This window comes from Arachis hypogaea, chromosome 15, assembly GCF_003086295.3.
Source record: "Arachis hypogaea cultivar Tifrunner chromosome 15, arahy.Tifrunner.gnm2.J5K5, whole genome shotgun sequence".
Lineage (NCBI taxonomy): Eukaryota > Viridiplantae > Streptophyta > Magnoliopsida > Fabales > Fabaceae > Arachis > Arachis hypogaea.
This window is the reverse complement of record NC_092050.1, coordinates 157,689,325-157,761,413: the sequence shown is the minus strand read 5'-3', so window position 1 is coordinate 157,761,413 and position 72,089 is coordinate 157,689,325. Positions and strand designations below refer to the sequence as shown.

General features: G+C 31.7%; 7 protein-coding genes across 13 annotated transcripts in view; 4 read left to right on the top strand and 3 right to left on the bottom strand.

Moving 5' to 3' along the window:
- LOC112751772 (protein phosphatase inhibitor 2) overlaps positions 1-1,341 on the top strand; it is a 3,444-nt gene extending 2,103 nt beyond the window's left edge. For both annotated transcript variants that reach the window (XM_025801019.3, XM_025801020.3), the window contains exons 4-5: positions 439-627; positions 944-1,341. In XM_025801019.3, coding sequence (XP_025656804.1) covers positions 439-627; positions 944-1,182 — 428 coding nt within the window. In that variant the 3' untranslated portion in view covers positions 1,183-1,341. The remainder of the gene's footprint in view (positions 1-438; positions 628-943) is intronic.
- Positions 1,342-4,327: 2,986 nt separating this feature from the next.
- Positions 4,328-9,576, top strand: LOC112751771 (uncharacterized). The gene is made up of 3 exons (XM_025801018.3): positions 4,328-4,698; positions 8,399-8,463; positions 8,835-9,576. Exons 1-3 carry the CDS (start codon positions 4,491-4,493, stop codon positions 8,871-8,873), a joined length of 312 nt encoding a protein of 103 aa, XP_025656803.1. The 5' UTR covers positions 4,328-4,490; the 3' UTR covers positions 8,874-9,576.
- Positions 9,577-17,090: 7,514 nt separating this feature from the next.
- On the top strand, positions 17,091-18,814 carry LOC112751770 (heat stress transcription factor B-2a). Its single transcript, XM_025801017.3, has 2 exons — positions 17,091-17,626; positions 17,722-18,814. The coding sequence occupies exons 1-2, from the start codon at positions 17,366-17,368 to the stop codon at positions 18,586-18,588; spliced, it is 1,128 nt and encodes a 375-aa protein (XP_025656802.1). The 5' UTR covers positions 17,091-17,365; the 3' UTR covers positions 18,589-18,814.
- Positions 18,815-46,810: 27,996 nt separating this feature from the next.
- Positions 46,811-48,482, top strand: LOC112751767 (CEN-like protein 1). 2 transcript variants are annotated; one of them, XM_072218080.1, is made up of 5 exons: positions 46,811-46,949; positions 47,028-47,220; positions 47,313-47,374; positions 47,482-47,522; positions 47,794-48,482. In XM_072218080.1, the coding sequence occupies exons 2-5, from the start codon at positions 47,032-47,034 to the stop codon at positions 48,012-48,014; spliced, it is 513 nt and encodes a 170-aa protein (XP_072074181.1). In that variant the 5' UTR covers positions 46,811-46,949; positions 47,028-47,031; the 3' UTR covers positions 48,015-48,482. The 2 variants fall into 2 exon arrangements, with proteins under 2 accessions (XP_072074181.1, XP_025656800.1); XM_025801015.3 differs by lacking the exon at positions 46,811-46,949 and having other exon boundaries at positions 46,956-47,220.
- A 1,701-nt stretch (positions 48,483-50,183) lies between these two features.
- On the bottom strand, positions 50,184-54,332 carry LOC112751766 (E3 ubiquitin-protein ligase XBAT33). Of its 2 annotated transcripts, XM_025801014.3 has the most exons (10): positions 53,814-54,332; positions 53,639-53,698; positions 53,086-53,157; positions 52,667-52,851; positions 52,262-52,422; positions 52,114-52,172; positions 51,989-52,035; positions 51,758-51,901; positions 51,198-51,289; positions 50,184-51,093 (listed from the first exon to the last, which is right to left on the bottom strand). In XM_025801014.3, the coding sequence occupies exons 1-10, from the start codon at positions 53,988-53,990 to the stop codon at positions 50,552-50,554; spliced, it is 1,539 nt and encodes a 512-aa protein (XP_025656799.1). In that variant the 5' UTR covers positions 53,991-54,332; the 3' UTR covers positions 50,184-50,551. The 2 variants fall into 2 exon arrangements, with proteins under 2 accessions (XP_025656799.1, XP_072074179.1); XM_072218078.1 differs by having other exon boundaries at positions 51,989-52,172; positions 53,814-54,260.
- A 5,495-nt stretch (positions 54,333-59,827) lies between these two features.
- Positions 59,828-62,137, bottom strand: LOC112751765 (protein ROOT PRIMORDIUM DEFECTIVE 1). Its single transcript, XM_025801013.3, has one exon. It carries the CDS (start codon positions 61,864-61,866, stop codon positions 60,448-60,450), a length of 1,419 nt encoding a protein of 472 aa, XP_025656798.1. The 5' UTR covers positions 61,867-62,137; the 3' UTR covers positions 59,828-60,447.
- Positions 62,138-64,139: 2,002 nt separating this feature from the next.
- On the bottom strand, positions 64,140-69,364 carry LOC112751764 (homeobox-leucine zipper protein ANTHOCYANINLESS 2). Of its 4 annotated transcripts, none has more exons than XM_025801012.3 (8): positions 69,207-69,364; positions 67,485-67,702; positions 67,192-67,309; positions 66,406-67,086; positions 66,190-66,291; positions 65,918-66,103; positions 65,117-65,659; positions 64,140-64,844 (listed from the first exon to the last, which is right to left on the bottom strand). In XM_025801012.3, exons 2-8 carry the CDS (start codon positions 67,694-67,696, stop codon positions 64,482-64,484), a joined length of 2,205 nt encoding a protein of 734 aa, XP_025656797.1. In that variant the 5' UTR covers positions 67,697-67,702; positions 69,207-69,364; the 3' UTR covers positions 64,140-64,481. The 4 variants fall into 4 exon arrangements, with proteins under 4 accessions (XP_025656797.1, XP_025656794.1, XP_025656792.1 ...); XM_025801009.3 differs by lacking the exon at positions 69,207-69,364 and adding an exon at positions 67,861-68,654; XM_025801007.3 differs by lacking the exon at positions 69,207-69,364 and adding an exon at positions 67,861-68,600 and having other exon boundaries at positions 67,485-67,705.
- Positions 69,365-72,089: the final 2,725 nt, after the last annotated feature.

Below are 72,089 nucleotides of genomic sequence, written 5' to 3'. Positions count from 1 at the left end.
CACCGTTTGTTTGCTGAGACATAAAATTTTAAAAGACACGGTTACACACAGATACACATAAAAGACATGTATTTAGTGTATCTCTTTCAAGCTGTGACACTAAGACACAATCCATGAGACACAGATTTTTCCAATTCTATCCCTAATTGTTTTTTAAAATTTCAACCATTGTCCTTTATCTTTAACACTTGAGTTGTTTTAGTTTGGGGATAAAATGGACTTTTGAATTAAATACATGTGTCTTGTGTATTATCACCAAACATGTTATAAATTTTGTGTATCTTTGTGTTCATGTGTATTTGTGTCTTTGTGTCTATGTCTCTATTTTTTTGAGACAACAACCAAACACTGCCTAAGTTAACATTGTTAATGACTTAATGGGAGTTCTAGAACACGATTTATGTGTAGCAACTGTTCTGAAATAAACTAATCTTTTAGGTTCTCTATCCCCTGTACGAGGAAGTTTTGATGCATGTATTGGTGATGAAAATGATAATCACACCGTGCATGCTGAAGCAATATGGAGTGCTCTGAATGACATGGCTTCTAGTAGCCAGAAAGGTGCTGGACAATCTGGCGGTTGGTCATCTGAAGATGAGGCAGAAGCAATGGATCAAGATGGTGATGGTATGATACTGTTACTCGACCTTCGTTTGGTGGTTTCATCACATATGATTGTCATTCTTTCATTTCGTAATAGTATTTGCTCATATGTCCTGTTGTGCTTCTCCTCTAGGGGACTTTTGGTTTTGATGATTGATTTTTTATCCAATAATTCAAATATTTGAATAACTAATTTATCATACTATATTTACTTTATTGCATAAGTTGGGTTTGTCCATCAAAATATTTCTAAAGAAAACATCACGGTAGTAGTGGATTAATGATGTGCATGGTATTGAATTGAAAGAGTACCCTTACATCTTGTTAGTTTCTGAAACAGAGAGGAGCTTAAGGTTTAAAGAACATAGAAAGGCCCACTATGACGAATTTCTGAAAGTTAGAGAGTTGCGGCAGAAGGGGCTTCTTGAAGAAGAAGAAGAAAAGGATGAGGATGATGGTTCTGTACTTTGTAAAGGAGAGTATGAATCTGAACCATCGTCTTCACTGAGTGATGGCGTCAAAGAGATAGATATTGAAGGGAAACAAAAAGTTTCAATGCCTTCATCTAATGGTTCTTAGACATTGGTTGATAAACAAAATCCATTGTTATTATTAGCTTTCTTTTTTTCTTTTAACATATATCATATCTGTGGGCTTAAAATAATGAATAACACTAAATCATGTACTGTATTTTTGTATTCTTGTATTATTGTTGGTACATAAGTTATTTCATGAAAATCTCTCTAAAGAATTAACAGAAGCAGAAAATAAGTAGTTCGTCTATGTTTTTTTGAGAAGTATCAAGTATAAACAAAAGTGTCCATTATGATCTAACCAAAGTGAAATAAATCATGGCTTCACATAGAGAACGCTTGTTACTGTTGATTGTTTGGCTGCTCCTTAAAATGTTTTCAACCATATCTTATATAATCATGATTAAATTATTAAAGAAAAACTCAATTGAAAGAATGAATTCTCCAAATGCTTTGCAAACTTAAATATAAGAAATAATTAAGAGGGAAAAAAGAGGAATAAATCAATTGCACATAAGTATGCAAATCTCTATTTATCGAGGAAATAAACATATTACTCATAATATAGAGGAAATAAAAACACTAGTATCCTACACCAAAACTCTCCGAATATAGAGAAAATAAAAACTCTCTACATAACTTTATATTATTCGTAAACTTCACTAAAGAATTAGAGCCTATATAAATCTCTATTCATAGACAAATATAAATACCTAATGACTAATATCATCAATACTTAAGAATAAAATGGAGGGGGGACTACTTGCATTTAGTCTCCTACTCTCCTCCTAACTTCTTGCCTTCTAGTTTTTATTCAATTTTGCTTTTAAATTTTTCAAAGTTTTATATTCTTCAATGTTTGGCCAAAGCTTAGCAACTCATATTTGACTTTAATTTGAGTTATTTTACCTGCTTAATTCTTCTTACTTCTAGTGTGTATAAAATGGTAATCAACAAGTCAACAACTTACATGAGTAAGCAATTATTAGATTCGTTTTGATTTGTCAAATATTTAACTTTTATAATCTTTTTCTTGTTTTCATCGGTATTAATAAATTTAATTTACACTTTTATTAGATATTTGAATGTGAGTTATCATATTAGAGACTTCTACAATCTTTTAGCAATTTGATCAATAAAGACAAATTTATTTATATATCTAACGCTTTTTAAAAACAACTTGCTATTAGAGATAATAAATAAATTAACAGATTTTATGCTTTTATTTTTCTTATAATCTTAAAAAAAAAAGTAGAATCTGATTAGTAAATTATTCTTTTAAATTTGATGAACAATTAATATAAAATATAAGAAATAATTGAAATTTGATAAGTAACAAACATTAAAGCACTCCATATCTAATAAAAAATATTAAAAGATGAGTTGTTTATATTATAAAATTTTTTCTTTGAACCCCATAAACTAACACATTATGATCCCTCAATTGCTCACTGTATCTAAATTAATCAATTATATATTTACATTTTTTCAAAAAAAAAAAAAAACACTTTTAGATAATATTCTTTTTTATTCAATCTAAAAATTTGATCTATCGACTAAAAAAATTATTTATTTAAAGTTTTGATTTAAAAATAATATTTTTGATCAAAATATTTTTTAAAAATAAAATAAAAGAATAAATAAACAAACTCGTTTAATTCATTAGACTTATTAAAAACGATTCCAACTAAAAAATAATGACTTACAAATAAAGCGAACTTGCCCTTAAATAAATCACCAAATTGACTCATTTAAAACTTCTAACAAAAAAAAATATCTATACGATATATTTTCAATACATATATAATAAGTAAAAAAAAAAATTTTAAATGTATCGTCATATTGGTGAGTTATTTTTAATTGTTGATCTTAATTATAAAGAATATAAATAATATATATAATTAAGATCAACGATTAAAAATAACTGACACTTCAAAATCTTTTAAGTAGAACCGGATGATGCAAAGGGAAGTATATATGTAGTACATGACATGTTTGACTGTTTGTGTTGGTTTCATATTTCGAAGCAAAAAGGTCACTCTCAAGTCTCAAGATTGATTTGGACTAACCATTGGTCGCCATCTGAACTTAGCTCATACCACTTCCTTTTTTTATGTTTTTTTCTTCTTTAATCCCCAAAATATCTTCTTCCGTGCATCACATTCATGAATCACAGAGATATTTTATAGCCTCATCATGGTCATGCCTATATCATTCACATTCATGATAAGTTAGAAAATTAACAAATTGTATAAGTTGAAAATATAACTACTATGTACATTATCATTTATTATGTATCTTAAGTTCTTTTATATATTAATTAATCGTCTTCAAGAAGTTATAAATTATACACTACAAATTAAAGTTAAAACAATCCTCCAGGTGATTTGTGTTTTAAGCGAAGTTTAGGAAACTAAGTACTAAAGAGAGTCTTCATTGTATATAATTAATTTTCATAATATAAAGAACTAAAAAGTAAGTTTACATAAGTGTTGTATACAAAGAATTATAGAATAAGAAAAAATTTAGGAGGCCAGCAACTTTTTTAAATTCTTGTCAGCGTAATCAGTAAGGAAAAGTGAATTATTGGATAAAATTTCACACTAATTTTACACCATTAAAATCATCATTGATGGCTATTTAATGGCTACAAATACCAAAAGTTGCTGGTCTCCTGACACTCTTCATAGAATAATATATTTTAATATATAATTTTTAAAATAAAGAAATATAGGGAACCAATGAAGTATCTATACAATGTGTACAATGGGGGTATAGGGATGTTCAATTAAGTAGGATATTAGATATCTATTATCTCTGGTACTCGAATGGTCTGAATAGTATGGGTGTATTGTGGTTGAGAAATTAATAGTATTTTATCTGGATGTTCATTTTTTAACTTATATTAGGCCAAATAAATAGCTCATTGTACACATTGTACAAATATTCTATTGACTCCCTAACAAGACTCTTTAAAAATTATTTTTAAATAAAATAGATAATTAAAAATTATTATATGATAATTTAATCAAATCTATTACATTATTTAACGATATTCAAATATTAACTTCACATAAAAATAATTACTTTTCACTCTAAAAAAAGTATCCTTATTATTTATTGAAAATTGAAAAGAAAGTTATTGATGATTATAAATAGAGAAAATCTTGTTTGTGTGAAGATTTTTTTCCCCCTAGTAGGTCTAGTATATATATAATCTTAGAGGATAAAATTGGGACATTGGAGGCTGAAATAAATTCCCACTTTGTTGTATCACTATTCTAGTGGTTTGTTAGTTACATCCTCTTCATTATTCTTCATATCAAAACCAAGAAACCCTCTTCAACCACGAGCATGGAGTCTCCAACATATTGGACAGAAGAGAAGCACATGCAATTCCTCAACACCATAGAAGCCTCCTTTGTCCGCACCATGCTCCAAAACAGCATAAACCGCCGCCGCTTCCTCCGCCTCGATCGCCACCTCCCGGACGCCTTCGATTCCACCCTCAACCACCGCCACCGCAACCGCAATTGTGCCACAAAACAGAATGCACCCTCAGGTACGTGATCCTAACCATCCAGGCTTCCACCGTTACACCAAATTAAAGTGTGGGTGAGTTGATAAGACAGCGTTTGGGTGGATGCATATTGTGGCATTTTTTCCGATTAATGCCTTTTGACTTGTGTGCTAGAAGCTGGTTTTTGACTTTGTGTGGCACCTGAACCAAACAGCATGTAACTAAGGGGACCCTGAAGAAAAATACATGTGGAATATGCCTTAGATATTTATTATCCGCATCAATCTTTTAGCTTTTTTTCTCTTTCTCTTTCTTCTTCTTTCTTTTTTTTTTTACTAAAGATATGAGGTTCGAACCCACAATTTCTTAATTGAGTATGAAAAAATTAGACCATTTGAAATTATGCTATTTTTTTCTCTCCACCTTTAATTATTATTCACTTCAAAAGTTTATAAACAAGAATATATGATAAATGACGGTATAAATTTATTAAAAATTATGTATTTGTGTATAAATATATATATAATTTAGTTTATTTTAATATGTATTTTATATTTTAATATATATTTTATTTTAATAATTAATTTTAATGGTTAATTATATCTTAAATATATATTTAGTGTGTGTCCATTTACTTAATTTGTGATAACGACTTGCCTGTTCTTTAAAATACATTTAGTGATCTTTGATATTTGTTTTGTTATAACATCATAGGAAATTAAGAAGTGAATAATGAAGTAGCTATACATACACTCGCTGAGTTGTTGATACTTGCTCATCATTTATTTATTGGATTCGTGTGGTGGAATATATTTTGAATATGATACTTATTCGATATTTATTTAATATATTTATCTTTTATATTTAATGATGTTTTGACAAAAAAAAATATTTTTTAATTTTAAATATATCTAAACACACTTTAATATTATTGTATGTCAACGTGTTTAATTTTATTTTTAATTTATATTTTTAAAATAAATTTAAAAATAATATATATTATTATTTATTAAAATAAAAAATATTTTAAATATTTTATATAATTAAAAATAATTAAAATATTAATTTATATTTTAATATCAATAAAATATTTAAATATTATTATAATTTATTTAAAAAATATTTTATATTTATATATATATATATATATTGTGTTTTTGTATCTTATAAAAAATTAAAATTTATATATTTATTTGCATATGTGTCATGTGATATTCTGTGTTTTTGTCCGTATATCATAATAAATTAGTATTTTTGAAACAATATATTAGATACTTAGGTTCAGTTTGGATAACCAACTTAATTAAGTTCCTTTTGATAAAATAACTTAAACAATAAATGACTATGTTAAAAGTAACTTATAAATAAGTTATTTTGTGTTTGTATTTTTAACTATAAAAGTGCTTATTTTATAGAAATGTAATGAAAAGTAGAAGTATTATGAGAGAAGTCATTTTTTTTAACTTCTCTATAAGCTCCAAAATAGCTTCTTAAAAAGTTGCAATTTGGTTTTAAAAATTGTACCAGACATTAATACTACTACTTTTCATAAGTCAAAAGTAAAAAAAAAACTACTTTTAGAGTTTCCCAAATAGACCCTTAATAATGTAGAGGTAACATTCAACCAACATTTAGATAGGCCCGTTAAAATAATTATAATCACAAACGTCTGAATTTAAATTTATGAGTGTTCCTCTCACCTACAAATTTCAAAACAAAAACAGAATCTCCAAATAGATAATTTCATCTAACGATGTTTAAGTATAAATATACATTGGAAATTAGCTAAGTAATATGTGTATTATACATATAAATATATAGTAATTAATTTTTGGTGATTGATTTTTAGGATGCACATTACACTTTTTATACTAGTTAAATGATATATAGGAAGGTGAGAGATATTAATTAAAACAATCAAATTTTTAATTATGCATCTTGTTGAATATTTATTGAAATAATATTATATAATTAATAAAATTTATCAATTTTAACCCAAAACTTAGTTAATACTAAATACTAAATATTAATTTTAAATTTTAATAGTATAAAATTAAAATATTAATCTAAAATATTGACTAATTAATATTATTGATATAAGAAAAATGTTATATGTATAAGGTCTTTTTTAAACTAATTTAACTAAGTTAAACAATAAAATTTAAGTAAATGAGTGAGTAAGAATAATTAAAATAATTATTATTGTTGACGTTAGATCAAATTAATTGATAAAAAATTTGTATGTATAATATTATTCTAAAAAAATATTAACTTCCTAATATTTTGTCTTTCTAACCTGATTTTAGTTGAGTACCATTTTCCTTTTGAAACATTTAGGATATGAGCTTGAGCTTGCAAAGATTCTCTTTCATTTATATGTATATTTTTAGATTTTGTTACAATGACTTTTATAAACAATGTGAATAATGAATTTTTAAATTGATCCAACAAAATAAAAAATAATTTTATTAGGAAAACAAGAAGGGTATAGCCAACAAATATTTTTAAATTATATTCTATACTAACTATACTAATTAATAACATTAATTGTCATTAATTAGTGATTATTTAAATTTTTTTTTTAAAAGATACAAAATTAATGATTATTAATTGCCTCTTCTTACTCTAATTCATCTTTTACCATTTATTACGCAAACACTATTTCTTCTTTACAAAAAAATTTTCGAAATTCCAAAAAATAAAAAGCACTAAAACATAAGATAAAGAATTATTCAAATCCCAAGAAAAAAAACATACAAAACATAAGAAAAAGAATCATCCAAAACTAATAAAAAGAATCATCCGAAATGTAGAAAAAAGAAACATAAAAAATAGTTAAAAAAATCATTCAAAATTAAATAGGAGGAAGAGAAGAAGAGTCGCAGGGTAGCCAGTGACGACGTCTTGGACTGCGTTACGTGGACAGTGAGGATACTCGCAGTGGCGTGTTGCGATGAGTGAAGGAGTCGCCACGGATCAGAGTAGTTGATCGCGCGTTGCAATGGGGACCTGGTGGTAACTGCGTCGCGATGGATAGAGAGTTGTGGGGTGCAAGTGGCGAGCGATGGGGAGTCGCGAGCGGCAAGGGTGCGTCAGGCAAGCGATTGGGAGTCGCAATGGGACACGAGGAGGGTGAAGTAGAAACGCGATGGTAGCTGTCTTTCATGCGCGAACGGCAGATGAGGTGGCGGAAAAGGATGCAAGGACGACCGGTGATAGCGCACGAGGACGGTGCTGTGGCGACGCTAGCGGCGCGAGGACGAAAGATTTGTGATTTTGTATGGTGAATGGTGAGTGGAAGTGAAAATAAATTAGGGTAAGTTTTGATTCAAAAATGCCATTAACGTCAATTAATCAAATTTTAAATTTAAAAAAATAATTTAAAATTAATTATTATTAATTGAGTTGTTCAATTCTTAGCTGGTGGACACTTGGCTCCTTATACTATTTGCACATAAACCTTAATTGACATTGAGATAATTATCTACACATCTAGTGAATTGAACATCCAGTCATTATTAATTATACATGAGTAAATCAAATCAAAAGAAATAATTATTCAATTAAAAATAATAAATATAATTATCTGTATACCTATTAAATTGAATATCCGACATTCATATTATTTAGCTATACTTTTTCATATTTTTTTCATCAAAAGATCTTATGTGCTTTTATCATAAAAGTAGTTGTTTTATTTGATCTCTATATTTTATTTTTTTATATACGACGGATAATTCAGTGGGTCTAGCCATCATCAGAAGAACAAAGAGATCATCGTTGTCGTTCAATTCATTAGAGGATCAGGTTTGTTTTGCTTATTTAAAATGAATATTATATATATAAAAAACTAATGATCAAATTAATCATGTACAAAAATACTATTTTAATACTAAAATTAGTCATTAAAATATAATATATTTTAAAATATAAAATATATATTAAAATAAATTAAACTATATATATTTATATATAATATATAATAACTAATTTTAATATACATCTAATATAATTAAAATATATATACACATATATTAATTCAACATATATTTTATATAAATAATAAATTAAATAATTAATTTTTTATGTATAAATAACACACAAGATTTGAGTGTGTATTCTAAAACAAAACATGATGAGAAAAAGGCAGGACTAATAGGTAATTTCAACGTGAACAGGTGGTCCCACAAGTTGGAAACGAAGGTGAAGCTGCGTAGCTGCGTTAGTGATATCTTAGTGATGATCGTCAAAAAGATAAAGTGGCAGCACAGAATTAATGTTTTTATCTTCAATCCGACTTTCTTTAATTTCTTATTGTTCCCTTCTTCATTGGTATTAGTTTAATTTTTTAAAGCTATGAAACACGGACACTTTGTTGAGTTATTGTGTCTGTGTGTTCGACACATTTTAGACACAACACTCATCGATCGTTTGACACGCGTGTCTGTTGTGTCTAACTGTGTCTTAATAAAAAATAAAAAATTCTTTTCTGGATACATCTGTACACACTTGGACACACCTAAATATCATCACGTGTCAGCATGTCCAATTTTATTCTTAACATATATTCTTAAAAATAAATTTAGATATAGCATATATTATTATTTATTAAAACAAAAAATATTTTAAATACTTGATATAATTAAAATAAAACATTAAAAATAATAAAAAATTTAATTTATATTTTAATATTAATAAAATATTAAAATATTATTACGATTTATCTAAAAAATACTTTATATTTTATATGTATGCGTGTTTTCGTGTCATATAAAATTTTAAAATTCGCATGTCGACGTATCCTGTATCGTGTCGTGTCCCGTGTTCGTGTCAGTGTCTTATATCATAGCTTTGAAGGATTCCTTCACCCTCCTTGTACTTGACTTTTTGTCAAAGTTTGTATGTGAAGTTGTGAACTCTAAAGTCTAAAGTCTCTCTATCTAGCTAGCTCGTAATTTTCATGATCTTTTTTAATTCAATTGAATTCGTGTCATTTAAGATATAGTGGTGGCCTTGCCATTAGTTTTGGGAGATTGAAGCTTACCTTTTTTTAATATATAGTTTGCTATGGTTGAATTGGATTGAGTGTTTATTGTTATTTCATTGTTATATAAAAGCTACACACTATTATGGGTCACAAAGATATTTAGAATAATGTGTATGTTTGAGTAGTGCACTTTAATCACAAGATATATACAAAAGCGGTTCAACTAGGTATCCTTTAAAAATCGTACAATATTCAGCCTTTTATTATAATAATTAAAAAAAATTAAAACAAACACAACTAAAAATTATGAATAGATTTATTATCTTTTTAAAATTAAATACACATTCAAAATACAATCTAAAAAAACTAAAATTTAAAATTTAAATTTTAAATTTTTGTTTCAGATTTAATATATTTAATTATTAATATATTATAATTTAAATACATATCTAAAAATCAAATTATTCAAAATTCAAAATTTTGATTTTAAAAATATAAAATAAATCTTAAACTATCAAATTATTAATTAAACTCGTACAAAACACTCAAAGAAGTAGAGAAGTCACGTTTGTGCCATGTCGAAAATTCAGAGGCGCACATAGAAAACTCAGAGGTGCACATCGAGAAGTCATCCTCCGCTGTCGTTCATCCTCTTCCGCGCTCATCCTCAACGCTGCCTTCCTCCTTTTCGGCGCTCATTTACAACGCTGTCTTTTTAATGTTTAAATTTAAATTTTAGATTTATGATTTTGGATGTGTTTTAAAAATATTTTCTGTATAACATCATAATTTTAGATGTGTTACAATTATTTTTTAATGTTTAAATTTAGATTTTAGATTTATGATTTTATATTTTCTGTATAACTTCATAATTTTAGATGTGTTACAATTATTTTTTAATGTTTAAATTTAAATTCTAGATTTATGATTTTGGATGTGTTTTAAAAATATATTTTGTATAACTTAATATTTTAGATGTGTTACAATTGAAAAAGAAACTATAATTAAAAATATTTTAGTTTATGTATATAATTATATTCGACCATTCATAATTGTATTATTAACATTTATATTGTATTATTAAAGTTGACTGATTTTAGATGTGTTTTAAAAATATTTTGTATAAAATATCATACTATCAGATGTATTATAATCGAAAAATAACAACACAATTTTAAATTAATTGTTGATTATATACTTTATTTGTAACAACTTTATTAATAAAATTAAATAAGATCAACCTTGTTCCAATTAAATCAGCAGTGTTTTTATGTTTAAATTAAAATATAATTAAAAATATTGAACATGATATTTCTTAACAAATTACATAAACACATGTGTGAAAAATAATGATACCTTTCATCAATGCAAAATGAGAGAGTGCTTCAGATGGAAGGTGGTGATGGTCTTTACCAATGAAGACGAGATGGAGAATTCAGCTAGCAGCGTCCTTTTTGGTTTGAGATTCACTAATGCGTGTGAATATCCCGTAGAATAAGAAATTTAAAAAATTGTATCTGTTACGTGAAGTTACGAAAGTAAAGTAAAGTCACCGTAACCACCAATGAAGTGGGTGTGTTTTAAAATTTAAATTTAAATTAAAATTTAATTATAGATATGTATCTACAAAATAGGAACATGTTACACTAAAAAAATAATTAAATATTATTTCAATCTGATTAAAGACTGATTAATATTGTACAACTAGCATTTCCCATACAAAAGATACTTGAAGTCATTATAAATGCTCGTGATATCACTTTCAAAAAAAACTTAAACTAATATAAAAAATACATGAATTATTATATTTTTAACATATTTTTTTAAACAAAAGTTTTTTTTTTAAATTTGTTTGAACCTTTTTACATAATCTTTTATTTATCTTGTATTTATATTTTTATAGTTTAACAAATATAACTTTAAATTTTTTATATTTTAATTATAAAAATTTTAATTTATGTCATGATATTTTTTTAAAAAATTTAAATTAATAAAAAATATAAATAATTATATCTTTATTAATAAACCTATCATACCACTCCCTAATAAGTTGATGTACTTGATATTGTTCATTTCAATGTTATTTGCATTCACATACATGTCGTCGCTCGTCTTTTCTCTTGCAAAAGAAATTAAAGAAAGTTATATATCCTAAGCAAAGGATTAAGCTATCAAAAAAGGTTAATCAAGGATGAAAGATATAGGTCTAATTTGGGTAAATAATTTAATTAAGGTTCTTTTAAAATAATAATTTAAATAATAAATACTTATATTAAAAGTAATTTATAAATATGTTATTTTGTATTTGGTTTTTTAGTTTTAAAAGTGTTTATTTTAAGTAAAGAATAATAAAAAAATTTTTATTATGATCGAAAGAAATTATTTTTTTAATTTTTTTATAAGTACTAAAATAATTTTTTTAAAAACTATAATTTAATTTTAAAAATTATATCAGACATTAATATTAGATATTTTTATAAGATAAAAGTAAAAAAAAATAACTTATAAACCTATATAAACGGAGATAATACGAGATATTTTATGAAAGCCATAGGTAAAGTTAGTTAAAGATAGTTATTAGATTATCATATTATTTAGGCGTCTTGGGATAGATATAGAATGGAGAAAAAAAAAAAAAGTCGTTGGTTTTTTAACCGATATATGTTGGGTATATGACATGATAATAATTGTATGTATGTTATAGTACAAAGTGGATAAGGTGGAGAGAGTTTCGAGTTTTCAACCTTATCTGTATGGCGGGGAGATGGTGACTTCTTGGTTAATGCTTTTCAATTTCCAATCTAACCTAAATTCGATGATGCACATATATACTTATGTACTTCTTTTAAGTAATTAGGTATATATATATTTTATTTTCCATCTCATCGCCAACTTTGCATGATTTCTCTAGATCATGTATGTCATGCCATTTTTGTTTAATTTTAATTTTCTGTTGTATTTTGAGAACATCTTTGTGTCTTTGCAATTGAGAACATCTATCCATTTTGCACTAGTTTTATGGACTGCCACATTTTAAACGAAGTAACCAAATTATCCATGAATCCTATTTGGGCCATTTAATTGGGCCCATTTGCCTACTTGGGTTGTTAACTAATGAAATATGTCGAAAAAAAAAAAACACTAATAGAGCATACGTGCAGTGAACGAGCTACAACTCAAATGGCATAGTCTCTCCCTCCCCCACCTAAAAGTCTCGGGTTTGAGTCCCACTATCTGTAATCGATCGAAAAAATCTCCTAACTGGCGTGGTAAGGATGAATTCATTTAAACTATGCCAAAATTACTAGATTATCCTATAAACAAATTCGTTGGTATTTTGTTCTCCCAATTTTTATATAAATTACATAATAGTAGCAGTTCTGTTTTAGGACAATATAAAAATTTTGGAGTGTATAGTTTAAATAAGTAAATTTTAGACTCTATTTTGCTAACTACTTTTTTTTTTTTTAGAATAGTGATGGCTCTGTTTTGCTAACGTGCTTTTCCTTCGTTCAAAAAAAAATAGCACATAAATATATTATTTTAATTTTTAACCTGTAAATTAAAAGGCATATAAATTTCAAATATCCGCAATACAAACATGTCCCAAAAGAAAAATTTGTTCATTTCTTCAAAATGACACATTTACCCCTAGAAATATGTCCATCTCCCAAAAGAATCAACTATGTTAATTTCTTCATATATAAAGTGACATATTTATTTATCCCTTAAAAAATTGAAGAACAACAACAATAATATAGCATAGCGGTCACTTTCCTTTATTGGATAATTATTTATTGTTAGCTTTTCATCTTAATTCTTCCATATATAGGATAAGCAGATAAAATCATCATGGTTGTCTCTAAAATCTAAATTGGTGGATGCAGTAACTTTGGATTCCATGGTATGGGGGACCAAGGGACATAGAGCATATCATTTATTTACAAATTAGGAAGGAACCCATTCATTTGGATGTTGTGAAATACTTGGTAGTCCCTGGAAACAAAACAATTATATATATAAGAAAATGATTCATTTATATCTATCTATTATTCAAAGGAACTATTATTGCTTTGGTCTCATAAGGAATAATATGGTCTTTGTGTGTATCTTTCTATGACTCTGTATGTCTTCAATCTCTACAACATATATTGTGGTCATTGACATGATTAAGATATATACTAATACTAATACTAGCTTATTTATATCAATGTGTGAATAGCGGCGTATCATGTATTATATATACGTGTGTGTATGTGATAGATATTATGTTATAATAGCATAATATGAAAGTAAGAAATTAACACTTATTATATATTATGGGGCATCACAACTAAAATATTCAAGTAGCAAGGGACACTTGTGAGGTCCAAATCGCTTTGTTTTTTCTAGTATTCTCCAGAGAATCTGTTTGCATCAAATAATATTTTTCTTTTTCTTTTCTTTTATCTATCTTTGAAAGGAAATGGTTAGACTTAGACAAGATGACAGTTAAGTTTTGGAACCTGAAGAAGCTTTTATCTTAGAGGTTTGGTGTTGTTTAGTGAGGAATTAGTTGATCCATTTCCATGAGATCAGTTTCCCCTAGACAGGAATTAAGTTAATGGACCAAACTAATTAGCTCTCATTGATCTGGTAGCTTATAGGTACTACATATAAAAAATTAAAATTTATAATAATTAAATGTGAATTCTCTTGCTACATGCAAGGAGGAGAAACTAATAAAAGGTTAAAGCTAAATAGAAACTCAAAATCGTTATGGGACCCAGTAAAATTACATACATAAATAATATATGAATAATGCTAAATAATAATATTTTTCAGTCAATATCAACTATTTTTTAAAGTTTTTTATTTATTTTAAATTATATATAAGTCTTTTACTCTAAATATTTAATTATAAATTATAAATTTCAAATTTAAAAAGATAAAAATAAAAAACTAGTATTTATTTACTAACTAAAAATAAATTACATATATTTTTTCTTTATAATTTATATATTAATCAAGAATAGGGCTCACTGCCACTCATTCCCCAATAGTAACAAAACCCGCTGCTTTAGGGTAAAGTAATCTACTGGGAACAAAAATACATGAAAAATGATATCTATGTTATTTGTGTATAATTTTTTTTATATTTTGTATGAGATAAAATATAAATTTTATTTTTTACTTTATATTAGTTATTTTTAACTTAAAAATATAAGTAATATATATATATAATAAATATAAAATTCTTTAAAAATTATATCCTATAATCCTAAGAATAGATAGTTGGAGTGAAATCAAAAGAAACCTAGCTAGCCTTCTCTTTCTCTCCCGCCATAGCCTTTGAGGAGAAATATCACTGTTGCTTAGTAAGAGTGTCTGGGATTGTGGGGCTTCATATTCTATAATTTCTCTTTTTATAAAACAAAGATCTAGAACTTACCTTAAAAAGCAGAAATACGTATATATAATGTAAATAGAAAATCCATTTGACATTCTAATATCTATTTAGAATTTAGGATAGATAAAAGTAAAAATAAATAAAAATGTTATTAAATTTGGATATAATCTGGTATTCACATTGTTTACAACTCTTATCTTTTATCTATCTAGCGAAATTGATATTGAAAAGCAACTTTGTTTTTATCAATCAAAATATCTTAGGTAGTATTTATTTTTGGAGACAGGACACAAATACATAGACAATATATGTTTAAAAAGTATTTAAAAATAGGGGATATGATAATGATGGATACGAAATTTAAAAGAATGGACACAAATTTTTTTATAAATTTTGTTTTTTTTATTCATAGATATTTTTTATTATTCTACTATTATCTCTTTTTTATTTTTCCTTTTCCTGCTCTTTCTCTATCTCTTTCTTTTTCAAGTACTCTTTTATTTTTATAGAATTTTTTATTAGGGGTGAATAATTCTTTCCTTCTTATCATTTTTACTTCAATATCATTTTAACTTTGTATTATATTATTTGATTTGTAATAAAAATAATTAGTCTTAAAATTTTTAAAAGATAAATATTATCAAAAGTAAAATTGATCTTTTAAAATACTAAAAAATAATTTATAAGTTGTAATTAATTTTATATAATTTAAAAAAAATCAATTTTTTTGAAAAAAAAATCAGTTTTTAGATTAAAAAAAATTAATTTTCTAAATAAAAATTTTATGTGCAAAAACTAATTTTTTTCATGCAAAAACGGATTCTTTTAAATTAATTTTTTATTTAAAATTAATTTGGCTTATTAACTTAAACAAAATTTTTTATTAATCAAACTCAGATTTATTCTTTTTGTTAATCTTAACCATATTTATTCTTACATATTAATAATAAATTTAAAAATAAAATAATTATATTTATAAATTTTATTTTAATATAAATATTATTATATATTTTTTTATTAAAATTTTTTGCCTCTTCAAATATTTTTTTCAAGTTTTGTCTGTACTCCTATGGTACTCTCATTTTTTATTAAATTAATTTATATTTGATGTAAAAAATTTAAAATCACATAATTATTTTAGTCATTTCAAATAATATTTTAGTCTTATTTATGTGTATTCAAACATAATATTAGATATTATACTAGTGTCTTGTATATTATATCCAAACACAATACACAAAAAATAATTTTTAGTATATCTTTGTGATCGATTAGATGAACGATCTTACTAGCTTAAATCTATCTATCCGCTTCATTCTGTTATTTTTAGCAGTTACATATATTAAAAAAAATTAAATTTTAATTTAAACTAAGTATCTATTAAGTTGAACTACTCAGTTTGAGATTAGATCTAAAATTCTATTTCTAAGAATTTTGAAAGATAAGAGCAAGAACAAAGATATATAAATTTCTTTAGTTTCTAGAGGAACTTTTTTATCATCTATTTGATCATGTATTTTTTATTTTATTTTTAATAATCACGATTTATTAATATTCAATATTTAAATATCTTAACTTTTAAGTATTAAATTATAATTTTAAAATTTTAAATCTTAATAATATAAAAAATAAAATATTGATTAAGTATACTAAATAATGTTAATAAAAAAACATTAACATTTAATATTTTTATTATAAAAATTCAGAAAATAAATAATAAAATTGATATGATTGGCTTTAAAATTAAACTAAATTAAAAATTTTTAAATATATTGATATATCAATATTTTAATAAATTTTAATTTTTAATCTTAATTATATATATTATATATATTTTTTATAATTAAAATTAACTATTAAAATTCATTAAAATAGTACAGTATGGGTACACTTGAAACTTCTCATAAGGTATATGAATTATGAAAGAATTTAAATGATGGCGTTGTATGTATGGTTATTGTGATAGTTGATGAGTGAGGTGGATTAAATAAATTTGGTGGCTAAGAATGTGTAGAAGTTTCTTGGGTGGCAAAAAGAGGCGTGTAACTCATATTACAAGGATCGCAGTTAAAAAGAGTTAGCAAGACCCTCACATAACGTACGTCACTCGGAGACAAATGCGGTAAACAAATCCTTTCACACGGAACTTTCTCGACATAAGACGTAACGCAGTACCTTCTCGCCCCTTCCTTTTTGTTTCCCACCCCTGACCCCCCTATCCTTCTCTCCATCTTTCTCTCTCTCCCCTTCATTCCCTCCTTTTATTATTATTATTCCCTCACATCGGAACCTTCTAGAATCACCTCTTTCTCTCTCTCTCATCCGACTCCTCCATGACTCCGCCTCCACCCACGCCGGTGGACACCTCCGATTCCCCCGCTACCGGCGGTGAGTCTCAGAGATCCATTCCGACTCCCTTTCTAACTAAGACCTACCAGCTCGTTGAGGACCAGTCCATTGATGACGTCATCTCCTGGAACGACGACGGATCCACCTTCATCGTCTGGAATCCTACCGTCTTCGCCAGAGACCTTCTCCCTAAGTATTTCAAGCACAACAATTTCTCCAGCTTTGTTCGCCAGCTCAACACCTATGTAATTCTTTTACTCCTTTCTTTTCTTTCTTTTAAAGATTCCTGTTATTGTTATTTTATTTCCTAAATCTTCTGGAATTTCATGTTTTTGTGCAGGGCTTTAGAAAAGTTGTACCTGATCGGTGGGAATTCTCCAACGACTGTTTCCGCCGGGGAGAGAAGCGCCTCCTCTGCGAGATTCAGCGCCGGAAGATCTCCACGCCGTCACCGTCGCCGTCTCCCACGGCTGCCGGGATTGCCACCGCCACCGTCGCGGTTCCTTCTCCGATGCCGTTGACCGCCATACCCACGGCGATGCCGATAATATCACCGTCTAACTCCGGCGACGAGCAGGTGATATCGTCGAGCTCTTCGCCGTCGCGAGCCCCGGCGGAGCTCCTCGACGAAAACGAGAGGCTACGGAAGGAGAACGTGCAGCTGACGAAGGAGCTCGCCGAGATGAGATCGCTTTGCAACAACATCTTCTCCCTGATGTCGAATTACGCCACCACCAACGCCGCCACAACTACCACCACAAACAACAGCAACAGCAACCAAATCAATGGAAGCGCCCAAGGAAGCAGAGATTCCGCTTTCACGGCAGTGAGGCCGCTAGATTTGATGCCGGTGAAGAGGAGTTCGAGCGGGGAACCGTGGACGGAAACGGCGACGGCGATGATGGTGGAGGAGATGAATCCGAAGCTCTTTGGCGTGGCAATTGGAGCAAAGCGTGCGAGAGAAGGTGGTGGTGGTGGTGGTGGTGGTGAAGGAGGAGGAGGAGGAGGAGGAGGAGGAGGAGGAGGCGGTGGTAGTGCTGGTGGAAGAGAAGGGGAGGAGGATACGCTGTTGCGCCTTCATCAGCCTGGTTATGCGGACGTGAAATCGGAGCCGTTAGATTGCCAGAACCATCGCGATAATAGTAGTAATCAGGAGACCCCATGGCTGAATCAGTGCCACAGAGCGAATCAAAGAGTTTGCAATTGACAAGTGGCAGTGTGCAAGCTGTAGGGAGCATGTTAGATTTAGATACACGGTGGTGCAGAGAATCAGAGTCCGTGCACGCGGAGGCACACGTGATGAATCGGTCACGTGCGTCGTTTAACCGTATGGGACCGATTCCGAGAAGTTTCTCAGGGGGACGCATAAAAAGTCCGTCTCACTGTTCTCACTTCTCAGAAGAAAACAATACGTCTCGTCCTTTTCTTTTGTACCCTTTTTCTTTAGTTTCTATTTTATTTTTTTTTCAATTTTTTTTGGCATTATATATTTAAATTGGAACTTGGCCTGTAGATTTACCTCTGTTAGTGAGAATTTTACTTGTGGCTGTCAAACTTGGGAGATTCATAATCAATGTGAAGTTGTCAATATCCTGACAAAAAATAAAAAACCATGTGGATATATTGTAGTGGTAGAGTGGTAGTAAGTAGTGAAATGTTTCTATTTAGTAAATTTTGTGTGTTCCGCATAGGTAAAAGTAAGTCTTATCTTTTCAGTTTTCACGGATACGCATAGAATGTTTTTTGGTGTATGATGGAAGTATCAATCAAAATTAATTAAAAAGTCAGAAAATTGAAGGTAGTAATTAATTATGTGCTAATTTAATTCAGCGGTAAATTCAACTCCAAAAGGATTAACCGTTAAAAAAACGAACCAGTGAATGAGGGCAAAATGAGATACGAAATTAAAGGGGGGTGAAAAGGAAAAAGAAAAAAGAAAAAATATTCTGGTAATTAAAAGGAGATTAAGTGGCGGACAGAAAGGAAAAAGGGCACAAATTTTCCTTTTTGTTATTGCTTATTGTGAAGATAAGGCTAGTAATAAGCAAAATGAACTAGCAAAAACGGGTCTAACAATGCAGTTGCTGCTTTTTTGCATTACGCTAGTCAAATTTGGAAGGCAACAATATAGTACTGGACTCATTAATCCATAGCTTGACGTTTATCATCTCTTTATTAAAGTTTAATTAGCAACTATATTAAATAATTGCATTTCTCATAAATTGATATGATCACTGACCAAGTATGTATAACGAACCATCCATTAAAGTTTCTTCCACAATTCAAAGAAGAAGAAAAAAAGTGGTCTACTTTTCCAAATATGGGCAAGGATGTTGAATGATTGAAGGGAAGAAAGCAGGTGTTGATGTTATGGTCACAGAAGCATAATAAAAGTGCAACTTTATGGGCTTCTCAAAGCTTCACAACACTATATTAATATAATATTAAGAATAAAATTTGCAAATAGCACTAGAGCACTTTTTCTTTATATTATACACACCGTCTAGTTAGTCTAGGCTGTAGATCTTTTTGAATAGAAGTATGGACATCGTTATCAGCCATATACATACTCATCAGAGGCTCAAAGGCTTCTCTAGAAGAAAGGTAACCTCCCTTTCGTTCCGTCAATTACCGAAGCTTTTGGAATTTCGAATACATGGCGTGTGAGAAATACCTATCACGCTCAGCTGCATTTGTTGAACCTAAATAATTCTCACATGTCCCGTCCCATTGACTTATTCCATTGCATGTTATATCTATCTTTTACACTAACTATTTAATTAATCAGCACGTAGTTAACACTTTGCTTAATTTCATTATCTCATGCGAATGCTAGTTTCATCGTTAAGGCTTTATTTAGATGTTTACTTTAAGTGCTAAACTTTTATTTAATTTGCTACTACTAACTTTTTCACACTATTAAACTAAGATAATCCATGCATTCAAGTGTCTTGCATATCTTTTCCCTTATTTCATTCCAAAAATAAATAACCATATAACATCAAAATCATCAAATCTTATTAATGTTAAAGTTGATTACTCTTATAATCTTTTAGCGGATTAGCGTATTTTCCCCTTCCTCATCAGTCATCCATGCATAATAAATACTTGCATGCAGATAAAAATGTTAAAAATGTTTTTTTTTAAAGATATTTTTAATAATTAAAATTTTACACATATAATGATATAATCGATTAAATTATGTTATTTTTATTAAAATTAGACCGAATACATCAATTTAGCCAAAAAATTAATAAATTAAATTTGAACTGATCTAAATTAATATTTTTTATAAAAAATAACTAAAATATTCATATATATATATATATATATATATATATATATATATATATATATATATATATATATATTTTGAAAACTCTAAATCTTAACCAAGTAAAAGGCTAGAATTTAAGATTTTTAAAATTAATATATAAAAGGAGTATTTTAGTCATTTTTTATAATAAAGATATTGTAGTCATTTTCTATAAAAACTAATATTAATTTAGACCAATTAGAGATTTGATTCACTATTTTTTTTCGATCAAATTAATTTGTCTGGTCTAATTTTGACAAAAATAACACGATTTAATCGATTATATATGTTAAATTTTAATTATAAAAAAATATCTTTAAAAAAAGACGTTTTAGACGTTTTTATTTGAGTAACTCCCTTCATTCTAAATCATTTATAACTATTATATTTACTTTTTGAGAGCGTTATCCTCACACTATTATTTAAAGTGAGTTTAATAGAGTTTTATGGGAGAAGTGTTCCTACTGTTTATAAGTATAAACATCTTATTTCATATTTGGTAAATAAAAAAGATATATTTGTATTTTCTAATAAATAAAATAAATATTTTAATTACGAATAACCGCTAATTTGAGGGTATTTATGAATTTCTATTAAATGACTTATCTTATTTACAATATAAACGAAATAAGTATAGTTTGAGACTTGGTACCAGCGACTGATATGGGAGTATGTGGAGAAACTCTTGGGTTAGATCCCCACACGATTTGCAGCCAAGCACACAAAGGAAGGAGTTGTTTAGCATCAAGATGACATGACTTTGGGACAGATCGCAGGCACGCACCATCAAGTGGCCATCATAATACGGCACCGCACTGATGTCACATACAGTGCCAGGGAGACAAGTCTGCAACGCTTGAAGCAATCGTGGTACCTTATTGTACAACTCCTCCCAATCACCATATATCTGCGTAATTGTCTTTTGTTTTGCCATTCAAACCTTCATGTACAACGGTTTGAAGCTGTCTCACTGTACTCTCTAGAACAGGAATGGTCACTGATGGACTGGACTGTATGAATGGCAGGATGATTCTGCATATTAGGTCACTGTCCAGCACTCCAGCTGTTGGTGATCCCATGATATAGTGGGCCAGACACGCGTGTGGTCCGCCAAATTTACACATCTCCCTAACCATTTTAAATATAGTCGAATAAAAATCTAACCAAAATAAGAACGACGAAGAAGAAAACAAATTAAAATACAGTAACACTACTCACCAATATCCCAGATTCTGTCGGAGAGCGACAAGAGACTTCAAGAACAGTTTTCCGTAAATTGACGGCAACGTACGTGGTACTTTAACCGATCCGACTCGACTACTCGATACTCGACACTTCTCCAAATGCTATAATTCTTCACACCGTGCAACACTGCCTCTCTGCTCCTGAATTTGTGACCAACCCGAAACTCCACACCACCATCGGTATTGTAATCGTCGGGGTTTTTTCGTGCATCGTGTCCAAATTCAATGTATGGTAGTGGCTTGGTACAGATAATAACTTTGGAATTGGACGCGGGACAGGCAAAAGGTGTCGAACTGATCCACCAATAGGAGTCTCAGGTATGAACTCATCGTCGTCGTCATCGTCAGAGGAATCACTTTCGTGGCTATCAGCAACATACTCTTCGTCGGATTCTTATCATTAACGTCCATGTCCTGCACTGGACTAGCACAGTACAACGGTTGTGGTGCGAGCGGAGGGTCATTTGGTACAAAATTCGAGCCACTAATACCACCACCACCAACATCACGAACATTCACAGAAAGCTCCATCACTTGTTCAACCATAATTCTGCCGTGCACGTCATTCATTAGGTGCACATGCTCGTCGCCATCCAGGCAGAATAGACGAAACTGAAATACACCATTCTCTGTCAGTGCTAGCATCCTATACCCAATTCTACCAACCTCTTTTCTCTCACCACCACCGACGTGCGTCAATATCATACTCTTTAACTCGAATAACGAAATTGCTCTTCGAGTTCAGAACGACGCAAGCTAAGACTCTCCCACTCAAATATAACCCCGCTGTCACTGTTTTTCATCTTACAGTTGGAATATACTATCACAACAAAAAAACTACTGCTACTAAACATTTTTGCTAAATTTTTCAAAGGAAAACGCAAGAGAAAGAAGAATTGAGAGATTTCTGAGGAATACCAACAATTTTCTGATCATTTTATAAGGGATTGATTTTTGTCTTCTTCTATATCGTTTACTATGTAAACATTTTTTACTCTCATGTATCTCGTTTACACTATAAATGAGATAAATTTGGTCATATTAACGTATTTTCGTAATTAAAATATTTATTTTATTTATTTAAGAAAAATCTATTTGTATTTATAGATTTTAAAAATAAAAAGTCTTATATATAAATTAATACTTAAATTTATTTTTTTTTACTATTCTCTATTACTTTAAATTAATACTTAAATTTATTTTTTTTACTATTCTCTATTACTTTATGTCTATTAAAATTATTTTAAATTTTAAAAATAATTTTATCAAATACTACTATTGCCACCTGTGCTTATTAATAAAAATTAATAAATTTAGTTTGAACAAATATAACTATTACAACTTTTAAACTAAATGCAATTTACCAAATGCACCCTTAATTAGTCTATTGTCATGTCCTATTTAATGTGGTATTATCTAAGATTATTCCAAAATATGCTTACTTCTCTTTCATATATATTAAATAATAACCTGTTACTATCTGAATTTTTTTCAAACTCATTAATATTAATATGTTCAAATGAATATTATTTTTATATATCACGATTTATGTTTCTATAACTTTTATTTTCTGAATTTCAAAAAACTGGAAAATATTTATTATATAAAAATTTAAATATTATACATAAAATTAAAGTAATTGATTGAAATCATGAAATGTTATATTAACTTGCGTATTAAAATCATTATAAAAATCATGCAATTATATTTTTCATCAATAAAATACTTTTTAAGTTATATAGGGATGCGTAGCTTGCTTGCTTTTGAAAAATGTAAAAAATATTGGCATTTTGTTTCTATATGGTGGCGCACATGTGACTCCTTGTCGTTTGTCTATTAAAAAAATAACTGTTAATATACTTAATAGTGACCAATGCATTTAATATGAAATAAGCTGATAGGCACGTATAATTTTCTTAGAGTTGAAGACTAAGGAATTTGTAGCACAGTATATACTAATTAAAACCTATGCTCTGTATATGTTGAATTATCATGTGTGATTTTATTCATTACCATAATTAGTTAGATTCTTTAAACCAGTTTTCAAAAACAATTCTATTCTAACCTAGAGTGTTCATACTAGAGTGTGTCATATTACATTTAAAGGTAATATAGTTTTAAAAGTTAAGCTGATATGTTTCTTTAAGATAGATGTTGAAATTATTAAAGGAAAAAATTACATAGAAAAGTGATAAAATTTAAAATTTTTTATGTGTATATTATGTATCTATTAAAAAAAATTCAAAACTTATATTAATAACTTATTTTTCACATGTATATAAATCTACACACATGTTAGCAAAGCCTTCGTTTTGAATGTCGGTGTTATTTGATATTGGCTACATGATTTAGTCCGATTCGAAGATATGGTCTGGACTCGAATATTTTTAAGGTTAATTCGGTGCGATTTTATTAGGTTTAGTATCGAATAAAGGTCTTAAAAATAGATTCGGTTATTATTTAAGATCGAATTTGAGTCAAGATAAATTCGACTTCACTCAACTTCATGTGTATCTTAAAGGAACTAAAAAAAAGTATATATGTTTTAAATTAATTCTAATATTATGTTATATTAATTATAAGTTTATTGTTTTGTTTTTAATCACACTTATTGAATTAAAAAATAGATAAAAAAATCATAAAATTAAAATTTATGGACAAATTTAAATTTAAATATGAATATCAAATTTTCGATAATAAATATGTTTTTTTTTTATAAATAAGTGTATCATAATTTTTTGACATAAAGTATATTAAGACCCGGACTTCACCTGTCTAGATCCGGTTGTAGTGTGACCCAAAAGTAATATAATTTCATCCGGTGCGGAATCGAATAAAGGTTTTAGAAATAAACTCAGTTATTATTTAAGGACGAATCTGGGACAAGATAAATCTGGCTTTACCCGATCCTCTGTACACCCCTAATTTGAAAAGGGTCGCACTAGCGTACAGATTCAAATTTACAGAGATTCATATTATTTTGACACGTGTGCATTGGATCCCCCTTGGAGCAAGCAGCTTTGTAGATAGTTATTTTCAAGCAAACGAACGGCTTGGCTTGGCTGAAATTGTGAAACGGTACTCTTTCTATGTTGAGTTGGATTGAATGTGTATGGATTTGTTTGCATTTTGAATTCACATGTATTTTTTTTTATTGTTAGCAAAAACTTGAACATGCAACTCCATTGCTGGGTATGGGTACTCAGTACCTTTACTGCCTTAAAATGATTTGTATCACTTGAACCCCCATGATCACAAAACGAAAAAAAATATATTGCAACCCTATATAAAACGAGATTTAACTTGATTTATCTATATTTTCCAACACTATTTAACTTGCAGTTTATTTTTTTTTGGTGAACTTGCAGTTTATTTAAAGATTTATATTAACATTTTTCTTTATTTTTATGCATAATTTTAATAAATAACTAAAAAGCTTTTATTTTTAATTATAATCAACTATAGTAATATAAAAAAGTAATATTTAGCTAAATAATTTCAAAAAAAGTAGCAGTTTTTATTAAATTTCAAAGAAATGACATATTAGAAAAAAAATACTTTTCTATTTATTTTAAAAGTTGAAAATTAATGTTAAAAGGTATTATATTTTTTAGGGATATCAAATCATCTCTTAAATATATAGTTGCTGGTAGGACTGGAAGTGAGTCGAGTTAGACTAAACTTAAGCTCGGCTCACAAAAATTGAGCTTGGCTCACGACTCGACTCATTAACAATCGAACCTATTTCTTAAGCTCAGCTCGACTCACCAAAAGCTCACGAGTTGGTTCGAGCTCACAAGTTGGCTCAAATAATAGGAACATAATCTATAATTTTATATCAATAAATTATAACTTATATATTTTAAAAATTATTTAAAAATATCAATTTTATATATTTTTTATCCATAATAAATTATGAACTTTTTATTTATTTTGAGCTTATTCAAATTCAAACTCGGCTCATTTAATTTATAAGCTTAATTTCAGGCTCAATCTTGGCTCACCAGCTCACGAGTTTAGCTTATCGAGCTATTAACGAGTCGAGTTTGAGTTGGCTCATGAGCTCCGACCCTAAATTGTTGGAATTATTGTAACATGAGATCTTTAGACCTTAAAATATTTACTTTTGAAGAGAAACACACTAATTAATATTTTAAATAAGCAAAGGGATATGCCAAAGATAAAAAAAATCAACTAAACAAGTTATTTTAGATAACTAAAAGTCTACTCAAATTTTTTTTTCAAAAATATTATTTGTTTATCAAAATCAATCATTAAAATTAGTCATCATAGAATTGGTGTATAAATATATGTATAGTTAAATTTATTTTAAAAGTATATTTTATATTTTAATATATATTCTACTTTTATAACTAATTTTAATAATTAATTTTAGTATATACCTAAACATGATTTCTTTTCTATTTTATTAGTTGTTAACAAAAAAATTACAAAAAAAAATATATACACAACGAAAAATCACCAAATTTTAAGAATACTAATATCTCATTTTCTTAATCATGCTTGCAAAAAATTGTACCAAAATTCAATCTCTAATATATTTTTTGAGAAATACATATTTAATGTTAGATAATCTTAAAAAAAACTAATATTAAATATGTATTTCTCAAAATATACATTAGAGATTGAATTTTGATGTAATTTTTTGCAAGCATAATTAAAAAAATGAGATATTATTATTCTTAAAATTTAGTAATTTTTTGTTAAGTATATATTATTTTGTAATTTTTAAAAGTATTATTGGTTGTTAACAAAAACAATTATAAAAAAATTATATACTTAACAAAAAATCACCAATTTTTATGTATAATAATATATTATTTTTATAATCATGCTTGCAAAAAATTGCATCAAAATTCAATCTCTAAGATATTTTTTGAAAATATATATTTACTGTTGTTGGGTATTGTTGTTGTGTTTTTAAATTATTTGAAGGCATTTTTGTCGATAGTAAAATTCGGGTGTATTTTTATCAGCGTTTGAATAATTTGGGAGCGTTTTTGGTGGTTAACCCTTATTTTTATTATTCTATGTAAAGAAAATTTTGTTTATTACGGTCTAAAAACTAATATTAAAATTAGTAGTATAAAAAACATATTTAAAATTTAATATTATGAAGAAAAAATTATATAAGAATTAATTTGATCAATTTTTAAAATTTTAGAGATAAAAATTACTTAAGTGTATACTTTTAGAGACTATTTTGATTAGAGTAAATTACCAATTATGCCCCCGAATTTGTAAAACGCTGACAAAAATAACCCTAATATTTGATAACGACAATAATACCCTCCAAAAATTTTAAAACGGTACAAATCTGACCACCCGTGAGGAGAACCCTTCTCCGTTGAACGGCGCTTGGTGATGTGGCAAACGGAAGTCCAACGTGGCCTCCCTATTAGGCTTCACTATCCGTTTTGTTCCTAAATCCCTAATTTTTGAAACCCTAATTGGACAATTCAAATGAAATTACTAGATTAACCCTTTAGTGAAAGACCATATGTAACTAAGACGAAGTTGGACGCGCGAAACTGAAGAGTTTCTTGGTGGTGGTCTCTGTCTGTGTTCGTCTGCTGTCGCTTTATATCCGTCTCTTGGATTTCGTAACGTCATATGCAGTGACACGTTTGGCGTTGATTCGGAGTGAAGAAATCGTCGTGGAAGAACGAAAATTTTGGTAAGCATTTTATGTTTTTGTTGTTGTTATTATCAGCCAGTTGGGGTTTGAATATGGAGGTATGATGATGGTAGTTTGATGTGTTGTGTTAGCTCATTATAACTTTTGTGATGACTTTTGTCAGATGGCTACACATATCACATTTGTTTATCACCATCGGGGTTGGTTAGAGAAAGATGCGGATGGTGTGCTGAAGTATAATGGTGGTATAGTGAGTATCATCGACAGGGTGCACGTTGATACATGCAACCTATTCCTTGTGGAAGGCTTGTTTCTAGATTTAGGGTATACTAGGTATACTGAAGTTTATTGGTTGGAGCCAGGGAAGGATTTAGGTAACGGGTTACGGGTGCTCAGGAGGGATGCCGATGTGGTTAAGTTGTGTGAAGCTGCATTGAGGAATGAAAACAGGGTCCACTTGTATTTTGAGCATCCAGTTGATGCGAAGCCAGAGTATGTTGATGAGGCTGAGGTTATTATTAACGAAGAAGTTGAGACTCTTGATTTAGTGGATCAGCAAATTCATCAGCAGGAAGCCGAAGAAAATGAACAGGATGAAGGATATGAAAATACAGAAGTAGAGGGAGATCCTTCAGAAAATCAATCAAATCATCAAGCTGATCCCCCACAAGAGGTGGAACAAGAGCAAGAAGAGGATGATGATCCCCCACATCAGGAGGAAGAAGAGCAAGAAGAGGACGAAACAATGCTTAACAAAGGGGGGTATGATTCTGCGTTGCCAGATGAGGCTGCTACTGAAAAGCTTTATAATGAAACTCAGGCTGGAACAATGGAAAACGTGGCCCCCAACATAGGAGACAACCATCAGACACATGTTGAAGACCAGGCGGGTCAATCTAATCCTGAAGAAGCCCAAGGCAGGGGAAGAAAACCCAGGAAGAAACATGCGAGGCCCCAACCATCTGGTAGAGCTCAACCTGTACCACAAAACAATAGTGATGCACATGCTGGTAAGTACATAAATTGTAGATCCTAGTTGAAATATTGAATATTGTTGGGACTGTGTTTTACCTGTCATAAGATGTTTGCTAATTAAAAAATTAATCATATGAATGCTTTATGTTGTAAAATTAGATGACGATGCAGGTTGTGGGGTTCAAGGCCGGAGGCATCATCAAAGACCCCGTCCATCTGGACAGAAGATTCTTCCACCTAGGGAAGAGAATCAGGCTCCAAGGGTGGTTGTTCCTAACCCTCATGACCAGGATGAAGAACCCACTGAGTATCAGTATCATTCTGAAGAGCTGCACACCCGACCTGGTTCTGATTCTGAGGATGAAAACCCGGTATTCCCTCAGCATAATCTAGATACGAAATTTGGTAAAATTAGACTGGAATTAGGAATGGAGTTTGGCACGATGCAGCAGTTTAAGGATGCAGTCAGGAAGTACAGTATTCAGCTGGGCAGAGAGGCCTTTTTTCTCAAGGTTGAACCACACAGGTGCAGGGTAATATGTTACAATGAAACTTGCCCATGGGAAGTTTACTGTGCAAGGAGAAACCAGCCCCCGAGTTACCAAATCAAAACATTGGTCGATGAGCATACATGTCCAAGGAGTAACAAAAGCAGGTCAGTGACGTGTAAATGGGTGTCCGAGGAGTTGATTAGCAAGATTAGAGTCTGTCCTAATTTGTCTCATAGAGAGGCTCGTGATATGTTCAAGGTTGAGTTTGATATATGTGTCGGAGAGAGGATGATGTTTATGGCAATGGAGAAGGCAAAGGATGTCATTGAGGGCACAGAAAGGGAACAATATTTGAAGTTAAGGACTTACTTGAATGAGCTCCGTAAGGCCAATCCAGGATCCACCTGCCGTATGAGCACAACCCCACAACAAGAAGGGTTGCCTAAGTTCAGAAGTCTTTACATATGTCTAGATGCCTGCAAACGAGGATTCAAGCAAGGATGTAGGCCTTTTTTATGCCTTGATGGAGCATTTTTGAAGGGTTATTTTGGGGGGCAGCTGCTGACAGCCGTGGCTCAAGATGCAAACAATCATCTATTCCCAGTTGCATATGGAGTAGTTGATGCAGAAACAAAGAATAGTTGGAAAGAATTCCTGGAGTATTTGTTGGAAGATATCGGGGATCACAGGCAATTTGATTGGCACTTTATGTCTGACAAACAGAAGGTATCTTGTCTGTAACTTGTGTGTTAAGTTATTTAATACTATATGCTGACTAACTTAGTTCTTGACAGGGCCTAATTTCTGCTCTACAAGAAGTTATGCCGGGGGTTAATCACAGATTTTGTACTATGCATATGTGGAGGAATTTCAACAAGCGCTGGAAGGACTTAGAACTCAAGCAGTTGCTATTTCAATGTGCAAGGGCATTGACTGATCAGGAGTTTAATGAAGGTATGGATGCTATCAAGAAAATTAATACTTCTGCCTGTGAATATCTTTCTAAGTATGAGCAAGAAACTTGGTCAAGATCAAGATTCTCAACTTGGCCTAAAGTGGATAACATAACCAATAACAATGCTGAGTCACTTAATGCAACCATGGTGGGGCTAAGAGGCAAGAGCATCATTACCATGCTAGAGGAAATTAGATATTACCTTATGAAGACGATGGCAACGCATAAAGATGCACTCATGGCCTACACGGGGAAACTGGCTCCTATCCAAATGAGCAGATTGGAGAAGGAAAAGAAGGAAGGAAATTACTGGGAGGCTCAATGGGTGGGAGACGATGACCACAATGTCTTTGAAGTCAGAAGGCATGGTCGAACAGTTCGGGTCAACACTCAAGACAGGACTTGCACTTGTAGAAAGTGGCAACTCACAGGTCTGCCGTGCTGTCATGGAGTTGCTGCAATTCAAAGAAAAAATCAACGTCCAGATGAGTATGCCCACCATTGGCTGACCATGGAGGCGTACAACAGAACATATCAATTTCACATCAACACTGTCCCTAGTCAAGAATACTGGGCTGATGCAGAGGGCCTCCTGTGTCTCCCTCCACCTTATAAGAGACCAATAGGAAGGCCTACCAAGAAGAGAGCACGACATGAATCAGAGAGTCAGAGTGGGAGCCAGTACAAACTCAAGAGGAGCTATGGAAAAACAAGTTGTAAATATTGTAGAAAGGTAAATAAAAACTCATTTCTTACACAACTGTTGTTGTTATCTGTTCTCTTCAAGTTGATCTGATGTTGTTTTTTGTAGGTGGGACACAATTCCAGGACCTGCCCTGATAAGAATCATGTTGCAGCTGGGGCAGATGCAGATGCACAAGAAGCACCTCAATCAGGTCAGCCAGCAACAGGAGGAGTTGTTCCACCCAGAGGCTTACAAGACATGTCAGACTCAGAGCAGGAGATGTATTGGGAGGAAACCATATATGCAGTCAAAGAGGAGCTCACACAGGGCCATCCACACTCTGAAGCTGATGAAGAGGTAGCACATTCTTCAATAATTGCTCTTTACACTAACTTCAGATCTAGTACTTAAATTTAATTTACTGTAGGCAAACATGAACACCTCCGGTTCAACTAGTCATCGTGAAGGAAGGAGAGCTACTAGATCTAACCTTGCAAGGAGAGCAGCAAGATCTACCAAGGCTGCTGCAATAACTCTTCAAACTCCCTCCAACACTGCTGCGGCTGGTGCAGCATCTACTAGTAGGGAAACAATCAGGGTCAAGATGCCTATCAGGAGAACCCCCTTAGCCCAACCAAATCTCAGGCCCACAGCTACAGCTACAGCAGCCCAACACCATGTTAGGCCCACAGCTCCAGGCCCACAAGCCACTCCAAGGCCCAACCCACCATTTAGGCCCCCACAAATAAGGCCCATCGCACCATCTGCAAATGCTGCTACTGGTTCAGGAGTTCCAGCCTCCACAATGACTCCACTTGTGTCAAATGAAACCATGAATGGAGCATCTAAGGCAACCACCTCTAGGTTCTCAAGGTTTATGCCAAATCAGTCAGCTTGAAGGAGACTTTACTATATAATTACTTCATCTTTTGGGTTATAACTTGATCTGTAGTTCCCCTTTGTTGGACAACTTGAGTATTTTGGGTTGTATGTTGATATTTAGTATGTTTAGTATTTAGTTATAACTTTATCCAGTTTTTGGGAATGTATGTTGATATTTAGTATGGGTTATTGCCCTTTGTTGAACTCTTTGTTTATTTTGGTATCAGCTATGAAGACTGATTAGCATGTATAGAGTATTTTGGTTGGAACAGTTTGTGCTAATGCTTAATGTTATGCAGACCAGTTGTCTCGGTTTTTATCTTGTCCTTTTACCAATTTTGATTTCTTAGGTCTATTTGAACTTATTTAACATGTCTGAGTTGCCTTTTGGTTAGTTGCACTTCACTCCATTCATGATTTTCTTGGTGATGCAATAAAATTCTAGTCACAGGTCCAATTCATTAACAAGTAAGCAAAATAACCACAACAATGTCAACATAAATAGTATGCAACAATAACACATAACAGTCATCAATAAACCCTGTCCTGCATGCATTCGTTGTCCTATCTAACCAAACACATCAAACTCAAACTCAAACTCAGTACAAGTCCACCCAGTACGAAATACAGAAGCAATTCAACTCTCTTCATCTGCTCTATCAACATCTTTCGATCTCTCTGTGTCGTCTCACTCTCAACACTGGTAAACCTCCCTTCCAATACTCCACATGCATTGCATCTTACTGTGCCATTCTTACAGCATTCCTCCACCCCAGCAGATTCCTCACCCGTTTCGTCCATCCATTGAAAATAACAGCACCCACTGTTCTTCGTCTGCCCAACACAATAACCATTCATCAAGCTCAATTGTCGACGGGGGGAACAAATGAAGCACAAAATTCATACTTACCTTCCACAGAGGACACCTGAAGAACCATCTACCTGGGTTTTTCCTCGTCTTCGACTTCAACGCCACCACCTGAAGACGGCAGAAGCATGTGCCATCATATGGCTTGCTCACATGTTCTTCGAGCCCTTCAGATCCACTATTTTCTATATACTGTGTCCTTCGATTATAACTGGACATGACTGAGCTTCCAGCATGCATGGCAATGGTTAGGATTTTGCTTTATGCTCAATTTGGGGAAAATGTTCATTCTGATTTCTAAATAAGGGAGTAAAGGGAGTGAAGCCTAATAGGGAGGCCACGTTGGACTTCCGTTTGCCACATCACCAAGCGCCGTTCAACGGAGAAGGGTTCTCCTCACGGGTGGTCAGATTTGTACCGTTTTAAAATTTTTGGAGGGTATTATTGTCGTTATCAAATATTAGGGTTATTTTTGTCAGCGTTTTACAAATTTGGGGGCATAATTGGTAATTTACTCATTTTGATTATAAACAGTTAAGTTTAGAAAATTAATCCAAGTGATGAACAAACATTATTATGTAATTTTCAATTGTTTGTTTGATGGTATTTTGTTAATTTTGTGTTGATTTTTGATTTTATTGTCTAATTGTAATGGATTTTAATTTTTGAGTTTGTCTTCTGAACTTTTGGATGTAATTGTTGATTGTGTTATGAACTTCTAGATGTATTTTGTTAATTGTGTGTTGATTTCTGATTTTATTGTCAAATTGTAATGGATTTTAATTTCTGAGTTTGTCTTTTGAACTTCTAGATGTAATTGTTAATTGTGTTATGATGTTGCATGTGTTGTTGGTTTGTTGATGTAACTAAAAATTGTATAAATCCAGAAACTATTTCTGTTGATGTGTTGGTGGTGTTATTAACTGTATTTGATTTGTGCAAGTTTGTGTTGGTGATGGTTGCTAATTAAGTAATTATAATTTTTTTTTTAAAATAAAATTTTTAATAATTTTATTTTATATTTAATTAAATCGGTTGAACTTCGATTGAACCATTAAATCGTTAAACCAATCATCTTATCGGTTTAGTGACCGATTTGGTTTTCAGAACCTTGATTCTTATAGCTACCTAAGTTGATTGAGTTCTTCTCTTTCATGTTGTTCATCTAGTATTTTCTTTTTTTTTTAGTTTAGTCTATCTGAGTCTCATTGAAAAAGATAAATATAGTGAGATTTGTAAGAAAAAGCCAATAAAAGGTAAAAGACAGTGAGTTAAACTGTGAGAAAAAGCCATAAGATGTCTCAGAGGTCCTTTGTACATCTTTCTATTTTGTTTCATGATCCTGTGGGGATTCTCTTACAAGTTGGGTTAGCACTTGGCTGTTGAAAGCTAGGTTGAGTCCTAGTCAAATTCAGATTGGGTTAGAATCTGGATTTGTCCCAGATAGAATTGGGTAGATCCTAGGAAAGCATTGATGTTTGTGTTCTTGTAAAAGAGATAGTGAAATTTCATCATAATTGTGATGGAGAGTTGGAGACTGGATGTAGGCTACATTGTACTAGATAGCTGAACCAGGATACATCTGTGTGTTACTTCTTCTTCTCTACTTCAATTTTGGTTCTGTTGCTCAGGAGACAAAAATAAAGTGTCTCTCAACTTGTCACAAGACAAAAACAAAAATATCTCTTGAGTTCTTTAAAAAAGCAAAAAGGTATTTCTGGAAAAAGATAATTAAGATTCAACCCCCTTCTCTTAGCCACTGATAACCATCATAAACAAATTTATTACATATCAAATAACATGTGGCATGCCACGTGTCACTGATCTGACACGTCAACCAATCATATTGTGACATGCGACACTTAATGTGACACATTATCATCTAAGTGACGGAAGTACCAAGTTGACTTACGTTTTACCTTTCAGAGACTAATATGACTAAAAAAAATTATTTGAAAACCAATTTAAAAAATAAGTGATCTTTTAATGACGAATTTGACTATTACTCCTTAAAATTCAATAAAAATACTTTAATTTTTTTTAAAAAACAATAAAACCAATTCAAATAAACACCAAATATGTTAGAATGGCTAGATACATTTACAACTCACACAATTCTTTGTATAATAGGTATATTTTTGAGTTTTGAAATAATTTATTAATTTAAATCCACACAAATATCTCTTCTTATAAATTAAATTTAAATTTCTAAAAATTAATTATCTAAAAAATAGGTATATTAATCTTAAATAACAAAAAATAATTTATAATTGTTCTCTTTTTATTTTAAGCATAAACTAAATATTTTAATTCTCTATGTATTTTTAAATAAGTTTAAATTATTTATTATTCTCTATTCATTTGCAAAATTTTATTCATTATTAAAGCAATTTATTTCAACACAAATTTGATAAGCCTGGGGTTGAACTTTTTTTACACGAGTCTTTTTTTTTTTTTTTTCAGAAATAAGATGCTTCTTATACATGTAATATAACCCATTCATAATTCATTTTTTACTCTTGTTTCCCTTTTTTTTGGACTTGTTACTCTTCTCTTTTTCACTTTGTGCATAAGGCATACACCACTGCAAAGCCTGAAACCACAATTTCATTGTAAGTCTATTATATTAGGTAAAACAGACCCCACCTATCACAATTCCGTTTTAAAAACGTGGCTTCAGCTACATATTCCAGACACACGCACAGCCAGTGAGCCAGCTGAAGTGCTGTTTTTTATACTACTACGTGTCAGCCATCTACAAATGCGTCAGAGATATCTGTAAATAATCATCTGTACACTATAATTCACCATTTGAAAATTGTTTTTTGATACTACTCTTCTCTGGTAACATACATAAGTGGGCTTCTACATTGTCCTCTTTAAGGTTGTGAATGGACCAAAGTCTTCCAGTTGGGCCACTGGGCCCACATGCTAACCTAGCCTCCTGAAAAGAAGAATCTATCATTTAGACTTCCGATTATCAAGTCCAAAATAAAGAGAGACTTTCCATTATATACAATATACTCCATTTAATTTTTAATTCAATCCAAAGTTCCAAACATAGTGGAATCGATCATGACCCAAAAAAAAAAAAAAAGGAATCGACTAAAATACATTTATTTCCTCTCCTTCTATTCCATCTTATTCTACAAATTCAAACCGCCTAAACGAATAAAGTTAAAACAGGTTATCCGATAAATAAAATTATTGGTATGGTTATTTCTTCGAAATTTATTGATGAACATTTAGCACAGAGTCACCAAGGATACATTATATATATATATCTAAAAAATTAATAAATAATATATATATTATTAGGAAACAAAGCATGAGAATCGAGATACAAAATTATATTAAATTTTTTACTAAAAAATATAACAAAATTATAAAATTAGAGTACCCTATTTTAATCGATTTTTTAACGAGATACAAAATAATAGTTAATAATGCTATCCGATCTACCTTAACCAAATTCTTTTTAAAGATATTTTAAACGAATAATCATTTTATCTAAATCAAATTTCTAACATACAGATATAAAATAGTAATATCTGATATTCCATCTAAAACTAAATTCTAATATCCAAAATACCAAATCAAATAGTATAAATATTCATCAATTAATACAAATAAAAAAAAAATCAAAAAAATAAAATCAATCTTTTCTAATAAAAAAGTAACTAATTACTTAGTACACAAAATTAATATAAAGACACAATACAGATAAAAAAATCTTACAATTTTTTCATGCTAAATTAAACTAATTCATATATTTATATTAATTTATAGATAGTAAAATTATATTACAAATACGATAAATTGTAATATAATCAACTTGCATATTTATTAGTTATAAGTTGATAACCTTAAGTTAAATTTTTTAACCAAATAATTAACTTTTAATTTTTTAATATAGTCAAACTTTACAACTAATATATTTTTCAAGAGTATTTATATTTATCAACTTGTATTGTTATTTTTAACTAATAAATAAATAGTTTAATTATTCTGTATAATTTTGCGAAATTTTCAATTAGGTCCCTATATTTTTTTTCCTTTTAATTGGGTCCCTGCACCAAATTTTTTTTTAATTAGGTTCTTCTTAGCAGTAATTGGCTTAATTTTATAGGGACCCAACTAAAAAAAAAATTGGTACATGAACCTAAATAAAAAGAAAAAAATATATAGAGACCCAATTAAAAAAAAATTTAGTGCAAGGACTCAATTAAAAGGAAAAAAAGTATTGGGACCTAATTAAAAATTTTGCGAAATTATAGGGACTAACAAAGTAATTAAACTTAAATAAATCAAAATTAATTTTTAATTTATCTAATAATTTTTTTTAAAGTTTTATATTTCTTTTAAGTTTAAGTGAAGTTGTTTAATTATCATCATTATTGATTTTTCTTTCTCATATATATTATCATATGTTACGGACCGCCACGAGTCCATCCCAACCGGTTGATGGGTCGAAGCCCCACCTCTGACCCAAGCCGGACCCGTCCCCCATAATAGGGAAAACCCGACGGATCGGTTTCCAACACCCGACCTAAAGCGCGCTCGACTCGCCAACTGGGCAGCTCAAGTCACCACGCTCAACGACCGGTCGGGTTGGTATCTTCGGGGCAGCACCCGAAGCCCCGACCCGAAAAACCAGAACGACCTGCTCCCCCTACGTAGACCAGGACAGCTCATGGAAGCTTCTTGGCCAGTGGGTTAGGTCATCTATGGACCCATCCAGCACAGTATATAAGGGAAGAGGCCAGCTCTTCTCCCAAGGTACGTAACATCTTACCTAATTTGGCTATCACCTTGTACGAACACTGACTTGATCGTCGGAGTGTCTTTGCAGGTGGTCACCCTCCGTCCACCCCGCCTCCAGCGTCGCCAGCTTTTCAACCCGCATCTCTACACCCGCTCCAAATTAGTCCAAGGTCTCACCCGCTCATCCTCTCATTGCCTCCCAACCCGTCGAGCACCCGAGATCACTCAGGTCTCAAACATCATATAAATCCGAAAACTTTCTGATGTTGACAAGGACATTTTGCATGTCTAGTTTACAGAGGCTGAGCCCTGAGATCATCATCCATTAACATTACTACATGGGAAAGAATATAATAATTTCGCATTAATACATGTTTCACTAGAGAGAATAAAGCATAGAACGTAAGAAAAAGAAGCTAAGATTGCGTTTATTTCTGGAAAAGAAGATATTGAGAATAAGATATAAAAAATAGAGATATAAAATTTTGTATTTTTATATTTTATTTAGTGATAAATTAAAATAAATTATGAAAATATAATTTATTTTTATTTTTTTATTAAAAAAATTTGAGATAAAAATATAATTATAAAAAATTAACAAAAATAATGAAAGAAAAAATAAAAAATAAGTTATTGTGTCTTTTGTTAGTATTTTCGTATCATTTCTGTCAGAATGGATACAAAATACACTAATCAGTGTTCCTGAATACATTATCTCTATCCATATCTACTTTGTTAAATACGATTTTGTTTTTTCTGTATCTTTATCTCAGTGTTCTGTTTCTATAAACAAACACAGCCTAAGAGACCAAAATAAAAACAAATTAGTTTTAGCTAAAACAAAAATTTGTAATCAACATTATTGGACATATTTTATTCTACAAAATATAATGTAACAATATAATAACACCCATGGGCTAGTGATTTTTAGGGAAAAAAAAAACCCAAAGAATTAAAAAATTAAATCCAACATATATGTAAAGATAAAACCAAATTATCCATGTTTCACTATTATTATAAATTAGATTCACATAAAACTTATAGTTTCTTTAAGTGTTAATATACTAACACATTATAAATTATTTTATTTTTGTACATACAATAATTGATGGGATAATTGATAATTTGATATACTGCCACACCAAGTAATGCAGTCAACGAGAATATGAGACAAATGCATATAATGTTACCATACAATGTTTAATTTTGCAAAATTCTTGTGTTACATCAATATTTGTAGTGAAAGTATCTAATTAAAGTATTAAACATCATACATAAGATGTTAGACTTACATGCTAACACAAGAATAGCATTTCCAACATACACCTTTTTATGGAGACAAAAGTGAAACTACGTGTCAAGTATGGAGAGGCCAATTCCATTCCATGCATTCACTTTTCTGAATCAATTATACATACACTATGAAAAATTATTGAAAACTATATAGTTGTTGTCGTCACGTAAACATACAAATTTAAATATTGATACGCATTATGCTGCTCTAGTTTAATTAATAAAATTTGAATTTTAGAAATAGTTATTAATTTTCTTTGTTTATTTTAATTTAACCGAATTGATGAATATTTTTTAGTTGAATTAACTTTTTTTTGGTGACTAGTTGAATTAACTATATAACACGTATAAATATTCGAATTTATATCTTTTACATCAACACATAATTCAACTTCGTGCATTCACATCAAATTAAGATCGTTCTTTTAGTGCGCCAATAAAGCCAAGTGAGAAGAGACCTCCAACGACAAAAAGGCTGCCATGCATGCTATCATTCTTTGCCGACTATAACATCACCACCCATATCCAATCACTCCAATTTCAATCTAATAAGAACTCTACTTTAATTTCTCTGGTGACATATCCAAAAAATTTTGTTAATGAGATAAATCATATATAATAAAAACAATAATTTTTAGGATAAAGTGTATTTTTTATATTTGATATTTGCAGTTTTTTTTTTAAAATATACCTAACGTTTAGTTATATTTAATTTTGATACAAATTAAAAATGTTAAGAACAAAATTAAATGAATAAAAAATATTAGAAAAAAAATTAAATAAAATTAAACATTAGAAATATTTAAAAAAATACAAATATTAGGATAAAAAAATCATTTATCCTAATTTTTATAATTTCACAAAAAAAATTAAAAGTATAATATGAATATAAAACACTCAGCAAACCAATCATAGAAAAAAATATTAATAAAATTTTATTGTACAATAACCATTAATAAAAAAATTAAAATATTACACAATAGTATAATTACAAAACAAATGTAATATAATTTAATAAAATAAAAATTATAAAAAGATAAAAATAAACTTTTAATTAAATCAAAAGAAATTAAAAAATAAAATAAAAAAATAAAAAAATAGAAAACTGAAAGAAAGTAAAGAAAGATAGCAGCGAAAAAGTTGATTTTGGGAATAATTAAGATTAGGGTTATTTATTTTGATTTCTCATTTTTTTATTATTATTTATTTAATTATTTTTTTATTAAATAATTAAAATAAAATTTTATATATTTATAAAATTAAATTTAATTAAATATCTTTCAATAACATTGAATTGTGAAAAATTGGGGTCAAGATTATTTATATAGTAGAGACAACTAAAATTTAATATTATATACTACTTAAGAATTTTATAAAACTCGATGAGGGCATTTGCCCCCACAAGCCACCTTGTAGATCTCTCCCTGACTTTGTCCACAAATTTTATGTCATTAGTATTAAGATAATTAAAGTCTGATATGCTAATCAACTTAAATTTGTCAAGTAATCAGTTTATTCGTCTGCTTAAATAAGTATTGGAAATTTGAATTCTGTATTATATATATAATAATTCATTAGCTATTGATAAATCCTTAAGGCTATGTTTGGTTGGAAGGAAAGAAATAGAGAGAAAAAAAATAAAAAGGAAAGAAAGGAAAGGAAAGAAATTGAGTGAATTTTTATTTTTTTTTAGATGTGTATGGATGGAAGGAAAATAAGAAAAAAAGAAATGTTATAAAAAGACAATTTTATCCCTATATTATAAAAAATATTGAAAAAGTAAAGGGGTAGTATTGGAAGTAGAGAGAGAAACATTAGTTTTCTCTCCATTTTCTTTCCATTGTTGGAGAGAAACCATCCATTTTCTTTTCTCTCTAATTTTCCTTCTCAACCAAACAAAAAAAAAATAATCATTTTCCTTCCCATTTTCTTTCCTCTCTTTTCTTTTCTTCCATTTTCCTCTCAAACAAACATAGTGTAAATGAAATTCAGATCAACAACAAATTAATTCTTGACTTATTAATTAGAGAATACCGTAAAAAAACATAATAATTAAAATCTGATTTTAGTTTTGTTACCATGGCTCTTGAAATATAATTTAAAGATTATTATCGTGCTCATTATTAATATATGTTTCTTAGCTGTAGGATTAAACCTGATTTTCTATAATAATTAACACGAGTAACATTTTAATTGTTAATAATATGTTTTTTCTAGTGTCTAAATAATGTCTATAAAATTATATTTGGTTATTGTACATTATATTCATTTGAGACATGAACACGGTAATATGTGTTCATTATATATTTAATAAGATACCAATTTTACAAGAATATACCAATATACAAAATATATGTATTAGTGTCTTATTAGAAAATTTATAAGAAGATATTATATATTTAAGTAAGTAGTAATCCATTATGTAGTTTAAATTCTATATCATCGTCGCTATATATAAATAGATTCATGTACATTAAAGCTGATAAGCTTTGAGTTCTCAGTTTCAATAATAGCCACATATGCCCTTTTTTTCCTCTTCATGAAAAAGTCCAATAAAATTAGGATACAAATATTAATTATGAGATAAAAAAATTTATTACAATATTTTCTTTTAAAAATTTCGAAAAAATGACAAATAGATTCCTAATCTTTTGTTCTGCAGACATTTTTGTCCCTGACCATTGAAAAATATTTTTAAGTCCATGACCTTCACAAAATTTGGACGGATCAGTTCTTGACGAAGGCATTTTGACGGATCAGTCTCTGACGGAGGCATTTGGACGGAGGGACTGATCCGTCCAAATTTTGTGAAGGTCAGGAATTTAAAAGTATTTTTCAATGGTTAGGAACAAAAATGTCCACATAACAAAAAATTAGGAATCTATTTGTTTTTTTCTCTAAAATTTCTAAATAAAATACCCTTGGCGCTATAGATAGTTTGGTCTTGATGCTTGTTTGAGTAGCAGAATAAGAGATCCTTTGTATAATGAGACATTGATGGCCTCATTTCATGTGATAGATGAAAGGAAAATATTACTAGAAAACTAAAAAGTTCAAAGTATTCCAAACTATTGATAGTGGCTATATATAGATGATTTTTTATATTTTATTTTAATTTTCTTTCTGTTCATTTTGTGCTTATTCTTTGTTTGCGTGTTCTTCCGAGTGTTTTTGTTGAAGTGGGGAACAGAATAAGAATTTATTATTAATTACTCAATAATTTGCAACAGAGTTTTCCATATAAAGTTTTTACTTTCATTGTTGACTGATAATAGTTCCTATTTCTTCTTAAGGAAATAAAGCTGTGCATATTTGATATCTTTAACAATAGAAGAAAAATCGTGAATTAGACTTGGCTTTTTACCCTTCAATTATTGGGTTCTTATAGCTCTAATAATGAGGATTCCAAAATAAAATGTTTCATTAACCTCTCTAATTAACGTCTTAAATTAAACAATAATTTCCCTTACATTCTACGAAAGGTTAAGTATGATTTTAATCTCTAAAATAGAGGATTAAAAATTTTTTTCGTCTCCGACATTTTTTTGTCTACAAAATAGTTTCTAAAGTTTAACTTAATTTTAAAATTGTCCTTCGCACGAAAATACCATTTCCTCTTCTTTCCCAAAATCAACCAGAAGCAGCAGTTGAACCAGAAACTGAAGCTGAAGCAATAGCAACACCAATAAAACAACAATAACCAGAAGCAAAGAACAACAATGGATAATGAAATTAGAAGAATAACAACAACAAAAGCAGTTAGAAGCAGAAGAAGAACAACAACAAAAACTCATAACTCAAAAAATCATCATTATCGTCAAAACTCAGAACTCAAAATCATCATCATCATCAAAACTCAAAACTCAGAAAAACAAGAACCCAAAACTCAGAACTCAGAAAAACAAAAAAATCATCATTATCATCATCGTCAAAACTTAGAACCATTAACAAAACTCATAATTAAAATTCTTCCTCTTTCATTAACAAAACTCAGATGTAATTACAATAATCAGAAATCCCCAAATTCATCTTCAATTTCAAGAACCAAAAATCCATAAATATAATTACCAAAAATCCCTCTGAAAATCCTTGTTGCAGATTTCGCACATGACCACCACCCAGAGGAAGAGACACTGTTGGAGGACGCGAGGAACACGACCACCACCACCACCTCTTCGACGATGACGAGGAACATTAGGACGCGGGCTAGACGTGTCGCGGCGAGACAAGGGCGAGTCTCGACGAGCCCAGGGCGCAAGTTGCGGCGCTGCGAGGTCGAGGTGCGGCGAGGCGAGGACGACGGCGAGAGCGAGGAGGAGGAGAAGCAGAAACGGCGAGGAGCAGGAACGGTGAGGCTAGGCGCAAGTTGCGGCGCTGCGAGGTCGAGGTGCTTCGAGACGAGGAGGGCGAGGAGGAGGAGCAGGAGCGACGGCGGCAAGGAGCAGTGGCGATGGCCTTTCCCCTTTCCTTCCCCACCTTCCCTTCCCTTCCCTTCCCTTAACCAACCCCACCCGCACCCCTCCCCCGGGCATGATATCCTCCCCCCCCCCCCCTTTTTTTTTGTTTTTAAGTTAGGGGTATTTTCGAAATAAAAATTTTAAATTTGGTAAAAAGAACGATTTTAAAATTAAGTTAAATCTTAAGGATCCTTTTGTAGGCAAAAAAAATTAGAGACAAAAAAAAATTTCAACTCTTATTTTAGAGACAAAAAATTGTACTTAAACCTTTCTGCAAACTTGTCATATTGAATTTATTCCAACTACAATTTAAAATTTGCTGGAGTTAAAACAAAGAAAAAATAATTCTTTTCTTTTTTCCCCCAAAATAGTTCAATGGGGGCGTCTCAAGGAAAATTTGTATAATTGTATTTGTATAAAGTAGTAAATTATTTTATATAATGTCAACTTTATTTTATATATATATATATATATATATATATATATATATATATATATATCCAAATATAGGGAGACTCAAATCTGCGATCTCTTAGATAAGTATGAAGAGACTATATCATTTGAACTATTACTCATTGGCAACTTTATTATAGTAAGTACTACAAAAATAACATATGTCTTTATTTCAATTGAAGTGAGTTAAACCCCAAAATGGTCTCTGAGATTGGCGTCGTGCACTAAAATCGTCCCTAATATTCCAATTGCATCAATTATGTCTTTGAGATTGAAAAAAGTGCCCCATATTAGTCCCTGACCTATTTTCCATTAACGACGTGATGACATGGTATGATGACGTGGACTGTAAGTGACACGTGTCACTTCATGATTTGGCCACTTATAATGGTATGATGATGTGGTGACCAGTGACACGTGACATGCTGACGTGGATGGTTGTGCCATGTGTCATAATGTTATTTGGCCACGTGTTCGTTTGTGCCACGTGTCACAACAGTATTTGTCCACGTGTCATCCATTATGTCATCGTTGTATATGCACCAAATTAGTCCCTCACTTTGCATTAAGTGACTCATTTTAGTCCCTGAATTGAATGTCGTGCACCAAACTAGTTCCTTCACCAGTTTTTTCTCATTTTTTTCTATAAATTCAAAATTCTCAATATTTTTTAATGCATTAATTTCAATTCTATTTTTTCACATGTTCTTCAAATAAAAGTGTTTTTATAAAATATTTTTTCTCTTGCGAATACCCTAACTGCCGACTTAGAGGTGACGTGAAGGCTTTTCAAACACTTTCACTACTATCTCCGACTTCTTTCAGTACTTTTAGAAAATATATTTTTTTTTGCAGATACCCTTAATAACCGCCGTCTTGGAGTTGACGTGAAGGCATTTCAAGCTTCCCTCATTACCATCTCCGACCTCTTTCGTCTAGACTGCAGAAGTCAAAGATGGTAATGAGGGTGCTTAAAGTGCCTTCAATCTAGTTCATTTACACATAACAAAAACGTGTATTTCATAAAAAAAATATTTATTTTAATTATTAATTTATTGTTAAAAACACATATTTTTTTATGAAAAAATGTGTCTAGTCAATCATATAATTATTTTTTTATAATAACATACTTATATATTACAAAATTTACCAATGTTAAATTATTAAAAAAATTATAAAATTAAAACTAAAAAGTAAAATCTTAAATTTTTTTATGAAAGCACTTGTATTTAAATGATATATGAAAAAACAGAATTGAAATTAGTGTATCCAAGATATTAAAATTTTAAATTTTAAAAAAATGAGAAAAAATTGGTGAAAAGGCTAGTTTGGTGCACGACATTCAATTTCAGGGACTAAAATGAGTCACTTAATGTAAATTGAGGGACTAATTTGGTGCATATACAACGATGACATAATAGATGACACGTGGACAAATACTGTTGCGACACGTGGCCAAATAACATTGTGACACGTGGCACAACCATCCACGTCAGCATGCCACGTGTCACTTGTCACCACATCATCATACCATTACACGTGGCCAAATCATGAAGTGACACGTGTCACTTACAGTTCATGTCATCATGCCATGTCATCACTTCTTTAATGAAAAATAGGCCAGGGACTAATATGGGTACATTTTTTCAATTTCAGGGATGTAATTGGTGCAATTAAAATCTTAGAGATGATTTTAATGCATGACGCCAATCTCAGAGACCATTTTAGAGTTTAAGTCTAATCGAAGTAGTATGATAATACTTTTAACCTAAATAAAACCATGTCTTAGACATGTCACATATGAACATATGGCATAATTTCTATGCATGCATTTGACTTATCAATCAACTAAATATATTGTACAATCTATTGGAAGCATTTTAGATTTGATCTTCATTAAAAATATGAGATTCAATCCCTAGGCATAGCTTAATTATTCATCATTAACATAGATTTAATCATCACTATGCTTATATACTAAAATTATTGTTATTGATCATCAAAGAAGGGTACGTGTATGGTATTATTAGAGCAATGTCACACTTGACTTATGTGCTAAATCAATTGTATCATTTGTATGCATGTGTTTTATTTTCAAGCCTCTTTGGGTGTAGGCCGCCAATAGGGATAGAAAATAATGGAGATTATAATTTTTTGCTTTATGGGGAGATTTTGTTCTTGATAGTATTGTTTAATAATTCTCTTTTAAATTTCAGATTACCAAAATAAATACAATTTTTTAAAACCTTAATATGTATAATTTAATTTTCATATATTATCAACATACAAATTTTACATAAAAAATTATTTAAATACATAAATTTAATTGAATTGACATACATAACAATGTTTATCAATTATTCGTTAAGAATTGATATATATCTATTTTGTTATTTACTAATGAGAAAGTTTAGGGGCAGCGACTTTTGTGTTTTGTGACCAATACTTAACCATAAAAAAAAAAGTGATTTTTTACCATTAAATATAATCTCACACTATTAAAAACATTATTAATAGCCAATTGATGATTACGAAACACAAAAATTACTGGCCCTAACACTCCTCTTTACTTATTATATTGGACGATGAAAATGGGGTTTTAAAATAAAGTGTTATTAGTTTTAAAATCAAATTAGATCTCTATTATCTGGTCTCTTAGGTCGTTTGTTTTGAGGTACTGAGACAGAGACCGAGAGATTGAGACTCGGTATTATGTTTGTTGATTCAGAGACTGGTACTAAAATTTTTGTCTTTATCTCTAAAATTTCAGTATTTAAGTACCTCCAAAAAGTAGGGACACAGGAGACTAAAATTTTTAGAGATGGAGACTGAAACTTTAATAACATTTTATACCTAAAATATCCTCATCTTAATTAGTTAATTCCAATCTTACCCTTTGTACAAATTAAATTAGAGTTTCATTCTTATTTCAATTTCTGTTTCCTACTTTACACCAAACAGAATATTAAAATTTATTTCAATCTCTGTCTCTCAGTCTCAGTCTTTTCGTCTCTATCTCTCCACCAAACGCTTACGTGTTTATGATGGATTAAATAGATCTTTGTCCTAATACGACAACAGTACTACTTGATAAGATTTCTTTTTCATTGATATGAGAAAACCATGTGCATGAAACTCAGCACCTTATTATCAAAAAGGTGAATTCCCATTCGCGAAAGATATCATATATTAATTATTAATAGTGGGAATTGAAAAATTGTATATATTCTTCATTCCCTTGTAGCCAATAATCCAAAGACATGTTCTAGATTCTGCCGTTAATGAAGCATATTAAATTATTAATTAATAATAACTCATCAATTAAGACAAACAAATATGTAGCAGATGAACATGAACCATTCTGGCTAAGCTAGCGTGCGTGTAAGAAAGAACACAAATTACATACCTAAAAAACACATGTCCTTTCCTTAAATAGAAAAGCCCTTAGATCTTTGCTCCATGGAATCTTTCTTTGTGCTTTATGTGGCTATATATATGCATTGAGGAATAGGATTTGGTTTCCAAGGTATTCACATTATATTACCAAAGTTTTATTAATATATTTATATTTGTGGTTCTCTTGTTTCTCAATAATAATGTCTAGGAGTATGATGGAACCACTTGCTGTGGGAAGAGTGATAGGAGATGTGGTTGATGTATTCAACCCAAGTGTGAGAATGAATGTGATTTATTCCACTAAGCAAGTTGCTAATGGTCATGAGCTTATGCCTTCAACCCTTGTGCCCAAGCCTAGAGTTGAGATTGGTGGTCATGACTTAAGGGATGCTTATACCTTGGTAATTCAATTAATTAATTAATTAATTAATTATTAGTTGCTAGCTATTCTTATTTTAATTTTCATGTTGATACTTGGTATTTTGTTTGGTAGATTATGACAGACCCAGATGCTCCAAGTCCTAGTGATCCATACTTGAGGGAACATCTTCACTGGTTTGTAGTTTGTACAAACAATCATATTCATTGATTAATTAATTATTATTCTTTTTAGATAAACTAATAATTCTCTCTAATGAACTTAACTGGTTCCAATTTTCCAGGATGGTTGTAGATATTCCTGGCACCACTGATGCATCTTTTGGTTAGTTCCTCTAACTTTCTATTTTGTTAGGATTGATTCTTGTACAAGACTTTTTCTTTAATTAGATGAGACTCACGTATAATTGTCTTTATGAAAATTTAATATTTAAGCATCATTAGATAATTTAGCATATTTAATTAATTTTTAATTATTAATTTTACATGAAAATAACTGTATGTGAGTTTTGACGTATATTTATTAGTGTAACAATGTATATATACATATCTTATTACATGTTCTTAACTTTGATGTACGTGAATGAATTATAAAGGGAGAGAGATAGTGGAGTATGAGAGTCCAAGGCCAATGATAGGAATACACAGATATGTGTTCATATTGTTGAAGCAGCATAGAGGGAGACAAACAGTGAGTCCCCCTGCTTCGAGAGAGCAATTCAACACAAGAATCTTCTCACAGGAAAATGGCCTTGGCCTACCTGTTGCTGCTGTTTACTTCAATGCTCAAAGAGAAACTGCTGCTAGGAGAAGGTGATTCATTCATTCCATTCTGAATCAACAACAATCTACCTAAGGTGGTGCATAGCAATGCACGTGGAATAAATCATATTATTATCTAATTGTGTCGTCTTATTCGTTACCTGGTCAGTTATTATTACTTCTTCTATTCTAAGATATTCGTTACTTTTTAAAGTCGTGAATATTTTAAGATGGAAGAAACATTGTATGGTAGAATAAGGAGATATGTGTTTGATGAAATGAAACCTTTTTCTCTATTTTTTGTTGTTGTTTGGAGTGCACAATAATTGGTGGGTTTTGGAAGATAGGAGATATTCTAGTAGGGATATTCCTGATGTACTTTACTTGACTTGGTGTGCTATGTTACCTATTAGGTTGTTGTGAGAAGTTAAGGACCAAATTGATGATGTTGTTCCTTTTAAGAATTTTATGATTTGTGATGGGAAATTAAAGGACACATACTATAATAACAAAGCTTTATATATATGGCTTGTCTAGTTTATGCGTGTTGTGCAATGATACGAGTGTTGCTACTACTACATGCATGTCTTATGTCTATGTTATTTGAAGATTAATATCGTTAGATGAACAATGAGAGATATAAATAACGTGAACAAAAAATAGCATTTTAAGCTCACTAACCATCCAATTTTATTTTTATCCTAAATCTACATTTTTATCAAATTTCACTTTGACCTAATTACACCTCCTTCTCTAACCAACCCCCTTTTAACCGTAACCAACCGTACATTATCTACTCCAGCACACAGTTCTTTCGTCGGCGAGAAAGTTATCAAGCGCCGCCATCTTCTGCTCTCACCAACTCTAAGTACAGGTGAACCGTTTCATATTAAAAATAAACATCTTATTTACATAAAAAACAAATATTTCATTTATATAGAGAACAAACATGCTATTCGCATTTAGAATAAACATTCCATTTGCATGAAAAAATTTTTATTAACTTATCACATTAAATTGTATTATTAGTTAACATTATATCTTATAGCTAGCATAGCTTATGACTTTTATTTTGACTTGTTAAGCAGAGCTCCATCTTCAAGCTCTATAATATTTAGAGTAAAGTTTTTTGTGACTAGAGTAAAGTATTGTTTAAATTCGTACCATTTACTTAATTTTGTTTCTAACATTTAAAATATTTTATTTTTATTACAAACATTTTATTTTATATTTTTTGTTAACTTTTTAAAAATTTATTTTCTAAAATTTTTTATATTATTTTTTTAAGCAATGGTGGTAGTTGTAGTCATTGAGATGATTTAGTAATAAAAGATTAAAAGTCAGAAGAAAAGAAAATAATAATAATAATAATAAATATTTATTTTTAAATTAATTTTAACTATAAAATAATATATTAAATATAATATATTTTAATTGTTAGAGCCGAAATTAGAAACCATTATAATTAAATAAACCTAGAATATGATTACTCAATACGTCAAAAGTTATAGTTTAAATGGTAGTCTCTTCCTATTTAATTAAAAGTTATTAAAACATTTAATAATCCGTATATGCCATGATGAAGAGAAAAAAAAAAATTTTGTAGATTACTCAATAGTTATTACATGAAAAATATCATTTTACTTTTTGTTTATTTATAAAATAAGATAAAAGGGCCAAGGAGAGGGTTTTCCTCAAGGGCTGAAAAGAGAAACTGCCGGGAAAGCTTGCAACACATGAACCGTGGAACAAATTTTTCGAACAATCATTTACATTGTAACGATGAACAAGACAACGTTAGCCACCACAAAGGACGGCACCAGCCACAGGATCCACCACCTAAATAAACTAAACTCACGGTTGTCGCGGTTGCACGGAGGGCAGTTGAGGACGAGGAGGAATATTTTTCTCTTTTTATTAGAATGCGGATATATGATTGCTGACCATATGAAAAAAGCAAATAATTCTTTTCTCCAATCAGAGAGAAATTATTGACTTCTCATCATTGACTTCTTATGACATTTGTAGGGCCAACTATAATGATAAAAATAATTATATAGATAGCCATCAGATCATTTTTCCTTAGCAAATGCTGTGCTGGCATATGCTAAAAGTAATAGTTAATTGCTTAATTACTAAGACAAACTATCTAATCTTAATAGTAATCTTATGCACTAAGATTAATCTAAATAATCAAATTAAAAAGGGAAATTACAAATGTATGTGCTGATCAAATATGTTACTTTATAAAGACTTGTAAGTTTCATAATAATATACAGAATCTTCTAATCTGATACATATTTCCACCCTATCATTTCACTAATGAAATTTAAATCAAATTGCAATCAATTAAAATAACAATCTAAATCAGAATATTAGAGAAATCCCTGGTAAATATCATTGATGGAAACTACATAGCTTGAGGGATGTTGAAATGCAATCAATGCAAGAAAGTTATTTATCACCTAATATGCAACCTGTGCCCAGAAAACACATCTGCATAGAAGCTTTCTTTCTTCAACAAATTGTATACTGTATCCACCAAAAAAGAAGGATCATACATACACCTCCTCGTGGCTCCGTCGCGTCGCATCAAGCGTTGATCTCTGAATTGCATTGATGCTCCCTGCTGCAACTTCTTCTACCCCAAAACATGCTTGAGCATGTTGTTTTCTCCAATCTTGGCCCTTCCATTTTATCCTGATCCGTTGATGATACTTGTGAGTGACGAGGCGATTCATCTTGAGCTTCAACTTCTCGGGGCTCAAATGGTGGACAAGGACCATCATTGCAGGTACATAGAGGAAGTGCAACTGATGGAAATGGACTACAAGTCACAGGGCAAAGCATCTCTGAAGGAATAGAAGCGACACGATTCTTTCGAATCTCCGGTGTATGAAAGAAAGATGGCCTATTTATATCACGTGGATGTAGCATGCATGGAGTACATAAGCCGAGCGATCCGTTGACTTTAGTCTCTCTTGCTTGTGAACCTGGTAACTTGACAAAAGAGACAATTCCACGTCTACATAGAGGGCAAGGGATGGAGCCCGGCGGGCCGAGCATTTCGGACGAAACATTGCTTGTTGAGCAAAGATAGAGTGCACATTTAACACAAAGCTCATGTCGACATCCTGCATGTAAAAGTTCTAACATCAGTTAACCATCTGCTAGCAGCCTCAAACATAAAGCAACTTGTGATCATAAACTTTATTGTTCATTAAATAGAATCCAGTACCTTCTGCAGCCACTGAACATGGCCTCTCCAGGCAAACGGCACAAAAATCAATTTCGTCGGAAGAGGTAGGAGATGATTGCAATCCACTCTCTCTGCAGTTATTCCAACTCATTATTAGTTCCATTTTTAGCAGCAGTAAACCTTAAGAGAAACATTCAACCTCTGCTCTGGCTCAGTACATCAGAAAAAAGGACATCAAAGGAACAAAAAGTAAATAAATAAACAACTTGTAAGATTTTTCTTGTTTTTAAATCATGTAATAAGGATAATCCTTGCATTACACTCCAACCTTGGCAATATATGAATCATTCGCAATGTATAATCCACTCTTAATTCAAGTACCAAAGTGGTGGATCAAGAGTTCAGAAACCATATGTTTTATTCACTTCCTTTTCTTTTCTAAATTTGGGGGGGGGGGGGGGGGGGGGGGCATAACATCTACTTTCATATATTCCTATATTCTTTTGTAATTATGGTTCTAGAGTACCAGCCTATTTCCCAAACCGTTCCCCATTGCGGTTTGCAATTTTTAAATCTAGATAGATTAACTGTGAAAATACCTGGCTATGTTGAGCACACTCATAAGTGGCAAAGACAAATAATTTGATGGAGGGAATGATGGTATTGTAGCTTCAGAAGTGGGTGCTAATATTGGTTCAAGCCAGTGACGCCCCCACATCCTCGCAACATCGAGTGGAAGCCATCTGTGTGGAAAAATTTCATCTTTGTATCATATATATTGTAGAACATGCAAAAGTTTTGTAATAAACAATCAAATTAGAATAACTTACCCATTGCAATTCAAAGCTGTCCGACTTGCACCTCCCGAAAGGAGGATCTGAAAGAATAAAAGCATTTTTGCTAGATTCAAAGGAGAAGATGGAATATTACAGATCAAAGTTGAAGCTATTCTTACCTGACAGCATTTCAAATTTCCCCCACAAGCAGCATAATGCAATGGAGTGCTTCCGGCTCCTATATCAAAGCACATCAGCGGTTTACAGATTTTGGTGGGGAGAATTAAATAACCATGTACTACTTAGCATATTGAGTAAAAGATGTACCTATTAAATCCATTGCCGTTCCATAGTGAAATGTCGCAGCTGAGACATTTGCATTGAGATCAAGAAGCAGTTGTACACAATCGAAATAGCCATTTAAGGCAGCCATATGAAGGGCTGTAATACCGGCATCAGCCGCCTTGTTTACAAACTTGGACAGTGCGCTGCACTGGAATAAAGTCAATAAATAGCAAGAATATAACATACAGAAGTAAAAACTTTGAAGAAAAAAAATCCTTAACCACAATGAAAACTAAGTGAAATCCCAATAGCATGTAAGTGTATATGCATGAACATATAGAAAAACATAAAGCCATTCATCATACAAACTACAAAGAGCGTTTTTAACATAAGAGCATATTACAATGATACTTCTTTTAGAATTACATAATGAAAAGGAAAGGCAACCTTTGTTCATGTTTGCTTTTAACATTTGATCCGTCATCAATGTCAGCATCCGTGGGAGCATGTAAAGCCTCGTACGGAGCACTTGGAACAAAGTCAGCCATGACGAGTCTAATGCATCTTACATGCCCATTCACAGCTGCAAAGTGAAGAGCAGTCCTTCCACTGAGATAATCCGATCTCACAACCTGTTATTGAATTGACTATAGTCAAGTTATGCTCGAATAGAAACTTTAACCACACACTCACTCTCTCACTCAAAAGCCAGGAATTCATGTCCACTTAGCAGCACTTAGTTTCAACTTTCAATAACCATCCCTATGATCTATGGTTTCCAGAAGAATTAAATGCTAAGTAGTGGGGAAAACAGTTCTGATATAACCGAGTGACCGAGAAAGAGAGGGAAATATAGTCAGACTCACATTGCATCTGAAGAGCAGAAGGGTTTGAACAACTTCCCAATGACCATATCTACAAGCTTGCATCAAAGCCGTCTTCAAATAACAAATCAAAGTGAGTCCAAAACATCAATTAGTAAACTATATCCTCAGTAAGTGCATCATAAACATGCTACAAAATAGAAGTGAGATCTAACAAAAAAAATTTCAATGTCTCATATTATCATGCAGATATCTCTAGAATTTTTATCAGATCCATCTGCCAATCTGTCACTTACAACTATGCAAACTCTAGTTATAAGTTCTCCACATAGGAATAGAATCATATCCTAAAACTGCAAAGCTGGACCAAAATGGAACAAAAAAGTTACAAATTTGCAATTCCAAATACAGAACAGAATCTCCAATGCCCAAAATTGAAACTAGAACAACACTTGCACCAATTGTAATCAACCATACAATTCAACTTCCTCAAACCAAAACCAATTACCACAACACAGCTTAAATCTAACTCAGAATCAACCTACCATTTAAAATGAAAAGAGAAAAAGAGAATAGCAAAAATGAAAGACCTTACCTGGCCGCAATAGTTCCTTGAATTCACATCAGCTCCATTCTCAAGCAACAAAGCCACAATCTAATGGAAACCCAAATCCAAGAACAAAAGCAGAAACTTTTTGAGGCATGAAAAGCAGAAAAAGACAAAAAGGGTATTGAGAATGAGATTAAACATTTGGATTCATGAAATGAACCTCGTTATGGCCCTTGGAAGCTGCAAAATGAAGAGGGGAATTGAGGCCACCAAAGGTTGAGTATTTAGAAAGACAAGGGTTGCATTCTAGAAGCATCTTGGCCTCAACCAAATCGCCGTCCCTTGCCGCCGACACCAGCCTCTCCCCAGAGGCTGAGCACCCAAATGAATTCCCCATTTCTCTCTCTCAAATGATGATCACAGAAAGGTTGCAGCTTGGAATGTGGGTGGGGTGTTAATGCAGATATTGATGTAGGTGTTGGTGTTGTGTTGTTTAAAGAAGCGAGAAGAGAGAAAGATGGTGAAGAAGAAGAAGAAGCATGGAAAGCAAAACAGACACACACACACGAATGATATGAGAGTATGAATGAAATGGAATGAAGGCAGAAGAGAACACAAACACAGACAACTTTACCTTTCTTTCTTATTTTTATTTTAATTTTTATGTTCTTTTCTTCTACTTGTGTCTAATGTTGTCCCCTTTGACTTTCTTTCATGCTTCCCCTCTCCATTGCTCAACACTTACATTCTTCCCATATTTTTATTTTATATATTATTTACGGCTAATTTTTTTGTTATGGAAGTAGAAGTGGTGATATACCTTAATATTGTAATTTTTGGTGTTTTTTAAAACCGTAGAAAGTACACAAATTGAAAGGTCCGATTTCTATTTTTCAAATTTTTTAATTTTTTTTACCACAAATCGGACGGTCCGATTTGTGTACCTCCGACAAATCGGACGATCCAATTTCTATACCTCTACAAATCAGACGGTTCGATTTGTGTACCTCTAAAAATTGGACGATCTGATTTCTGCTTCTCTAATTAAATGATTCTACATTTGAGTATAACACCCCAACAATTCATATTTTAAAAAAACATCACTGCCACTTCAATATTAAAAATAAAAAGTTCATTGTTTACATGCACTAATATTATTGCAACTGACCTTATGAAGAAATTTTTTTTCAGAGTTGTTAACTTGTCAATGCTTAGAAAGACTTATATTTATATTTAATTATTATTTACCATATTATGTGTTTTACTTTTACAAATAATAATAAGTAATTGATTTTCAATTTTTTATTAAATCTATCTATTTTGTGCACTAAAAATATATTTTTAATAGTATAATAATAACAATTTTTTAAGTTTTTGATATACTTAGTACATTAAAAATATAAATAAATTTTATTTTTAATATTTTTAGAAAAAAAAATAGTTGCTCCCTATACTTTTTCTTTTTCTTGTTCTATCTTGTAGTCTTAATTATTTTTTTATTTCAAACATAACAATAATTGCATTAAAGTCATAGTCCAAAAGGTTGTGCACTTGAGCAAAGTTGGAAGCTCGTGACCAAATAAAAAGGAAAAAAAAAGGGTTGGAAGCTAGTCAATTTCACAAACTTGCCCAAGGACATGATTTTTCTTCTTGCTTCATCTTACAGCCACAAATGGTTCTTCTAATCCTTCACAATAATCATGGAATTAATTAGGATATATTAGAAAGATTGTTAATTAAGAGAATCACTAGCGATCTGTCGACACACATAGAGGAGTCATAGGCTTTTTGTGATGATAATATTGATAGCTTGTTGGTTTTATTAATACCAAATTTCCTTCCTATGTTCATGGCATGTGATTCTCATAATATATATGGAATGGGAAATCATTGGAACCAATATTAACTGTGTACAATATATACAATGAATTAAAAAAAATATAAAATTAAAATTAAAAATTAGATCATTAATTAATTATTTAATTTTAAAATTTAAAATTTAAAAATTAATATTAATATTTAAATTTATTCACATTATGTACGGTTATTTCTAATTCATGTCCAAAATTCATTGTCATCTTTTCGGTTCTCACCTCGCGTCATTGAATTTCTCCGGCCATATCGAAACCGCCGCATCTTTCCACCGACACCATCCTCACCTCCGCAGATCAGTCCGATGCACCTCGTCCTCCAACGCTCAGCCTAACATTGCTGCAGCTATTTTTGTGCATCTCTTCCAAACCAGTTTCGTTTTTTCCCATTCCTTCAAGCTTTTTCTCACCGATGATACCACCATACTCTTCTTCTTCTTCAGATTTAAGCATGGTTAGCTATTGGTAGTGTGTTTTATTTAGATTTAGGAACCAAAACTAAATGGTTTTTTTTACCAACTTTTTATGAAAGAAGAAAAGCTATATAATGACTTAATCAACTTCCATGAAAAAACATAGTGGGTTATACATTGCATCTCCGACCGCCTCTTTCACAAAACGGCTCTCAAATGAAATGAGAATATCAAAATTTAAATCCAAATTAAAAATAATAATAATAAAAATAAATTAATGTTTACAGCAGATAAGGACATTTGTCAAAGCTTTGAAATTGGAGAGAGGGACCCAAAAACTAATAATATTGAGGAATCTTGAATCTTACGCATATTCTAATGCATGCAATGCATGCAAATGGTTAAAATAGATTGTTTCCTTAGTGTGATTGCTATATCATATTAGATTAATTAATTAATTAAAAATTTAAAATGATTTGTTTGACTTAATCACATAAGTTAAGGATAAGAGTGAGTGTGAATTCCAAAATATGCATTATTTATAGGACAAGTGGGCGAATATTGCCACACACAAATTATAAAAGAAAAGGACAAAGAAAAAAAATTAAATTCTTTTCCTCCCAACCTACTTGTTTGTTATACCTTTTTTCTAGTTGGATGAGAACGCAATGCAAATTGCGAATCTATATATAAAATTGAGACTATCTTAATTAGTTTATAGAAAATTAAAAGTTGTTGAGATTTATCAAGGATTGTTAGGTTTGTGAGGAATTCATCAGAAATAAATATGCATCTATATGTAATTAGTAATATATTCATTAATCATTAGAATTAGAATGGAACATATGGCAACCCATATTATTATCATTAATAGTTTTTATGGATGCTTAACCCATTACTAATTTAATCATACATACACGAGTTATCTTGAATCTGTATAGATTAATTAATTGTATTGAGCGTATGTATGAGATCTAGAAAGGAGTCAATAATTATGGCTAGCTTAATCAACAAGATACTCATTTTGTCATATAGTGCTCTTTCATGAATCATGACCCTTTTGATAGCACTATTACAAATTAACAATTGATCATGCTTTAATAATAATTAACCTTTTTTTCCGAAGTTCAAAGTAATTATAACTTTAGAATTTAAAAAATCAAATGTTTCATGATTGATCACAAGATGGCCTAATATTTTTTACATACCGGTAAGCTAAGCATTGACTATGATTAGTTACTTAAATCAATAGATTGATTTATTTGTTTATGAGTATATACCCATTTTGGTCCTCAAAAGAATTTTAAACCAGACATTTTAGTCCCCAACAAAAATTAATTATTCGATTAGTCCCTAACAATTAATTCTATCAGTCACTTAGATCCTTGGCTCCGTCAACTCTAACGGAAGACAAAATGGTCCCTAAAAACTCTAACATGGGACAAAATGATTCCTGACAACTCTAATAAGGGACAAAATGATCCCTAACCCCTTTATTCGAAAACGACACTGTTCTTCCCCAATTTTTATCATATATCGCATAACCCTAACATTCATACTCTCCTTCTTCACCTCCACAATCTTCTTTTTCATCTTTTCCTTCCTCCTCTTTAGCTCCAAGATTAAGGCATGGTGTAATTGTCACATGTGTCGCACCTACCTCAACATGTCATGGACCACACACTTCCTAAATCTTTGTGACTGGTACATCCACCTCCTCTGCACTTCACCCACCAAAAGCATCCACTTTCACGTCTTTGATAACATCACCTCCAACTCCGACAACGTCCACGACATCCTCAAGACCAAGTTCTACAACTACTCCAAGGGCACGCCTTTCTCCACTCTCCGGCAAGCAATATAGATTTTTGGACATTAGGACATCATGAGAAGATTCTCCTTCGACATCATATGCAAATTCTCATTTGAAATAGACACTGAGTGTTTCATTCCTTCTTTCCCAGAGTCCAAGTTGGCAGACAGCTTCGACCTCGCATCCAAGCTATTACAATGAGCAATGTCACCGCTGCCGCTCATATGGAAACTGAAGCGATTACTGAACATTGATTCGAAGAAGAAGCTGAAGGAAACGATCGGAGTGGTGGACAATGTGGTCATGGAGATGTTAGAACAGAGGAGGAGGGAGATGGCAACGACGACGATGAGTCTTAACAAATCAGACTTGCTTTCTATATTCATGGGATCCATCGAAGACGACAACTAGTTGAGAGACATAGGCATTAATTTCCTGAGTATGAATTGGTTGAGAATAAGTTGAGGATTTTTTTTCTTGTGAACATTAAATTTATAGAGTGTGCATTGTGCAGTTTGAAGTTACAGTGTTAGACTATTAGTGTTATACGAGATATGATGAAAATTGAGAGAGAACAGTTTCATTTCCGAACAGAGGAGATCAGGGACCATTTTGTTTCCTGTTAGAGTTGTCAGGGACTATTTTGTCTTCCGTTAGAATTAACGGAGTAAAGGACCTAAGTGACTGACGGAGTTAATTGTTAGGGACCAATCGAGTAATTAATTTTAGTTGAGGACTAAAGTATCTAGTCTAAAATTCTTTGAGGACCAAAATGGGTATATACTCTTTGTTTATTTATTTATTTATCCCCTATGGGAAACAAAGGCAATAGCATTGTATAGTACCAAGTTGCACATAGTAATACTATTGTTTGATAACCTTCCTTAAACACATAATACGGAATGATTATTCATTCCCATCTTTGTCTTTCAGCAAGATAAGTATATTTGGTTTCAGCTTCAAATATAATCAACAAAGATGTATGTGTGATTAAGTCCACATTTTTGGTTATCAGATATGTAACAAGCAGTAATTAATTAATTATTTACTGAGCAAATGATATGGTGCTAGCGTAACGCAACAATAGTTCTCTCCACTAGTTTGGAATTTGTGGTAAGACACTAAGACTCAATTAGTATAATTGTTCCATAAATTACATGGAATTTGATTAATGACGTGCTACGCTAAGAAATCATATTACAGTCTAAGGAACAGTTAGTTGTGATTAGTCAAGTGAAAAATAATAAAGAAAAAAGAGAGTGAAGAATATATGGCCAAAAAAAAATTCTGTGGGGCCAAAAATAATAAAATATTCATTTTGGTTTTTAACATGTCTCTCTATCTCTATTCTCTACAGACTTTACTATAAAGATTAATCTGATTTAAAATATGTTCTCAATTGGAATATAAACTTTCTATTTGGATGTGATTGAGGTCGTTAATCATGGCTAAATTTAACCATTTTATGCGAAAACAGGTGAAGCTGAAAAAGTAATGTATTTAAATATCACACAATTCATTGTCACTAAATATCTCATCATAATTGCTCACCAAATTAATGGTTGTAGCCTGCATGAAATTAAATGCACAAAGTCACAAACTAGACATCCTTTTCTGTATAAATAACCCAACCCGCAAAAGACTACAAAGTTCCGCATATGGAATGTGATTTATTGCAAAAATAAAAGCACATGTTACCTGACTTCTTATGTTTACAATTTTTTCACTACTATAAAGTTATCACCTTATTCACCGAATCTGAAATAATTGTGATTTGCCTAAATCGAATAATCTAATGTGTGATATATTTATTCCAGCCCAGAGTATATTCGGTGTCAGATTACACGGGTGTGAAATGAGTCCTGGGCTTTTGGCCCAACCCCTTGTTTTCATGAACAGAATTTCCAATCAGACGTCAACAACCCAAGGTCATATTATACTTGACCAAAAGATCAAAAATAACAAGGGCATGGTATGATTTATGGCAGACTTTCTCCATGTTTCAATTTTCATCGAAGACTTCTCCACACTCCAAATCATTATTCATTCATGTTTACTTATGATCTATTGTCATGTAATGGGAAATCTCCAGAGATAAATAGGTATCATTAGTTATCTGCCAGGACACAGGATCAAAGGTTACAAAGCTAGCATTTAGCATTTAGCATTTAGTTCAGGATTTCACTCAATACATTGTCATTCATCAAGTACAAGTACATGATGCTTATCCAGTATACAATCACATCTTCTCAAGGGCATTTTCTGTCCTCAAGTAGTATATTAGTATCAAAATTTTGAGTACTGTGATTTGAGAATCTCATTTGAGTGGGGCACAAGCTTCACCAATTTGTGACTTTAAGCTTGAACCAGTTATTACCTTCTTTCCCCAACTTTTTTTTCCTTCCATATGTAGTATGTACAGATAAAAAAAATGGTAGGTGACAAACGAGTCCATGAGTAAAAGGATAGCTTCTTCCATATAATAATCTCCAAGAGCTGAGTTTGGATCAGATATCATCCTCAATACGATATTCCAATAAAGCTAAAATCCCTTAGTAGCGTTCCTCATCCTTCAATAGTTCAATGAGAGACTTAAAACACTTGGCCAATCAACATTAAAATTATCACTTTAGTTGAGATGGGGGTATAAATAAGAATTATCCACTGTTTCAAAATTGGAAACTATATAGAGTGAGACACTCATCAATCGCAAAATTGGAAAAAACCCTTGATCAAATGATTCCCTCCTACACTAAGTTATGATGTTTCTTGCCTTGATACACTATCTTCATCAAAACTATTGTCTTCATCTCCAACATCCGAATCAACATCTGAACCTATGTCTGAGGTCAAATTGCCCTCTTCATCCTTATCCTGATCCATTACATCTCCATCCTTGAAGTCCTCACAAGGATCCTCCACAGCTACCCTTGCTATCTGCCCCATCTCATCATCCAACCTGCTTCTCCTGTATCCAACCAATTCCCTGTCAATCCTCGCCTTCCGGGGGCTCAACAAGACCAACTCAGCCAGCTTCCTCCGCGCCAAATACAGATCATTTGGCTCAATCAACTCACCCTTCCTATAAGCCTCTCGCAGGAAAACCGTGTGGAGCTTCCCCTGGTTCCCCCTTGTCGACACGTAGAAAATCCCCTGGTGCTGGAGAAGGAAATCCTTCAACTTATTCGGCAGGTTCATCGCCTGCCGGAAGTGTGCGATCCTCTCCAAGGTAATCTTCTTCTCCACGGTCAATGACAACAACTCGTGGATTGAGGCAACAGCCCTCTTCTCCATCCTCTTTTGCGCCTCAATCGACCTCAAATCAAAGCCAGAAACATCCTCATAAGGGGACCAATAAGGTAACCTCTGCCACTTCCACATTGCAATCTTAAAATACTTCCCAATCTTAAAACCTGGTGGAAAATCAATTAGAAATGAGAACCTAACATCTTCAGCATCACCACCTCTCTCCCTGTAAATTCTCTCTCTAACATTCTCAATTGCACAGACTGCTAAACTAGGTTCTCTTTCTACAAGCTCAATGTACTTGTTCCTTCTCTCATTTGAATCAACTAAGCGAAAAAATTGGGGATACCTTAGAACCACCGAGAATTCGAAGTCGTCCGGTAACCCTAGAGCGGAGCGTGCGATCCTCACGTGCTCGAGGCGAAGCCGCTGCGTGTTCGACATCATGAGAAGCTTGCGGAGGCACGTGACGGCGCGTGGAACCTGCGCGAGCAATGCTTCGTTCTCCTGCTTGATTTGGAGGATTGCCTGGCGCGTGAGGCGGCAGAAGAGCACGCGCTGCACGGGGTGCTCGAAGATTTCGAAGACGTGAGGGAACTTGAGGATGAAAGCACCGACTGTGTTGCGCGTGAAGCCTATGCGGTGCGCTAGGGTTTCGAGGCGCGAGATTGGGAGCGATTGGTTGTGCTCGTTGAGGATGATGTTCTGGACCTTGAGGACCTTCCGCGTCTTCTTCTCGACTTCCATGTAATTGTCGTAGCCGTGGTCGCGAACCCTCTGCATTTTCTTCGGGATCGAGGTGGATTGCGACATTGCTCGCGTGGGATTGAAATTCGGATGATGGTGATGCTGATGCTGATGCTGAATCATAGGGATATTTTCGATCTTGCTTCTGATGAGCTTGGAGCTGTGTACGATGAAGGTTCGCATTTTGGGGATTTAGGGTTTTTGTTTTTCTGATGAGCTTGCTTCAGAGTTCAGCTGAGAAGTGAGCTTAACGACAGTGGAAGGGTATAAACGGCATTATACGAAACATTTGGGGCGGATTTGTAAAATACTGAAATTGATGTGGGATATTTTGGGCTTCAAGTTGGGTTGTGTTTCTCTCTATAGAAGGCCGAATTCAAAATAGAAAACAAATAACCTTTTTTTGGGTCAAGAAATAACCTTTTATTGAAACACGTTGACGAGAAAAATTCGTGAAAAACTATTGCTTTGCTTTTTTAATTACTTTTTTTTGTTGTAATTACTTTTACATATTTCTAATGAGTTTCCACTTTTTTGTTGATAGGGCTGTCAATGAATAGGATAGGATCTGGACTCTAACTTAATTTTATTTGTGGGTTAAAAAATTTTTTAAAATTCTATCCTACTATGCCTATAGGTTGAGAATCTCTCATCCCTAATCCTACCCGTATTCTAAAGTTCTAAATCCTATCATATTCGACTATACCCACAGAAAAAATAAAAAAATTTTCAAGCAAATATAAAATTCAATCATTCCGAATTTCATATATATATATTAATAAAATAGAAAATAAGTTTAAATTAAAATTAAAAGCAATAAAATATTAAAGAAATCTAACATAAAATTACATATAATATGATCATCAACTAGTTTAGTGGTTATTTTAAGTTTTTATTAGAAGAAAATTGTGGGTTCAATACTTACTTTCTTCACTACATACATAACTTCTCGCACCCTACTCTATCTACCTGCAGCAGATCGGATAGACAACCCTATCTGAACAGGTTAGTCCAAATAGGATATATATTGCCAGCCCTAGTTGTTGAGATTGTCATTTTTATTTAAGATTTCTTTATTCTGTTATGTATAAATGGAATTGCAACTGCACATACATGTTTCACATTCTAACCCATAAAAGAAAGGAATATGGCTATGAAACCAAATATGTTTTTCGCAAGTCTGCAGTTTTTTTCAGCTATAACATTTTTTTTTATTGTTGTTTTGTCTAACTGCCTCCTTAAATATTTTATACATAGGAGCTCAAGATAAATATTTTGGGCTGATATCTGTTGTTAATAGATCAAAGAGAGTCACTTTTAACATAGTTAAGAAGAAGGTATAGAAAAAAAATTTAAGATCGAAAGCGTAACATATGATTCATTGGGAGAAGATTAGTTTTATTAAAAATAATTAGAGAGAACATTCCGATTTACATTTTTTCCTGCTTCAGATTACCAGACAGCTTAATCTTCGATATTCACTCCTTACTGACTTAGTTCTGGTGGGGTCAAAAAGAAAATGAAAGGCAACTGGTCTAGATCAGTTGGAACACTATGACCCGCCCAAAAAAAGAAAGAGGTCTTAGTTTAAATACCTTAAAGCTCAAAACCTTGCTTTGTTAGGCAAACAATATTGGAGAGTAGCAACACATTCTACTTCTCTATTGGCCAGAATTTACACAGGTAAATGTTTCAGAAACAGAAATATTCTAAATGCATAACATGAAACACTCCCTTCTTAGGGATGGAGAAGTGTTTTGCAAGGTAGAAATGTGGTGGAGAAGGGACTTACCTGGAGAATAAATAACGCTATAAATATTCGTACGTTTGATGAACCATGACTGCCTCCCCCATATCCATTTACTGTGCCAATAAATGCTCAATACTCGCCATTGTTGCTCCCAGAGTAAAAGACTTGATTATTGAGGAAAGAATTTAGAATCAGCCATTAATTACAGAGATCTTTTCAAGTGATATTTCAACTAAAATTCTATCTTTAAAAATTGAAGGTGGAGATGACACACTCCAATGGACACATGGCGTACCTATTCTTGCACTCTCTACTTGAACTTTGTCCAACCCATATAAAAACCACTGAATTAACCTTTGGAAGATGAAGCTCCTCGTAAAGTCAAACTGTTTATCTGAAAGTGCATCCATCAAACTGTTTATCTAAAAGTGCCTCCATTGTCGACTTCCAATTTTAACTTAGATTCACCATTCACTTCTTATAACTTTTTTTTTCTAATTATTACCATTAAATTTTCTTCTAAGTATAATTTATTTGAGAGATCTCCATCATTCATTGTTTCTTATCTTGAGATGGACTCGTATTTCATTTACCAAATTTAATAAAATATATGTATCTTTGAAAAGAAAAAACGAAACCAAATATAAGAGAATATAACAAATTAAAGTATGAATAGTGATGGTTCAGGTAATAAAAGCACATAAAATATAACAACTAAGATGAATATAACTACAAAATCAATATCCATAAGTTCATCTTAATATGTGTATATCATCATAGTCTATATAAGCAAAAGTGCAAAAACCATGCATGAACCAGACCTGTTTGTTTTTCAGGTGAACGAGTCAATACCCGAACCACTACAATTGCGGTTCGTTCTTGACTCCAAACCCCTTTCATATTCACCACCCTCTTCTCTTATACTACTCTCTCATATTATATACACATCCAAATATGTAAACCCTATTTTCACTTTTCGAAGCAGAAAATTATAGTTCTCTTTTTTATAAGAAAGAAAATGAAAACGTAAAAGGCTGTGTGTGAGCAACTATGCAACTCCTAGTGAAGCTTTGATCTTCTGAATGGTGCCTGTGATGAGGTCGTTCACGGTTTCGACCGACTCCGCCGTGAGCTTGGCCGTGGGGAGGCTGTTCAGCAATATCTGTAGCCCAACTGTGAGCAGGCATCCGGAACTGCCACCGTCATCTCCGTCTTGTGTGCCGGAATGACCATCCGGATGAATGGTAAAGCCTGAAGGGATGAGAGCAACATATGTGGAATCTCCTCCACTCATTACCACTTTCAACGATTCCACCTCGACCGGCGAATACAGCAACGCCGAGCACGAGGTATCGTTCCATGTCTCCTGCAAAAACAGCGTGTTGTTGCTGCTCTCGCCCCCATTATTAGCCTACAAACATCCAAAACATATTAAAGTAAAAAAAAAAAAAAAAGTAGTTTCTGCTACTTCCCAAACGAGCGCTAAGTCTTATCCTATTAGATAGAGTCAGTCGGCTACATGCTGTAAAAACTCACATGGAGTTGTTATCATATAAAGTTGCTAGTTGAGAGTCGTTAGATGACAGTTTAGTCATGTTAAATTATCTGACGACTCTCAACTATCAACTTCATATGAATACAACTACTACTTGCATATAAGTTTTCGCCAAAAAGAACACTTACATTAGCACGAAGGACCGATAAGGAATTTCCATCAACTTGTCCTTTAGAAATGCGAAGCATCTCCTTCATTTGTCCAATGGCGGATAAGATGACCCACTCCCCTCTCATCCGTTCGTCACGCAAGAAGTCAAACACCCTCTGCCGCGACACCGGCATCCAAACTGAAGTGGCCGCACACAAGACTATGCTAGGGGGCTCACCGGGGACATCAATGTTTTTCCGGGTCATGACTTTGATCTCATCACCAACATTGCCGAGATGGTGTGTGTCCCATTTTTGCGATGAAGACAGACAAATCCCGGAAAAGAAGTTATTAGCCATGCGTTGCGCAAGCTTCAGCATGCTTCTCCTACCAGCTGGGCTTATGGCTGTGGCGTCCTCGCTTGGGATTGAAGAGGACATGTGTATTGCCAAACATTCACACTGCCTTTGGAGAGTGGCAATCCATCTAGGAGCGCCGAAGCCGAGGCCGGAAGCAATCAACGGCCGATACAGTTGGTGAATGAGACTCTCATCATATTGGGAATGCTCAACCCAAGTAATCTACAAAAGGTGATGGTAATATAAGCATCAATATATTGTTTACAAAGCAAAGATTGAAGATCCCAAGAATATAAACAAGAGAAACATCTAAGGACAAATAACATTATATATACATTTGATACCATAACAAAGCTATGGTGGAAATCAAGTGCAATGTATTGGGAAACCTTATGGCATGCATTTGAAACTTACAAAAGAAAATATCACAATCTACATAAAAGATATCTAAATCTTAATATAACTTAGAGCAACACTTGCCTTTGAGAAACCGTTTGGTGTATCTTGCACAAGAAAGCCTGATGGAAGCCTCTTAAAATTGCGACCAGCATCAATTGAAGCATCTACCACTGCCCACAACCCTTCTGCATGCTGCTTGCAAAACCTGAGGAAGCTCAATTGACGAACAGGAACAAGTGGCGAAAGCAATTGAATCTCCGCTTGCATCTGAAAAGCATTATTATTTGACCCTCCTATTAGTCACCAGTTCCAGCCAAACAGGAAAGAAACAAACATTCAGAATAGAGACATACCACTTGCAAAGATCCATTTCTTGATCCACCCATGCCACTAGCTATAACATCAAGGGTTATAGCTCTAGAAACCATAGAAGGAAACATCTCCGACCATCGTTCCTAAACACAGAAATGGTCGATAAACTCATCAAGTAAGAAAAGTATGGCTTATAATGTATTGAATTAATGGTTAAACATCATCAAAACCTAAGAAGTTGGCCAACATATTCATACCGGGTCCATCATTGTTTCAACGAGGGCTGAACTGTTGATTATTACTACACCGGTTTCTCTCGAAGCTTCAGTTACATATCCCGGAGATGTTGGAGAAATAAAAGAAGACATTCTTGCATACTCTTCTTGGTTCAGAATTTCCTTCCCGCCATCCATCTTAATCCAAAGTGGGCTATCTGCCTGAGCCATCTTGATTAATTCGTCCATAGCCACTAATGCAAGTTCCAATAGCATAGATCTCTCCGCATGGATTTCATTTCCCATCAACCCCATCGGTGATCTAATCCCGGAAATCGCAGGCAGAGTGCCCCCTGAAAAGTCCCCAAAATCAAGCCCCATTGACATGCCAAGACCGCTTGAACCACCACTAAAACCATTCCTGCCAATACCCAGCTCTAGACCAGAATTCGAGGCAGGCAAGGACATGGGGCTGGCCAATGATGAGATTGGCCTGCCGAGAAACTTGTTTGCCAAGGCACATATACGGTTCAATTCATCCTTCAACCGAGCATTTTCAATTCTAATCTGATGCTCATCAAATGAAATTTGTCCTGGAATGGCTGTTCCACCACAGTTGTTGCACATTGGGTTTGCCATAGCTTCCCTCATCACACTGTTCTCAGCTCGGAGCCTCTCATTTTCCTGCTTAAGAATCATGTTCTCATGGCGCTCGATTTGAGTCTGAATTAGAAAAAAAAAAAGATTCAATTACTCCTCTATGCAAATTGCACCAAAAAAACCTGCATAATAAAAGTGTATGAACACTAATAATGTACCCCAACCAACCTTCATTTGGGTTCGTCGATTTTGAAACCAGAACTTGACTTGCTTATTCTCCAAGCCAAGCCTTCTACTAAGATCTGCCCTTTGCTTCTCATCAGGATGATTACAATCCTTGAAGAAACTATACAAAAACAATATAAGAAAAACATTATTAGCAAACAACTAGAACAATAATCTCCTTTCAATCCAAAATATCATTTTCTATCGAATTTCACAAGCGCCAAGTATTTTGGAACTAATAGAGTAATAATCAAGTTTGCAACAAAAGAAGAATTCAGAATTTCATAAAGCCATACGCTTCAAGCTCCTGAGTTTGGTGAGGAGTGTGCCTGTGGTATTTCTTCTTCCTCTTTGGCTGATCATTAGCAGCCTCTTGATCATCACCAGATGCACCTTCGAAATTGTCGCTACCGGACCGGCTTTCATACCCATCCTCCTTAATCCTGCCCAGCAAACCGCCGTCAAAATGATCTCCAATAAGACCAAGTTCACTGTGGCCCTCCATCATTTCCCTCTGCTACATAATAGCCCAACAATTAGCAACCAAAACAACAACAACAATGAACAATAAGATGCACAAATAAACCAAATTAAAGGTCAATCAATCCTAAAGAAACAAACAACACAAACACAACAGATACATAAAAGAACAAAGACAGACTAGAGAATTACATTGGAGAAAGACAAGGTAGGGAAATTTTGCTTTGACATTGAAATGAGAGGAGAAGAAAGAGGTAACTCAAAAGCTGAGAAACCAGGCATGAATGGTTCTTTGGAGAAATATCAGCCACAACTCTACCACCAATGTTCCCTCTTCCCACCGTTTTGCTGCTATAAAACAAAACCCTCCAAAACCCCCCACAAAAAGTTAAAAGCTAACAAATTTTTTCAATGGACCCTTTTTTCCTCAACCTATGTCCCAAAAGCCAAAAGCTTCTATTCTATGTTACCGAACACTCTACTCTAGTCTCTAATTCCTTTATCATAAGACTACACCTTGCTACGGCACTTTTTCAGTTTGAACTTCATTACTCATCATCTTCTTGACCTTAAACCAGATTGAACTGAGCAAAAGCATTGACAATCTTGTAACATATTGCTCAAATTAATAAAATAAAACATATAAAGAAAAGTATATAGACAACCGAAAAAGGTGTTTGTGTTTGCTTGTCAACGGTCCTTGCATGACTTTAGCAGCGTTTTCTCTCTCTAGAAGGAAGAAAGTCTATTCTATTATGCCAGAAACAGATGAAAAGAGGAACCGGACAACAAAAGCCCTTTATTTCTGGTCCAAAGTTCACACCTACCTCTCTCTCTCTCTTTCTCTCTCTCTAACCCCCCAAAAAATGAGAAAGCGTTACAAGGACTAAAACAAAGAAGAAGAAGAAGAAGGAACGTTACAACAGTTACAAATAATAAGAGATAATGCCCCCCCCCCCCCCCCCCCATTTTATTTATTCACTGTCAGTACTGAAAAATTATCAATGGATAGAAAACCCAAAGGCCAAAAGTCACCCAAGAAGACAAAGAGCCTTCTTTAATTCTTTTACTTTCCTTCTCCACAGTGAAAGCGATATTATGATAAGCACAAGAAAAGGGAAAAGATTGTGGAAAGTACAGAAAAAACCGATATAGCTTACCTTTTAGTTTGAAACAGTAACCAAAGTAAAAAGGTCAGAAAGCAATTTATTTTCTTTCACACAGACACACACACACACTCTCTCTCTGATGTCTGCGGAAGAGGAACAGACAGAGAAATTAGATAAGCATTATATATAATCATCCAATTATTTATTTATTTATTTATTATTATTATACAATTCAACCACAAGTGAACAAAAAAAATTGTATTTTTTCTTTCATTGATTCAACAACAGAACTGAATAAAAAATTAGGCTTTGCTGACTCACAATGATATAACAGTAATCACAAAGTCAAATGCAATTCAACACCCTCGAAATTTTGTTCTATCATTCTCCAACACCACACACACGTAAAAATAATAATAAAAAGTTAACCTTTTTTTAAAAAAAATCAAAACCCAAAACCCATGAAATTGCAATAGGCTCTTCTACCCTTCATCCAATGGCATCTACAGTTGTCTTTTTCTCTCTAAATCTTCTATTCTGATGATGGTCCCTTTCTCTCTCTAGCTGCTGTTTCACTTTCTCTCTCTTCAATTGAGGGGAGGAACGAGAGTAATATATAGGACAAGGAGAGAGAGAGTGGGGTCCACTTCCGAGAGAAGGGGTTCGAGATTTCCGCCCCTCACTCGCCCTAGCGCGTGGCACACGCGCGTGTGCTCTGACATTACCTGATTTTAAGATTGCATTGGCAACATTTGGAGAAACGTGCGTAAGGGTACTATGGTCATTTTTTATTAAGACTATATAAGGCCGTGTTTGGGTGAATAACTGAATTTGGGTTTGAGGATCTTTGGTTGATCAGTGGCGTGACCATGAGATTATGTGACAAATCAAATTTATTCAATTATAGGATCTTGCATGATTTTTCTCTGTTCAATTTGCAAAGAAGGAAAAACCAAGAGAAGATGTTTTTTGATAAGCATATAGAAGATGATATTCACCAAGTATTTTTTACGTATATTTTTATCCTAATTCTAATTATTTGAATCTTTTTTTTCTATATTCAACCTTTGAAGATTAGTTTAAAAGGAAACAAATCACAGATTTTTTTTCTTCTTTGTGTTGTCGTTGAAAAACACGCTTTTTATTATATTCTTTCAGATATGTTAAAATTTTCTAAGATGGCAAGAAAAATTTGAATTCCATTGACCATTGTTGTTCTTGAAAGTGCAACCACAAGAAAAAACATATACAAGATTTTTCATGAACGCATAACATTTCTTGTTCCTTCCACTGAAATGTTTTAGTCTTTTAAATTAAGTGGTTGTTTGAGCGTTATTATTTTGATAAAAAAAAAGATTTTTTTTTATTTTTTAGCATGTTTGTAAATTTTGAGTAGTAAAAATAAAAGTATTAGAAAAAAAAAAAACATCTTTTTTGAGAAGATGTAATTTATATATTTTTTTTAAAAAAAAATTCTTAAAAAAAAAGATATTTTTCATGTAATAAATAAACAAAAAAGTACTTTTATATTGTTATATCCAAACATAATTGATAGATAAAAAGATCTTTTTGTATGAGATACCCAAACATAAAATTACTTTTACTTTTTCATAAAATCTTTTAAAAAAAGATAACTCGAAAAAATATATTTTCTTAGAAACTCATCCAAACAAACTCTAATAGGTCAAACTCCCACGAAAAAAATCTCATTTAATTTCAGTCTAATGTAACGTTATTTCCTTTCCTTTTTAGTCTAATATAACATAAATTTCTTGCATTATCATTATTTGTGGGTTTTTTTTAACCAAAAAAAAAAAAAACTCAACACTACAAAATAAAGCGAAAAGAGGATAAAAACAAACGAAGAAATAGAAAAAAAAAATAATTATAATTATCATTAGTATTATCATCAACAATCAAATAGATATTTACACTCTATATATATATCGTTTTTAAAGAAATCACTCATCAAATAATTTGGTTTATTGTGTGAAATTATTTAACATTATCAATAATCAAAATTATATTAAATATTCTTTTTTGTCAAAAGTGATATCTTTAAATATTTGTTTATTAGTTTCCGTTTAGGAGGATCATATTTCTTTGGAATAGTATAATCAACCTCAACAATTCCATGAATAATCCAAAAGCACTTCCTTTTGATGCTTGTTCAACACATCATCTCAAATATCACAATCCAATTTATTGTTCAAATCTATCTATCTAAAATGTTTAAATATATTTTTTACCTATTTACAGATTAATTTTCCCTTCCCTTAGCTTGCTTTAATTTTTATACTATGGAGTGTAGAGTGATAACTAAGCCAATCCATTTTAACTTATCAGAACATAAATTAATAAGAATAATGCATGCCTAAAATTAGATAATAGTATAATACAATAACTCTTACCTAATAGACATACAAAACTGCATATAAAAAAAATCATAATATCAAAGAAACAATAATTTAAAATTATTTTATTTATATATAATTGTATATATGTAATAATTTTTATATAATTACATATTTATTATGTTTAATATTATGTATTTATTATAACAGTAATTAATAGATGTAAAATACGATAATTTTGGATTGATTTTTATTATCTATTAAATATTTTTTTTTTAAATAGAAACCGGTATGTATTTTTGTATGTTTAATAGATAAAGGTTATCGGCTTCCATCCAAAAGTATTATATACAATTTTTGCATGATATGATAAAGGTTAATCGATATGTACTTTCTATTATGAACAAAACAATAGAATATTTATTACAAGATAGACAAGCTAAGTGATGGATCTAAAAAATTTTAGAAGTGGGGGTAAAATAATATAATAAAATAATAAAAAATATATATTAATATTAATATATTTAAATATTTAAATTTTGGAGTATATTAGCTAATTAAATTTTTAATAAATATAATTAATACATCTAAGAATATAATAATTTAATTTAAAAATATTTTTTTTCATTTTAATATTTTAGTAATTTTGTATGAGTAATACATTTATTATTAATACTTACGCTTAGTCAAACATCTAATATCCGTCAAATTACATTTATATTGATTATTTTTTATATGATACAAAAAAAATTATAACTCAATAACTAAAAAATCTATAAGAAATATAACTCGAAAGAACTAATTTAGAATTTTGACTATTTTTTATTTTGGTGTCTGAATTTTCTCTAAAATTATGCGAGACAAAAAATTGTGAAAAAAAAAATTCAAATTAAACAATTACAATTATCTTTATATGTAAGTATAGATAAAATAATATATTTTTTTCTATTAAACAAAT

What these genes read in the sequence shown, in the direction of transcription:
- LOC112751771 (XM_025801018.3), top strand. Translation starts at nt 4,491, where the DNA reads ATGGAGTCTCCAACATATTGGACAGAAGAGAAGCACATGCAATTCCTC. An exon ending in AAAACAGAATGCACCCTCAG is followed by an intron (nt 4,699 to 8,398) that starts GTACGTGATCCT and finishes CGGATAATTCAG; the next exon opens with TGGGTCTAGCCATCATCAGA. An exon ending in TCAATTCATTAGAGGATCAG is followed by an intron (nt 8,464 to 8,834) that starts GTTTGTTTTGCT and finishes CAACGTGAACAG; the next exon opens with GTGGTCCCACAAGTTGGAAA.
- LOC112751770 (XM_025801017.3), top strand. Translation starts at nt 17,366, where the DNA reads ATGACTCCGCCTCCACCCACGCCGGTGGACACCTCCGATTCCCCCGCT. An exon ending in TTCGCCAGCTCAACACCTAT is followed by an intron (nt 17,627 to 17,721) that starts GTAATTCTTTTA and finishes GTTTTTGTGCAG; the next exon opens with GGCTTTAGAAAAGTTGTACC.
- LOC112751767 (XM_025801015.3), top strand. Translation starts at nt 47,020, where the DNA reads ATGTCTAGGAGTATGATGGAACCACTTGCTGTGGGAAGAGTGATAGGA. An exon ending in TAAGGGATGCTTATACCTTG is followed by an intron (nt 47,221 to 47,312) that starts GTAATTCAATTA and finishes TTTGTTTGGTAG; the next exon opens with ATTATGACAGACCCAGATGC. An exon ending in TTGAGGGAACATCTTCACTG is followed by an intron (nt 47,375 to 47,481) that starts GTTTGTAGTTTG and finishes CCAATTTTCCAG; the next exon opens with GATGGTTGTAGATATTCCTG.
- LOC112751766 (XM_072218078.1), bottom strand. Translation starts at nt 53,990, where the DNA reads ATGGGGAATTCATTTGGGTGCTCAGCCTCTGGGGAGAGGCTGGTGTCG. An exon ending in TTCTGCTCTTCAGATGCAAT is followed by an intron (nt 52,852 to 53,085) that starts GTGAGTCTGACT and finishes ATTCAATAACAG; the next exon opens with GTTGTGAGATCGGATTATCT. An exon ending in ACAGCTTTGAATTGCAATGG is followed by an intron (nt 51,902 to 51,988) that starts GTAAGTTATTCT and finishes TTTTCCACACAG; the next exon opens with ATGGCTTCCACTCGATGTTG.
- LOC112751765 (XM_025801013.3), bottom strand. Translation starts at nt 61,866, where the DNA reads ATGCGAACCTTCATCGTACACAGCTCCAAGCTCATCAGAAGCAAGATC.
- LOC112751764 (XM_025801007.3), bottom strand. Translation starts at nt 67,950, where the DNA reads ATGCCTGGTTTCTCAGCTTTTGAGTTACCTCTTTCTTCTCCTCTCATT. An exon ending in CTACCTTGTCTTTCTCCAAT is followed by an intron (nt 67,706 to 67,860) that starts GTAATTCTCTAG and finishes GCTATTATGTAG; the next exon opens with CAGAGGGAAATGATGGAGGG. An exon ending in GAAATGGATCTTTGCAAGTG is followed by an intron (nt 66,104 to 66,189) that starts GTATGTCTCTAT and finishes AATGCTTTTCAG; the next exon opens with ATGCAAGCGGAGATTCAATT.